The 72,089-nt window shown below is 35.6% G+C and overlaps 4 protein-coding genes across 5 annotated transcripts; 2 read left to right on the forward strand and 2 right to left on the reverse strand.

Moving 5' to 3' along the window:
• Positions 1 to 21,466: 21,466 nt before the first annotated feature.
• Positions 21,467 to 26,114, forward strand: LOC141674005 (transcription factor TGA2.2). 2 transcript variants are annotated; one of them, XM_074480734.1, is made up of 11 exons: positions 21,467 to 21,853; positions 21,934 to 22,025; positions 22,222 to 22,301; positions 22,422 to 22,619; positions 23,905 to 23,982; positions 24,064 to 24,123; positions 24,337 to 24,414; positions 24,626 to 24,683; positions 24,900 to 25,171; positions 25,275 to 25,520; positions 25,692 to 26,114. In XM_074480734.1, the coding sequence occupies exons 1-11, from the start codon at positions 21,786 to 21,788 to the stop codon at positions 25,836 to 25,838; spliced, it is 1,377 nt and encodes a 458-aa protein (XP_074336835.1). In that variant the 5' UTR covers positions 21,467 to 21,785; the 3' UTR covers positions 25,839 to 26,114. The 2 variants fall into 2 exon arrangements, with proteins under 2 accessions (XP_074336835.1, XP_074336839.1); XM_074480738.1 differs by having other exon boundaries at positions 21,940 to 22,025.
• A 20,325-nt stretch (positions 26,115 to 46,439) lies between these two features.
• On the forward strand, positions 46,440 to 47,093 carry LOC141713769 (mitogen-activated protein kinase kinase 9-like). The gene has a single exon (XM_074517345.1). It carries the CDS (start codon positions 46,440 to 46,442, stop codon positions 47,091 to 47,093), a length of 654 nt encoding a protein of 217 aa, XP_074373446.1.
• An 18,433-nt stretch (positions 47,094 to 65,526) lies between these two features.
• LOC141713771 (uncharacterized) lies at positions 65,527 to 68,211 on the reverse strand. The gene is made up of 2 exons (XM_074517347.1): positions 66,307 to 68,211; positions 65,527 to 66,078 (listed from the first exon to the last, which is right to left on the reverse strand). Exons 1-2 carry the CDS (start codon positions 68,209 to 68,211, stop codon positions 65,527 to 65,529), a joined length of 2,457 nt encoding a protein of 818 aa, XP_074373448.1.
• A 924-nt stretch (positions 68,212 to 69,135) lies between these two features.
• On the reverse strand, positions 69,136 to 70,269 carry LOC141713773 (uncharacterized). The gene is made up of 2 exons (XM_074517350.1): positions 70,219 to 70,269; positions 69,136 to 70,164 (listed from the first exon to the last, which is right to left on the reverse strand). The coding sequence occupies exons 1-2, from the start codon at positions 70,267 to 70,269 to the stop codon at positions 69,136 to 69,138; spliced, it is 1,080 nt and encodes a 359-aa protein (XP_074373451.1).
• Between the last annotated feature and the right edge of the window lie 1,820 nt (positions 70,270 to 72,089).

The following is a 72,089-nucleotide window of genomic DNA, read 5'->3' on the forward strand; positions in this document are numbered from 1 at the left end:
TTGGGTGCAAGCAATACAGGAAGAGTTAAATGAATTTGAAATAAACAAAGTCTGGACCCTAGTGCCAAGACCAAAGAATAGATCTGTTGTTGGTACAAAGTGGGTATTCAGAAACAAAACTGACAGTGATGGCATAATTACAAGGAATAAGGCAAGGCTGGTTGCAAAAGGATATTCTCGACATGAGGGAATTGATTATGATGAAACATTTGCACCAGTTGCTAGGTTAGAAGCCATAAGGATATTTGTGGCTTATGCTGCTCACAAAAAGTTTACTGTCTTTCAAATGGATGTGAAAAGTGCTTTTCTCAATGGAGAATTGGAGGAGGAAGTATATGTTGAACAACCTCCAGGCTTTGTAGATTCCAAACATCCAGATTATGTCTACAGGCTTGATAAAACACTTTATGGACTTAAGCAAGCTCCTAGAGCATGGTATGAGACTTTAGCTCAGTTTCTTATGGAAAGTGGATTCAATAGAGGAACAATAGACAAAACACTGTTCTACCTCAACCATGGAAATGACTTACTTCTGGTCCAGATTTATGCTGATGATATCATTTTTGGGTCTACAAATGACAGACTTTGCAAGAAGTTTGCCAAACTGATGCAGTCAAGGTATCAGATGAGTATGATGGGGGAACTTAGCTATTTTCTGGGTCTTCAAGTCAAGCAAAATGAAGAAGGCACTTTTATTTGTCAAACTAAGTACACCAGAAACTTGCTGAAGAAATTTGGAATGCAAGATTGTTCAAGTGCATCCACTCCCATGGCCACTGCAACAAAACTGGATAAGGATACTTGTAAATCAGTAGATATTACTGATTACAGAGGTATGATTGGCTCTCTACTCTATCTAACTGCTAGTAGACCTGATATCATGTATGTTGCCTGTCTTTGTGCAAGATTTCAAGTAGATCCGAGAGAACCTCATTTAACAGTTGTGAAAAGAATTTTCAAGTATCTTAAGGGAACAGCTGATCTGGGATTGTGGTATCCCAGAGAATCAGATTTTAAACTAATAGGTTACTCAGATGCAGATTTTGCAGGTTGCAAAATTGACAGGAAAAGCACAAGTGGAAGCTGCCAATTTCTTGGAGGTAGATTGGTTTCTTGGTTTAGCAAGAAACAAAAGTCAATTTCCATATCAACTGCAGAAGCAGAATATATTACTGCAGAAAGTTGTTGTGCACAGATTCTTTGGATGAAGAATCAGTTACTGGATTATGGGTTAACATATTTTAAAATCCCTATTTACTGTGATAATCAAAGTGCTATTGCTATGACAGGTAATCCAGTTCAACACTCTATGACAAAGCACATCAGCATCTGGTACCACTTCATCAGGGAACATGTAGATGAAGGTACAGTGGAGTTGCACTTTATTCCAACAGATCAACAACTAGCAGATATCTTCACAAAACCTTTGTGTGAAGCTACCTTTACAAGATTGGTAAATGAACTTGGAATGGTTTCAGGTTCTTTCTCTAAATCTGCTTAGTTTTGTTCTGTTGCATCAGACTTTATGATCAGTATTTACAGAATTTAATCTCTTTGTGTATTATGTGCTTAATTGAAAAATGTGTTTAAGTACTGACTGTTGTCTGATATATGTTTCTAAACTCTGATAAGTGATATGTCTGTTTAAGTAACTATTCAATCCTACGAGGATAACTGTGCTAGATGCTGAACTAGTAGTCTTCAATAAACAAGGGATTCCATGTAAGAAGTAATTATTTCTGTGGAAATCTATTGACACAAGCAAATTCTGATAATTGAGCTTAGTTGAGTTTACTTTATCTATCTTATTACTAAGTCACAAACTAGAATAATGCTACTCATCTGTTAAGTTCTGATGCTAGTAAATCTGTTGAATGTAATAAGTGCCGATAAATCTCACTTATCAAAAGAAAAAATAAAAGAATCAAGGATTAAAAATCAGGTACTCCTTTGAGATCTAGAGTAAAAATGTGGAAGGAAAGACCCAAGTGCATTGCTGGTATTAAGTAATATGCATTAGAAAAGCAAATAAAATATTTTCTTGGTGACTTTTCACACTCTATGATTACTGGAGAAATACTTTGATAATAGCATAAATTCTGATAAGCAGTCGTGACTCACTTACACTGAGAAGCCACTGTTAAAAGAAATTTAAAAAGATGCACAAAATTAGCACATAATAGTTGAGGTGGACTCAAGCATGAACTCATTCATCAGTAGGTTTCATGATAATGACAGCTCTTTAGCAAAGTTTTAGTTATGCCTTATTTCTAAGATGTACTGAAGTGAATCAGACTTTACTCTTTGTCTGATATTTAGCTTAATGCACACACTAATCACTCCATTTGAATGATGAAAATTACTGTGGTGATCTATGTTGTTTTAGATGAACAGTCATTGTGTCACATTACACAAATTCTGAGGACAAGTTATATTCTGATGATTAAGTTCTGAAGAATATAAATCAGAATTTGTGAGAGGACTTACTAAGATAGGCATTTCTTTTTCGAGTTAAGAAATTATGTTCTGATGATTGTTAAGTTCTGATATAAGTCTAAGTTCTGATATTAACGTATGATTCCTTACTTGACTTATTTGTGGATAAAATTTGGAAACAGCCTCAGTTTAAACCTGAATATGTTGAAGTAGAAGATTAATAGTCACTATGGTTAGGGTTAGTGGTACTCGTACTTGAACAGTCAACTTTTACTTGCTTCTTGTGCGCATTAAATCATGTTTTCCCTTTCCAATGAATGTTTTTCTTTTTCCAAGTCTGGGGAGACGAGGTAAAATTAATTCTACCTGTCACCATTAAATTTCTTTGCGTCTCCTGGCATTCTCCTGCCTATATAAGCAACCACTTCACTTCAGCCTTCCCATCAAATATTTTCTCACAAACTCATCTTCATACTTTTTCTATCAAAAACACCATGGTCAGATACAATATGTTTTTGAACTACGAAACCTTCAACATGGAGCTGAGTTGTGCCGCTTGGCAGCAGGAATGGCACGTCACTGCCATTCCTGATGAGATATGGGACTCTGTCCCACAGGAGGTACTCACCCACCTCATGTTCTTCTATATGGATTACCATCGCCATCTGGAGCAATTGGAGGAGGAAAGGCTGGAAGCTTTCCGCCAGCAACAGCGAATCATTCGACTCGCCATTCTGTTTGTCGAGAGTAGGAAGAAGAAATGATTTATTTTCTTCTTCCTGTTTTTCTTCATCATCAGCCTTGCCCTGCTTCTTGAGCCAGGACAAAGGCTGTTGACGTTAGGTTTAGCAGCTTAGGGAAATCTTGTATAAGTTCTGATGTAATTTCAATTTCATGAATGTATTATCTTGATTTATTAATGAAATTTGTTTTTGTTTCAAGATTTTGTCTCTGAGATAATTTGTAATGCATTGGTAAATCCTGATAAATAATCATATTCTGATGACCATATAAATTCTTTTTTAATTTAAGTTCTGATTTTCCTTTATCAGTACTTACTCATCTGATTTATTTTGGTCATTCTCACTCGAATTTATTTTCAGAATATTGATGTTGCAGTGAGAAATAATTAAATAAGTGGGAACGGTTTCAATTTTGAATTAAAACTGTTTCACCGTCATTAATGGAATAACTGGGTAAGTGGAACGATTTTTCCTTGAAAACTGCAAGTGGGTAAGTAATGATTACTGTTTTCTCGAGCCCGGTAACTATCCGTTATTACTGCATGTCTAACAGGTGTCCAACGGTAACATTTTTTTCCAGAGTATAAGTTAGAGAGAGAGAGGATTTTTTTTAATCCTTTATTTCCTTTCACACTTTTTCTCGCTACTTGCTTTTACTCTCCTTCTTCTTCTAACGTTGTTTTTTCATACAGACATTTTATCAAACACCTAACAGGCACTCTTAAATCTCATTTTTTCACATGGCACCTAAGGATTTAATCATTGATGGAGCTAAATTTGTTCCAAACAACTATGCTGCAATTCTTGATCATGCTGAAGCTCCATCTGAATTGCATTTTGTGCAAGATCTTCTTGCACACAGTGAGATTGGGTATGCATTGACAGAGCCTTCAGTCTTTTCGAGCCAACAAGTTCTGACATTTTGGCGGACTGGGCACTTTGATAATGGTGGTACACATGGCACTCCCAGTATTATTTTCGAAGTGGGTGATTTTTCATATGCAGTCACTCCTGGTACAATACGCAAGGCTCTACATCTCCCAGAAGGATGTACCTTTTCAATTCCAGAGAAATCAGCTCTTTAGGAGTTAATGGCCAATTTGGAGTATGAACAGAGTTTGGCAAAGCTTGGGCAGTTGAAATGGGCTCATATCAGAAAAGAATGGAGCTTCTTCTTCGACTGCATCACTAAAGCTTTTGGGAATAAGTGTTCGAATTTTGATGATATCCCTATTATGAGTCAGCACATCGGGTATGCTATTATAAACCAAACTCATTTTGATTTTGCAACTGCTTTAATTGGTTTTATTGGGGATAGGATGACAGAGGATAGGAATGTTATTTACTTTGCTAGATTCTGTCAACTTATATATACTTTTTGTACTGATGAACCTCAATTAGTCAGTGCCTCAACTCCACCTTTTAAGGTTGCAAAACGCTACTTTAATGACCTGATAAATGCTGACACTAAGAAATCAGTGGTTAGACCTTTACAGATTCCTCAGTCTGTAAAACAAATCTTAGTAAATGCTAATCCTGATACTTATAGATCTGTTTATTCTGATGTCCAACCAACAACAACCTCCCAAACAGCACAACAACCATCAGCACCTACCACTCTTTCTACTCAACCTACCCTCAGGCAATATATCAAATCCTATCTCTCCACTTCACAGACAGTTCAACCTTCATCCTCAGCACCTACTGTGAAGCCTTCATCTTCCAAACCTAAGAGGACAAAGACTGTTCCTCAAATACCTCAAAAGAGAAGGAGGATTGCTTTGAGAGATGAATCTGACACTGAGGAACAGGTTCCTTCTTCAGAACCTGTTGTTAAAGAAGCTGAGAAAGTGACTTCTCAGAAGGATTCTGGAATTGGGGGATCTAGGCTTCTCAAGAGGCTTAGAAGAATGACAGTTCTTGAAACTCTCAAGGAATCCGAATCTTCAAAGAGATACAAGAAACAGAGGGCAAAAAGACCTGTTTCAGATGATGAAGAAGCAGCAACTCAGGAAGGGGATCAGGAATCTCTGATCTCACAAGAAAAGGAATTTGCTAAAGTCACTTCTTCTCCATCAACTCCATCTCAGGAAGCTGTTTCTAAAAAGGTCAACACGCCATCTGTATCTCCTGTTGATCCAGGCACAAGTGCTGATATTGATGTTCAAAACTTGGTTGTGCCTGAAGTAATTCTCTTAGAAGCTCCAACAACATAAAATCCATCAACAACACATGTTATTGATGTTGTTCAAACTCCAGAGTTATCTACTACACCCTCTCTGCATCTAGATGCTAATGATCAGAATATAGGTGAGCATCAGGATATGGCTGTTGATCAGAACTTAGAACCAGATCAGCAATTCGAGGATGCTGAAGCCTCCATTGCTACTCACACTGTTGTTTTATCAGAATATACTGATTCTGTAAGTTCTGATGCTGCAAATGCTGGAGATACTGGTGATGCTACTCCAATTGCAGATGCTGATGGGACATGCTTCTCAACAAACTATTCTTAAGTCTGAACTTGTTAAGAAGTTTGTTACCAGAGAAGCACCAGTGCCTTGGAGTGAAACTCTTGCAGGACAGGAGTGGACTAAGGAATGGAACTCAGTCACCTGTGTTTCAACTGCACAGAATCTGGCTGAGCAATTGACAAAAGCTGATGAGATGTTAAATACTGATGATTTCAAAACACAGCTTAGAATCGCTGCATTGAGTACTAAATATTTACAAGGTCTTCATTCAAATACTCATGCAGAGTTACATCTCTTAAGGGAAGAACTAATGAAGCAAGAACAAGTTCACAAGATTGATAAGAAAAAGTTCTTCCAACCTACCTTTGACAGGATTGCTTATATTGAGAAGACTCAAGACAAACAACAAGCTCAGATTGATGATATTCTGAAAAATTAAGCTTCTCATCAATCTCAACTTACTGAAATCCAAGCCTCAGTGGAATTGCTTGTCTCTCTTCTAATACCTGTTGATGCCAAAAAGGGGGAGAAAGTAATTAAGTCCAAATGCAAGACTAACAAGACACTCAAAGGGAAGGATAATGAAAAGGATGATCAAGGAAGCTCTGGAATGGGTAGAGATCATAGTCAAGGTAGATGTTTCACATCAAGAAAAGCTGAAATCACAAGTCACATGACAAGTTCTGATACTGGGAAAAGAATTAGTTCTGCTACTGGTAAAAGGATAAGTTCTGATGAACTTTTAGATCTTGATGAAGAAATGTCAAGACAGTTATTTCTTCAGGAAGTTATTTCTTCAGGAAAATCCAGGAGTGGACTTGGAGAGTTTAATGGAAGAAGAAGTCATACTTAAATCAGAAAAAGCCATATCTAAATCTGAAGCTTCTGGTAAAAAGACACTTCCAAAACTCAAAGGCATTGTGATAAAAGAAAGGACAAATGCTGAAGCAACATTGGCTAAATCACAACCGCAGATAGATCCAAGATCCAAGGGTAAAGAAAAGGTTGGTGAACCTATCAAGGTTTATGTGCCTCCTGAGAATGAAGAAATCACTGATGAAAATGATGATCTTGCTCTGACTTCAAGAAAAGTTCTTAAAACAACCTCTGACATGGCTCAAGTTGTTCAGAGTCAAGATAAAGTAAGTTCTGATATTTCAAAGAAGCAAGTAACCTCTAACACAGCTCAAGTTAACTTGATATCAGAAGATAGACCAAAGACACTCCTACCAGGATTCACTAAAGTAAAACAGACTCAACCTTTGAAGACTGCTGCAAGTGGTTTTGAAGCGAGAGTAGTTACTGGAAAGAAAGCAAAAGATAAAACTGGATTGGGAAGTGCTGATGAAAGAAGAATACAGAACACTACCAATGATCCAACTTCCTTGAGTGAACCAGGTATTGGAGCAACTCCTGAGAGATTGAATCAACTAGAATCTGTACAAATGGTTTACCCTACCTACTTGAAAGAACATATCTTGTTGTACTTCATGACAGATGGTAGGGTTTATTATATAAGGCAAAATGCCATTCCACTGAAGTATTTTGAAGAACTGGAGCATGTACTATTCTTACTTCAAGTGGATGACAGATTGACAGGAAGTGCTGCAAACTATTTGAAGGATCAGATTCAGAGACAGAAAAGGCTTTATTCTGTTTAGTCTGACAGCACATATGTTCCAAAGTACAGAGATCACAAGGATGATATAGTTGAAATGAAGCCCAACACTGCTAAAATTATAACTACCTTTCTAGGTTACAAGGCTGTGGAATTCAATCTTGAGTCTGATAAAGCTTATTTGATCAGACTGGATCAGGATATAAGAAAAGCAAAGATTAATGATCTCAGGGCTGCAATCTTTCAAATTGGTGAAGATACTGCAGAGAGATCAGAAGATGAAGCCAAGTCAAGATCAGAACAACTCCTGACATCAGAGAGATCAGAAGATGAAGCCAAGTCAAGATCTACAACTGATTAAATTTTGATATTTGTACAGACTGAAGCTGTTATCAGAAGTTAAATGTTGGTAAAGCTTTAAGAACTGTAAGTTGTAGTTATCTAGTCTAATTCTCATGCATTTGTACTTAATATTTTTGACATCATCAAATATCTGCTAAACTTGTATATTATGCTAATTTACAAGTTGGGGGAGATTGTTAGATATATTTGATAATGTCATGGCTAATATGATTTATGTTTAGTTTTCAGATCTTACTTAACAGGACAAATCAGTACTTAACTGGGAATCAATACTTATACTAGAAGTCAGGACTTAAGGATATCAGTACTTATATTATCAGGAGATAATCATCAGAAGATGGATATCAGAACTTAAGTGTTGAAGGACGTTCAGATAAGGACAGTAGCTGATTAAAGGAAAGAATATCGAGATAAACATAAGAAGAGATATGCATGAAGAAGGAATTCTATGAAGAATAGAATACTTGGAAGAAAAGATATCTGATTGATATATTTTAGGAAGCAGAATTATATTCCATATCAATTAGCGATTATCTTGTAACTGTGTAGTATATAAACACATACATAGGGTTTACACTATAAGTGTTATCATATTCGAGAAGATTATTCATTGTAACCTTAGCAGCTTTCGTGATATTTGTTCATCACTGAGAGGTAACAGTTCCATACTGTAACAGAGTTTATTGTTTCAATAAAGTTTGTATTCTGTTACTTGAAATATTAAAAGTTCGATTTGATTGTATTTTACACTGTATTCACCCCCTCTACAGTGTGTGTGACCTAACAGTATCAACTTTATATTTACACATAATAATAATCTAAAATTATTATTCACAAAATTACTTGGAGAGTAGTTCAGATACAAAACCCAATAACATAGTTGATTTTAAAAGTATTATAATAGCGAGATAAATAACAAGTCGACACAATTATTATTTTACATGTGAATTCAGGTCAAATTCGTTAGAGATGGAGAAACCTATATAAGAGGATTTTTGGTGCATATCCAGGTTTATGTTTATTTGGGTAATATTTTTAAGGGTAAATGCACTTTGCACCCTCTTATTTTGTTTTAAAACAAATGTGTATCAAGAGTATTGGAAACCCAGTTTGTACCCTTCAACTACAATCCGCCAATTCTGAAAGCACCCCCTCGACGATTATTATTAAAAAAGTAAGGGGTAGAATGGGAATTTCAGTAAAATATTAACTAAACTAAATTTTTTATTTTCCAGATTATATTAAAAACTGAATTTATTATTATAGCTATAAAATAATAACTTTAATTTTTTTGAATAATATTATATAGTTGAGTATTGAATTTTAGTTATAATATTAACGCCAAAAATTATATAATTCTTTCAAAATTAAATTCAAAATAATTTTTTATTTATATTTTAATTGTATACTTAATTTAATGTAATTATTTCATTTTAAATTCTTTGACGTCGTTATGATTTTAAAGTGCATTTAATGAAAATATTCTGATCAATATTAATATTTAATATACAAAAATCAATTTTATAAATATTTTAACTTATTTTTGAAATTCTAACTAAAATTTATTTATATTTTAAAATGAAGTTCCTGTTTTACCCCTTATTATTTTAATTATAATCTGCAAAAGGGTGCATACTGAATTAGTAAGTTGAAGTTGAGGGGTGCAAGTTGTATTTCCGAAAGTTCTGGTACAAAATTATTTTTTCAACTTTATTTGAGGGTGAAAAGTGCATTTAACACTATTTTTAAAAATAAATAAAAATTAAGTACCCTTCTGTTTGTTTCGATTTTGAAAATGCATAACTTACTTTTATACATAGTATAAATAATTAATCCAAAAGATGCTCCATATCAACCAGAATATAAATTAAGAATAACCATTTCTCTTTCTTAATGGTCCTTTTACATATAAGATCACCGAATCCGATGCAAATTTGATGGTGCCCAGTGCAGTGCATTATTGGGGAAGTTTTGCATCATTGCATCCCCGATTTTATCTTTTTCTTCGGACTAATTTGCACTTTACATCCCAAAATTTTGGCTGAATCTTATTTCAGGTTTAATATTTTAAATTAAAACAGTTTACACCCCAAAGTTTAGAAACACTGTCAATAAGCATCACTTGAACGTTTCTGACGTTAAGTCAGACGTTAACGTTATTGTCAGAGGGGTATTTCTGATAATATATATTTTCAAAAAATTTATGCAAACGTAAATTACAGTGTACATCCCATATTTTATCTTTAATCTCATTTTAGGTCTATAACTTTAAATAATAACAATTTGCATCCAATTATTTTAAACAAATAAACAAATTTATCTAAAATATTCATTTTCTTTTTCCAAGTTTATTTAATTTAAAATGAAATATAATAAGTCGAAGTATAATACTCTCTATGATCCCACCCAATTCTTTACATTGGAATATGAAGGCTCGACACGCATTTTAAAACTCTTATGAAATATAGTTGCCTTATTTTTTTTAAATTCTTTTCTTCAAATAAAAATTTAATGTTAATTTTTTTATAAAAAAAAGAAAATTTTAAAAAATCAATTATGGTACTATAATTTGTAATAGCCTCAATTATGAGACGGATGGAGTATTATATTAAGAAAAAATAGTAAATAATCATTAGCTAAATAAAACAAGCGTAACGAGAATAATTAAAGATAGTCTAATCCTAATACTTGAAAATTAATTTAAACGGACAAGATTATATAATATTATATGATATCTACATGTACAATACGTAAAATATATACTTAAATTCATAAATAACTTATGCTTTTATAATTTGTAAATTTTATAAATAAAGTAATATCATATTATAAAATTCTTAATCATCTTTCTCTCTATTTTCTTTCTGATTTCAGTTATATTATAAATGTGAAAACAACACTGAATTAATTGTTATTTTATGAGTTTCATGTAAGTCATAACATTTTACAAATTTACTTTTAGAACTTAATATACAACAAATATAGTAAAGATTCCGCGTTAAAAAATTATATAAACTAGACCAAATTAACTAATGGTCCAGTTTTAAAATCCTAATGTGAACATAAAAAATAATATAACTCGATTTATTTTTTGATAACTGAATTACAAAACTCTAGGATGCAAAGTAAGATTTGAGGAAAATTCGAGGATGCAAACTGAAATATAAAAATATTATCAAAAATGCCCTTCTGACAATTAACGTTAACGTCTAATTTAACAGCAAAACTACTAAAGGGATGCAAAAAGTCACCATTTTTTAAGTTTATGATGCAAACTGTTAAGGTTAAAAGTAATAGTAGCAAAAGTGAGGTTCAACCAAAGTTTTGGGATGCAAAGTGTTAATTAGTCTTTTCTTCGAATTGGCAAACTTTTCAACAAAAATTAACATTATCCCGTTATAAGTATTTGTTGTTTTCTGCTTTATCTTTTTTTGTGGAATATACTTGTTATTAGAATAATGATATAAGATAATAATAAAAGTTTTCTTCTATCAATTTGCAATTTTAAAATGACCGATTTCTTAAAATGATTTTAGAACTCAGACTGACGGGACATTCAGATTCGACTTCCTGTCAACCAAATATTCTCATAATTTATTGTAATACGAAAAATAAATTTATGTAAAAAAGATAGACATCGGTGATCTATTATTTGAGCAAATTTATGTATCAAAGATGATCGTGTTTAATCTATTATTTGATTTATAAATTAGCTGTGAAAAGGGTTTTCCAAACAAATCTGATATGGTATAAATATCATGTACCGAGCCATTTCAAGAAACCCAATATGTGGACTTCCTACCTAAATTGTGAAGAGTTTGAAGTCAACTGTCTTTTCAAAGCATTCCTTAACTTTTTTTATACTTAAAAAGTACAGTTACATCTCTATTCAACAATACGGAGAACATCTTTCAGATTTAAATCTCATGTTAGTAAATACTCATATTTCTATTAATTTTATGATGATTTTATTCATCGTTTTCCTCCCTTATTATTTCTATATTTATGTAGTTGGATACAGAATAAATTTGAGAAGAGTTGTGTTTTCTTATCTTAAATATTTGAAACTTAATTTTATATATTTTAGGAAAAAAAAGGTTAGGTGTCTGCTAGAGGCTTAGAGCAAGATTTAACGTCCTAGGAGGGAAGTACCAAAAGTTCAGTAGTCCAATAGGTCAAAAATCAACAAAAAAAGAAGACCTACTGCAAGGGTTACGCAAAACTTTAAAATTTTTGCTCTGCTTCAATACTAGTTTTATATCTGTGCAATATGCACGTGAAATTTTTATTAAAATTTTTAATATGTTTGTTACATAGTTATTTTTTATTTTTATTTTGTTTTGAATTTTTATTTAAAATTTTATATAAATTTTTTGTTACGCAAATATTTTTTTTCATAATTCATAAATGATATTATGTATTTTTATTTAAATTATCTTCACTTGTATTTACTATATATATTTTAATGAGTACATGATTTTCACTTATATTTAATATAAAGAATATTTTTTTTTGCTAATTGATTACGGTCGAACTTCAATAACTCGATCACCGCACCAATATTTTGTTGACATATTGTTATTATTTCAATTTGTTAAATTGTTGTCAACTTTTATACAAATTTCTAGTTACATTTCTATTCACGTGCTATTCGTTTTACTTGTATTATTATCCCAATTTCCATACACATATAAAAATAAAGTCATATAATTTATATTATTGTAACTTTGATGTATTCCATATTTAATATAAGTAGTATTATTATTTCAATTTTTTTTGAAACCAATATTATTTCAATTTATTAAATTGTTTGTCAACTTTTATATAAATTTCTAGTTAGTTGCATTTTTATTTACATAAAATTTAATTATGCGCTATTTCTTTTACTTGTATTATTATCCCAATTTCCATATATATACAGAAATAAAGTCATATAAATTATATTGTTGTAACTTTTATGTATTTCAAATGGTGTTCTTTTTTCAAATTTTTAATTTTAACAAAAAAATATTTCTTTGTTTATATATATATAATATCTTCCTATTCTTTTTCTTTATAACCAAATATTAAAAAACATAATGTTGACCAAATTATAACTTTTATCTAATTTGTTATATTATAATTTTTCATATAAATTAATAGCCTATATTATACATATTAGGATATTAATTTTGTTTTTTTTCAAAAGAGGGTTAACAAACTTATAAAATCTTCTTCTAGTACAGATGAGTCTTTCTTTATTAGATGTTATATTAGTTTAGTTGTTTAGTTAATGGGTATCATATTATCTTCTTTACTCTAATTATGTCGAAGGATGTAATTAATTAATTACTACCTCCGTCCCCCTCAATTTTTTAGATTGAGAAATAGAGGTTCGACACGCACTTTAATGCTGTTATTAAATATAGTTGTGTAATTTTTTTATTTTTTTTCTAAATAAAAATATAATATTTAAACTTTTATAAAAAAAGAAAATTTTAAAAATAAATTATTGAGATATATTTTATAGTTGACTTAAAATGCGTGTCAATCATGTAGAAAAAATTGTTAAGAAATGAGAGGGACGGAGGTAGTATTATTTTCTAACTCAATTTTCGTTTATTTTTAAATAATTGTCATTTGACATTTTAATATTCATTTTAAGAGATTTGACCAATTAGTTAAAATTATTATTTTTTAAGAAAAATTTATGAATAAGAGTATTGAATTGATATTTTTATTTAAGAAAATAAAATTTTAAATATTATAATTTTAACTATGCAATCAAAACTCTTAAAAATATGTATCGAAAAATTAAACTTCCATTATTTAAAAATGTATATGAAAAAGTTAAACGTCAATTATTTAAAAACATAGAAAGCATTTATAAATCTACTTGTGTTGCAAGTATGCTAACAGTGGCTCAGCTGGACATGGCATCTTGCTAAAATATAAGAGGTAGGTCAGAATATTGGACCCGGGTCGTGAGCCCATAGGCCGCTGGACCCCGTAGCTTGTTTCTATTACCTTTTAAGTACTGTAGCATGATGAGAGCACCTCTTTAATATGGTAGAAATTCGATAATGTATATTCCATTATACAGTCAAATAAATATTTTTTTTAGTCCCAACATAATGAAGATAATATATTTTTACTTTCCATAAATAAATATACTCGATTACTGAAGATCAGAAAAATATTTATTTATCGAGATTAACTGTATAAAATTAAAAGCAATATAAATAAAAAAAATATACTAACATATTCATGACGGGGGGTAAAAGTAAAACTAGTATGAATGGTCAAAAACCTGAATTGAAGTACATCAAGCCAATGGGCAAGAAAGAAGAGGGCAGGAAGAGTCTGACGGGAACGGCACAAAGTGTACGAGTCGCGCAATAAATATTGCGTCACACAGTTTGTTTATTTGGGCCAATTTTGGAATACGTTCTGTTTTTTATCACCAGGCTCGTACACTATCTTATGATGCAAAACCTTGTTTCAAGAAACCCCCCTTTCCTGCCAATCAAACAGCTTTTCAAACCCCTTTGCCAACACAAGCAATCCAGTTTACTCACCAAGAATACCCCATTTTTTTTATCATTTGCATATACGATGCTACAAATAATATATTTCTAGAAATTGTGCACAAATGTGAACTAAAGCTTCACAAGTCTTTTATTTTGTATTTTAACGCCGGTGAACCCTTAAAATGGTGAAAATAAATACTTATATTGTGTTTCCTAGTTTTTTATATAAAGAAAAAAGAGAAAGGGATTAAATTTTGCAGAAAAGAAAATAAAATATTTAATACATAATTTTCTTTTTTATATTTATAAATTTTGAAGAAAGGAAGAGAAAATTTGATGAAATATATAATATAATTATTACTCCAGTTAATATTTTTTTTACAATCAACTCATTTTGGAAAAGAAAATAATTTTGGAGTGAAATTAATCAATATTTAACATCCTTTTCTACTCTTTTCTTTCTTTCAAAAATCTAATGAACAAGTTAGAAAAAATAAACAATAACAAGTCTTTTGTTTTCTCTCCAAATTTAAACTCGAAAATATACTATTACTCTGAATATGAGTTATTTAAATTGTTAGAATAGTACGTAATCAATCTCTTAAAAAACTTAAAATTTCGGACATAGACACGAACATGCTCTTTAAAATGGAAACTTAACTTTTAGAAGTTAAAATAAAAAAGAAAAATATCCCAAAAAGGTAATCAGGGTTTACCTTGGTAAATTTTTAATGAGAGAGTTATAATTTTTTATATAAACTCCATAAATATAATAATATCTCTCGTACATTTACAATTTAAAAACTGTTCGTATTCACAAAAATATGTGAGTTGGTATTCAGTAGCATCAAAGTCAATATCTTATATTCACTCCGTCCCTAAATAATTGATAATACACAATTTTAATTGTTAATATCTTTAATTTTGTATCAGTATTAAATATAAAAATTTCATTATATTAAAATATTCATAAATACGAATCCAACAAGATTGAGTATACTTGATCTTATAAATTAGACGTAAATTAGTAGTAAATCGTTTAAAATAAATAGTGTAAAAAGTCAAAATGGGAAACGGTTTTTGGGGTTGTGAGAGTATTAAAATAAATCGGTTTTTCTGCTGTGTGTCCATAAATTTAGTTTATTTTGATTGACCATTACTTTTTAATGATGATGAACTACCTGTATTTTACAACAAATAAACCAATCAAAACACTCCAAAAATTTATAAATTTTAGTGTTTAACACGTGCGCACACACTAGACAAACCAAAAACAAATTAACATTAACTTTACGAGATTATAAGCAGTAGAGTAGCGGTATTATGTATATCAGCTGTATATCTTGATTTTTGATGTGTAATCAGTAGAGTATAGTCTTTCTAATGTGTGCCCAAGATCACACAATAAATACTAAATTTTATGAGTTTGATGTATTTTTATTGGTAAAGTTGTTATAAATGCAAGGGAGTCATCAATATTTATGATTAGAAGACCAATCAAAATGCACCAAATCTACGGGAGTTAGTGTTTATTGTGTGTACTTGGGCACACATTAGAAAACCCGAGAAACCTATATACCAGTACTACTACCCTGTATCTTTTTACCAGAACTCTCACACCACAATTCTTATCAAATCTAATCACCATCCCATCATATTTACGCTACCTGTATCTCCCCTCCTCCCTATGCAACCTTATTCTTACACACATGCTATATTAAACTAATAGGAGTATTACACATACTATTACTGTTGTTGCAGATAGCCACAAAATAAGCACACACTCCCAGAGAAAGAAAAATACACAACAAACAAAGACTAAATCCTTATTTATAACCCCAGCTCAGCTCAGAGCAGAGGGCATCAAATGGAGTACTACTAGTATAGCTAATAGCTTTAAGCCTAACCTAGGGAAAATTAGCTAGTCACAGGACTGATGAAGGGGAGAGATTGCCTCTGAGAGAGAGAGAGATAGTCTGTGAGAGAGAGATTGTGTTGTGTGTGATGCTCCAACACTCCAACACATTTGCTCCTCTCCACTGACCTCGTGACGCAAGTTTTTCTTATTCTAATTTTAGAAAGTTTTCCTTTTCAACTTTTGTTATTGAAAATTTGCAATATTTTTATATTAAAAGATGAATAAATTAGATATTTGTGAACTTTCTGAACTTCGAACTTGAAAAAAGACCTAAATGAAGTTCAAACGAGGATATATAAATGATCGTAAAATTGTAAAAACATTTTACCGCACTGTTGCACCTAAAGTTAATGTCACTCAGGTAATCTTCAATAGTTGTGATTCAAAAATCTAAATTTGTACCACCAATTTATCCAAATACTGATTCAAATTTCTGACCAACTCCAACAGTGTGATCCAAATATTTGATTTAAATTAGTTTTATATATAATAATATATAAATATCATAATAAGTAATTTTATCTAAAATTTATCATTTAATCATTATTAACAATTTATATAATATTTCATAAATTAATTAAATCAAAAAAAATTAATACACATAAAAATATTAAAATTGTGCACTTAATTCACGAAAAACACATTTATTGCAATAATTAACATACAAAATATCAGTGATACATAATAATTTTTCGAATTAGTATATTTTTCTCACATATGCTCAATTAATACATATATAAGTGCAATATGTGTCTCTGTATTTTTTATTTTTAATGAAATTATGTTTTCTCATTATTTTAAGTTTTTTTTTTGTAAAAAAAAATTGTTAACTATTAATTATATTTTGTTATTAATTATATAATTAAATAATCAAAAATTAATTTAAAATCTCATAAATTACAAATATATTAAATCAAGTGATCCAAATTTTTGGATCACTACATCCAAATTTGGATCATCATTTGGATTATGTTGGAATGAAATTTGGGGTAATCCGTCCCAAATTTAGATCTTTGGATCAGTGTTGGATTTGCCCTTAGTTTTCTAGTAAGATAGCAGTGACATTTTTTTCTGTTAAAATATGCATTAAATCTGTTTTTTAGATGGTTATATGTTTTGAACCTATTTCTCTGGTTTTTTTTATAACGGCCAGAAATTATTATATAAACTCTCTAAAATATAATCTAAATGTATGCTATAATCTGCATTCTCAATATCAATAAAAAAATTATCTTCTGCCCTATTTGTGTTCTTTCTTTATATTTAATATAATATTTTTGCTTCTGTTATAACAAATGGATATCAAGAGTCTAGTTATAATTTTAGGTTCGAATTTTGGTTTGGCAAAAAAAAGTGTGGGATGTCTGATGGTAGGAACAAGGTGTATGGGATGTCTGATGGTATTAACGTGAAATGCCACCACTATGAAAGATTAAGGTGCGGTTTGAAAATTTCGATAATGGAGATTTATAGGCATAGAAGCAAAATAAGACTTTTTTGTCATAAAATTGATACATTCAGAAGATTTTGTTAAGGTTTGGCATGTCTACAGTAAAATCTGTAGATACTTTTAGTGCTACAAGTGTACGTCTGTCTATCGCTTACGCACCTAAGTCTGTTAAGGAGAAAAAAGTACATGTCTTGAATCCTTATGTTGTTGCAGTAGCAAGTTTCATGTATGAAATGGTCTACACTAGACCCGGTATTGCATAATTTGTCAGTGTTACTAGTAGATTTATGGGTGATCTAGGTAAGGAGTATTGACAAGTTGTTAAGAGGGTTTTCTGGTACTTAAAAATTACATCTGATGCTGGTTTCATTTATGGAGGTGATATAGGGTGTTTGGTTAAAGGGTTTTCAGTTTCTGATTATGTTGTAGATGTTGACAGTAGAATATCTATAAATTGTTGTGTTTTTCATTCTGGGTGGTTCAACTGTCAGTTGGAATGCTACTCTGCAACTTACGGTGACTTTGGCTCCGTTTGGTATTGATGTTGCAGACAGCTACAACAGTTTTTTACTGAAAAGTTGTCAGAAAAGTGTTTGGTAAATTTTAAAAGCTGTTGCCTAGAGAAGTGCTTTTGATCTAAAATCTGTTTTTGGCAAAATTATGTCCCCCATGCTTTTGGCAAAAGCTGTTTTCAGCTTTTGCAGGAAGTAGCTATCAGTTTCACCATTAAAACTTTCCAAAAACATTATTTTACTATATTGTATCTCAAAACATGCATAAATTAAAAAAATACCAAACAATCATCTAATTTTCTTGACAATATTTTTTTCACTAAAACATTTTTCCTCGCAACATAGTAGTTTTTAACAACACTCCCAAACGAAACCTTTGTCTATTAGAGAAACATAATACATGGCATTGACAAAAGCTACAAAGGGAGCATCTGGTTAAAAAGTTTGGTTAGTGATTTAGTCTATATCATGATCAGGCTACAGTGTCCTGTAACAGTCTCAGTGCAATCTGTTCAGCCAATGATCATGTCCACCATGAGCGGATTAAGCACATAAATGTAACATATTATTTTTTTAGAAGTGAAAGGAAATTTAAGGTGAGCAAAATAGGTATTATTGATAACTCAAATGATATGCTCACCAAGTCGATTACACATAGCAAGTTTCAATATTATTTGGACTTGCTAAATCTTCAGAGTTGTTGATTCCCCTTTTAGGACAAAATACGTGGCAAAAGAGTTTTTCAGGTATATCTGACATTTTTATCGTGCATCTGGTACATCTGTTTTTGAGAGAGGATTGAAGTTAAGGTGAAGATTTGTTAGAATATGTTTTGAATATCTTTTAAAGGATTATCTATTTTGTGCCTATTTTTATGAGTTTTTCTCTAACAACTACTCTCTATACCATAACCTAAACGTATGTTGTCATATGTATGATTAAGATCAATAAATTTTATTTTTTCCGCGTATTTATATTCTTTGTGTATGTTTATTATAATTTTTCTTCCGGTAGTATGTATCCCATATTTCAAACCTCATTCTCTAACCATGACACTAGTTGTACTAATCTCTTCTATATATAATAGCACAACAAGGAGATAATATTTTGAGATTAAAAAGTTTAATTGAAAAGACTAAACTACTCCTGTTTTTAATATTTATATAAAAGTTGTGTTTTTTGGGAATCGAACTCGAGTTGCTTCGTTTTTCTATACAATCTCGTACCACTACACCATATTGTCACATGTGTTTTTTATCATACACATAATATGTAAGCGTACTAAAGGAATATTTTATTTAACTTTAAAGATATAATTACTTGAAAAATGATAGTTACTTGAATATTTGTACAATTAATTTTAAAGAACTGAATTGCAGATATAAAGTTAGGCATAATACATAAATTGATTATTATCTTATTTATTATTATTTTTTAGTTTGAAAATATATCTCATATATTTTTAACATATTTTTTATTATAAAAAGTAATATAATTTTTAAAGAAAATATTGAAAATAGAATCGCTTATATATAAATAATCTAGATTGGTATTAAATATTTAGATAAGTTCGAATTATAATGAGTCAATGAATTTTAGTTTATTTCGAATTTGACTACATGACTAGCTGAAAAACATTGTCACATTCTACGTTTAGTAAATTTAAATTATAAGTTCGACGAGAATATCTTACCAATAATGTGAACTTTTTTGATATCTTATATTAATATAAATTAATGTGTTTGAGGTATTTACAGGATCAAATTAATTGATTATTTGTATTAAAATTACTAACTTCAGTGGTAGCGCAATAGTGGTTTGGGACTTGTCCCGGTTTTAAAAATATTTGAAATTTGATATGAGATCTCACGAGATTTGTTAAAACTACGATGATATATTAAATCGATTTATTTTTCATTCTTCACTTTAAAAAACTAGCATTTTAAAAAGAATTCTTTTAGATAAACTATATTTATTGATCATGATAATATTGTACAAATTTTTTGAATTATTTTAATATTTTGAATTATTCAAATAAAAGTTATATCTATACTATATCGTAGCATTTGATTCAATACATTTTATACTATTTAAAATATATATATATATATATTGTTCAATAATTTGAAGGAATTAACCAGTTCAACTAATATTTATAAAACTTTATCAAACTGAAAAATATTTAATCTTAGGAGAATAGTATACAATATTATCAAATTATTATATGAATAAATATTAGAGTTGTAATGAAAGAAACCTAAAAATAGTTTAAATAACAATATAATTACAATATTTCCTTCAAATTCTTGAAACAAAGCATTAACATCAATAATAAGTCTTACAATATATAATTTATTTTTATGTTACATGACTGATACTCGATCGCGTAAAAAACAGATATGGATTGTTTGTCAGTGATAATGTGAATACCATATATAAATTATTGCAATTTATTTATTACATAATTTTAATTTTTGAATAATTATAAATACATGTTATTTAAGTAATCGATTGGCTCACTAGATATTAATAATGATTATACATGTACATAATTCAGATATTTAACATATAAATAATTGAAACCATCGTAATTTCTAAGAAATGTAACATACGATAATTCAAATGCTAACATAAACACATATAACTTAAGTTTATTTTTGTTAAGAGTAGTGTAAAAAAACTAACATTTTTCCAAACATACATACGTTAAATTTCAAAAAACTAGTATTTTTCATTAAAATCAACTTTTATATTAACAGTAGTGTAAATTTTATATTATTTTATATTATGATGGCAAGTAATTCTGAATTTAGTTATTCATTTTTTATACTTTTAAATTGAGTAAGTTAATTGTAAATTAGTAGAGAACTCAGTAATAATATAGACCAGTTATAAGTTTATTTAAATAAAACTCAAAATTTTAGGTCAACTCTGTATTCAACATATATGTTAGTTTTTAATTTTTTATTTGTAAGCATTCCAACGACATTTTACATATTAAGTTTATTTGTTTCATTTGAAATGTACACTGACCACTCTGTTGATATTCGTTCATTAAATACAATTATATAACACAAACACAAATATATATATTTTTCTTAATGAGCTATATTGGAAACGTTGTGTAATTTAGTAATGTCTTATATGAAAATGATACACAGATAAATATGTTAGACATTATACAAAAATAAGAATATAACTAAAAATATTATAATTGCATGCATAAAAAAACTCTAGAAAATAAACCGTGGTTCGCACAGGTTATTATGCTAGTTAATTCTTATAAGATAAAATTAATTTTAACAGAAATAACGTACATTAAACCTTTGAGCTCAACTTTAAATATTTGTGTTCTCGATTTAAATCCGAGCTTAAACATGATCCGAATACGATTTTTCACTACATAGTCAAGCACGAGAGAAGTACTCCCTCACGTGAGGGGAGTTTGTAAAGGGAAAGGACAGTGACATGGGGAGTCTAAAATGCCTAAAGGGAGGGACTACGGGGTCAGAAAGGCAATAATGAAAAAAGAGGAAGAGTAGACGTTTTGTATATATTTATAAAGCCTACCGTACTGATACGCTATCTTCTCCCCCCTTCTCTGCTCCAAATAAATTCGACTGCTTTCCCTCTCTCTTGCTCTTCATCACCACTCTTTTGATTCTTTCACACTTTTGTGCAACTCTCCTTATAAATATTTTTTAAGACAGCAAGCTAAATAAAAGCAACTCACAGTCTTTGAGTGCAAGAAAAAACAAGAAAATGCAGAGACCTAAAGCTACAGTTAACAACCACTCTGATTTGTATTGCCACCCTTCTTTCTACCTCAGGTAACATTACACAAGTTGTTTTACTAGACTTGTACATTTTGTATTTCTACATGCATGCTTATATATAAATGTGATTTTAGTGGCAGAAATGAGACTACGCGTTTTGCGGATCTTGGTGAGCTTGATGAATCCACTGGCTTTCATCATGAGGATGCTGTTGTTTTAAGTCCAAGTATAATCTCTCTCTCTCTCTCGTGTACTTCTCTATACAACTATTGTTGTTACTTTTATTGTTGTCTCTCTCTCTCAATCTCTCCCATTTCTCGCTCCCATCTCTCTCTGTTTCTCAATCTCTCCCATCTCTCTCTCTCTCGTGTACTAGTCTATACAACTATTGTTGTTGCTTACTTGAAAAAAATTAATTTTAGGTCCCGTATATTATGAACTGAAGCAACCGAATGTGACTATACTTTCTAACAACAACTTGCATTTTGGGGGACACAACACGGTAACACCTCCCACCTAACTAACCACTCTCTCTGTTTCCAATAAAAAATGTTCATATTTTATTAGTACCTACATTTTTTAGGTGTTTTAAAATGTAATTAAAGTTTTTATGGGAATATAGAATTACAGTTCAACAGAGATGGGAGGATCAACAGGAGTAGATACAGGGCAGTTGATGAAGGCAGCAACAATGGTGGGTTTGGGAGGTGGAAATGCATTGGGAAATGGGCATTTTGAGAACTGGGGAGACTCTGGGCTGGCAGATAATAGCCAACAGACTGACACTTCTACAGATGTTGACACTGATGATAAAAACCAGGTCCCTTCCCCAGTTTTTTTTCACCCCCTCTTTATGTTTTTTGTTATGTCCTTTTCTCATAAACCAAATCTTGAACTGTTTTGTTGTTCATATATGTATTGTTTTTTCTTTGGGGTTTTGCAACTATGTTCCCTGGTGAAATTTTAGTCCAATTTTAATTCTTTTAGGGTGTCCTCTCTATCTTGGCATTTTTTTATTTGCCTCTTTTACAAGTAGCTAAAAAAACACAGTAGTGAAGGAGTTATTCATTTATACGATTTTGAAATCTACATTTATTACACTCTCTTGGCCATGTTTGTTCATGCATTACTTATTTCAAGGCTGTGTTAGCTTTTTTTTAGTTTGTACTACATACTTTAGTCCTTAATTTATCATGTTATAATTTCTAACAGTTGGTCTAATTCATTTCCTTGAAATGCCTTGGAGGTTATGACAAATAGATGTTACCTTAAGTTATTGTACTTGTCTAAATCTTAATCACTTCATAATTTAAATGTGTGACGTAGAATATGCAGAGGAGAGAGGAAGATCAATGGTCCCCATAGTAAACCAGAAATTCATCATTATGATTCAGAACAATAAAATGAGAATGATCTCTTGTGCCCTGAACAACTTGTCTATAAAACCAGTATGTAAGTAGTTCAAAGATTGTAATCCTTGCAAACAAACATAGCCTTCGGTTACTTACGGAAAAAACGCAGGTGTAAGTTACTTTGATACTACCTCCGTCCCATCCGATTATATACGTTGTATTTCGAGACTTCTATAAACTATAGTTTTATAATTTTTTTTTTTTAAATTTTTTTTGAATAAAAGATTAAACATAAAACTTTTATTCAGAATTTTTTTTAGAAAAAAAAATATTGTGGAGTTATGTTTTAAATGAGCATTGAAAAGCGAGCCAAAAAGTAATGTATAGAATTCGATGGGACAGAGGGAGTATCATTTTGTACACCAAATGTGACAAATAATATACTTTAGTGGATTCTTTGTGCGCTGTGCATTGGATGGATAATTTCTCAGTGCCTTACCAAGGATGATATGTGGTCAATGTAAAAAAACCCACATGATTTAGCATTTTTGATGTGTTGGTTATGCTAATAAGTTTTGCTTCGTTAAGTTATCTTTTGTTGTCACGTCGGGCTACTTGACTTGATCGATGTCAGCATGAACGCTATATGTTATTTTTATTAAATATTAATGCTGTATCAAATTTTCTCATATTGCGTATTTATCATGTAATGTTGTTAATCGGAAACCGTAACTATGGTCCATGTATGTTCAGTATGTTGGAGTTCCAAGTGGAGCAATCACAGTTGTGGATTCAGTTGATCAATCAAGCGCAAGACCTGGGGACCAGAAGGTGCTTGACTAAATTATATATCTAGGTCCTAATTTAGAATTGTTGGTGTTCAACTGTTAACTTCTGTTTGTGCTTTTACAGACCCTTCGCAGGTTGGCTCAGAACCGAGAAGCTGCTAGAAAGAGTCGATTGAGGAAAAAGGTGAAGTTTTCATGTTTGATCTTGCACAATGTCTTTATCAATTAATTTACTGTACTGCTAAAACTTTTGGGAGACAAACCAGTTTTATGATGATATATAGATTTCTTTAGTTGGAAGCTTAATTGATAAAATCCATTCAAGATAGAACTTTCCATACATATAGTGCATCACATGATAACTGAAGCTTAATTTGAAGCTTGTGCATTTGTATAGGCATATGTCCAGCAGTTGGAGAATAGTCGCTTAAGGCTGACACAATTGGAGGATGAACTTAAGCGAGCACGTCAGCAGGTCCCATTCCCCTGTGTTAATGGAACATCTATATGAATCACATTTTCCTAAGCTGGGATTTATGTATTGTAAAGCCATCACATATGGCATGCTTTGCTGTTATCACTGTGCTCTGTAAATTTACATCTATAGTCGCAGAATGTTTGAACTAATGCAATAAGTATGTTACATTGAGCTTTACTGCAATGTCTTTCTCTTATTTGTGATATAGGGATTATATATGTCTGCTGGAATTTGCGGAGATCAAAATCATCCAAGTGGTTTAAATGGTTAGACCTTTTTATTCTATATAACCGACACAAAAATTTGGTTGTGCGCATATGGATGTTCTTTAAGTTGATATAGATCATTTGTCAGAAATATACTTTGTATCCCTTGTCATAAAAACATTCGAAAGTTTCTGTAAAAAAAGTTTATTTACAGCACTCTGATCATTCCAAGTAACTCTCTGATCTTAGCATTTTGTGGTGTGATCACTATTGCAGTTGCTTTGGCATTTGACATGGATTATTCCCGCTGGTTAGAAGAACATCAGCGGCTGGTCAATGATTTGAGATCGATGGTCAATTCTCAGTTGGGGGATGCTGAACTGCGTGTTCTTGTGGATGGTGTTATGTCACACTATGACGAAATATTCAGGCTAAAGGGTATAGCTGCAAAGTCTGATGTGTTTCACATGCTCTCTGGTATGTGGAAAACTCCAGCTGAACGGTGTTTCATGTGGTTAGGTGGATTTCGTTCATCAGAGCTTCTCAAGGTGATCAATTACGTAAAACCTGTACTTATTGCGGCGTTAATAGAATTGATTAAGTTTGCTATTGTTTATCAAGATTTTTAACTTATAACTATTGGTACTTCAGATTCTTGGCAACCAACTAGAACCTCTGACAGATCAACAGTTGATGGGTATATGTAACCTACAGCAATCCTCTCAGCAGGCCGAGGATGCCTTGTCACAAGGAATGGAAGCTCTGCAGCAATCCCTCGTGGAGACACTTTCCTCAAATTCTCTAGGGCCTGCTGGTTCTGGAAATATGGCCGATTATATGGGACATATGGCAGTTGCGATGGGAAAACTTGCTACACTCGAGAATTTTCTTTATCAGGTGGTGTGTTCATCTTTATATTAACCTGTGCACCTCATAATTCTTTTGGTTCATACTCGAACATTTTTCTAATGCATGGAGAGAGTATAGCAATGTTTAGTAAACTGTTAGAACATAATTTTTTTACATGAAATGGTAATGAGGGTCTAAACTAAATGTTTTTGTTACTAGGCGGACCTTCTGAGGCAGCAAACATTGCAACAACTGCATAGAATCTTAACAACCCGCCAAGCTGCTCGTGCCCTGCTTGTTATTAGTGATTATATGTCACGTCTCAGAGCTCTGAGTTCCTTATGGTTAGCACGTCCAAAGAACTAACTTTATGCCTCCAAATGCAGCTGCATTCAAGGAGGATGGTGAAATTCAATATCGATAGTGCCTAGACCATATTGATGTTGTTTCTTTTTCCGGTAGTTGTAGTTTGTGAATGGGCTTAGGCAATGCTGCAGACAGGTTATGCAAATCCTGTTTAGCGGCAACTAATGGTAGTAACTAGTATGACTTCTTATTGTAAATTATGCTGCGAGGGCTTGTCTTGTGTTCCTTCGTAAATCCACTGATATATCAGTCACCTTGTATCTTTTTATTAGAGCATTCTCTTTGCCTTTTCACCCAATTTTTTATGAAATTTTTTGCCAGACAAATGGTGTCGCTAGATATTATTTATTACACTTGATTACTTGATTTCACTAACCTTACACTTTTTATTCTATATTTCAAGACTTGCTTTGCTAAATTAGAACAGAAATTTCAGACGAATCAAACACTAAAATGCAAAGCAGCTGAAGCAGTAATCATAAACACGTAGCTCAAGTAATAAAAAAAATAATCGCTTACATTTTTAAAGGAATTTTTCTAATGAAACAATAGTTGTAACCGTGCGTGCATGTTCACATTTTAGAAAATCATTCTTAAAATATGTTCGTTTAGTGAAATATTCAGAATCAGGCGGATTTATTAATTTGCGATTTTTAAAATTTACAATCTTAAAAAGTTGTATACCCTAACACCAAATATATTTTCCAACATCAATTATTTATGACTGATGACTTAATGGTTAATTTTGAATGAAATATATTTCTGATCTAATAAATATAAAATGCAATCTAAAAGAAATGAAAGAAATAGACGGAGGCTCAGATCAAGAATACAAATGGGTAAAAGGGTAACACTGCCATGGCTGCAAACACAAGAATTAAATCTCTTGTGCCATCCGGGTTGCCCCGCCAAGATACGGGTCACATTCACTCACTACCCATTTTAACCAAGAAAGACCTCATTTATCATCACAGCCTCGCAAATATCATAATTATATAAATCTTCTTGTTGTTGTTGTTGTTGATTATTGTTTTGTTGTTGTCTGAATTGTAGGAACGATACAGAGAAGCAAAGCATGTACAGAAACATGTATGATATACATGTATAGACAAAAGGAGGGTTGCTGGTTTAAGAAATGAAATCATAGGCTGTGATTGTAATAACATCATGGGTTCAGACAGTGGCAACTACCCTCCAAAACACCCAGCTCTCTGCAGCCTCATTCTTTCTTTCTCAGTTTTTTCATGCCCTCTTTTTTTACTCCAAATGCGTATGTTATAGGCGATAGATAATTGGGTTGTCGGGTCGGTTATTTTTGTTATTTGGACTTTTTCTTGATTTTCGCAAACCCAATGTGTCCGTAGCGTAGAGTCCGGGGCACCTGAATCGGAGATTTTGGACATATTCTACAAGTAAAATGTGTATGCAATATAATTTTCAAACCCGAATTATCATCGATTATTTTTTTTAGATTATTTTATATACTAATTTATGAACATATATTTTTTATTTCTAATTTTTAAAATTAATCTCACAATAAGAATTTATTAGTTTGAAAGTTAAAGAAAAAAGAATCAAAGTATAGTTCAAATAGAAAAAATACTATCGAGTTTTGTTTGATTTTATTTTGGTATTATATTTATTTTTAAATCAAAATTTGATAATTTTATTGCTTACCTGAATTTAATAATTTAAATTTTAATTTATTGGTGATATAAAAATTATTATTCAATTAAAATTATCCACAAACTAACGTAATGAAATGACAATAGCGAATTTTACATTAAGTATTTTATTGAATTTATGATATTTTCCTATTTTTGTTTAAATCATGAAAATAAAAAATATCATTTATTTCGGTCTAATGGTTAGTATCTATTTATTGAAAAATTGTACCGTTCTTATTAAATCGTCCAACAAATCTTTTTTGTATAAATTTACTCTTACGCCTATTTTATAAAGTTGAATCTCTATATTTCTGCAAAAAAAGAAGAAGTTGAATCTCGATAAATAATAATTCATAAATACTAATTTTATAAAAATAATATTTTTTCAGTCCCAATATAATGAAAATAATATATTTTTACTACCGATTAAGAATAAATTTGATAAAGTAACATGATTAATTTGGTCCCAATTTATTATTTTAAAGATGTTAACATTTGCTGATATAATATAATAACTTTATAATTATTTCAAAAATTTATGAACTATCGAAAAAGAGAGAAAGAAAAATCAGTTATTCGTAAAGAATGACCAAATTTTTTCTTTTTCAGAATTAACTGTGTGCAAGCCATGGAACCTTACACAAAATAACCGAGGAATATATTTGTGACACATGTGTATTATTTATTTTCAAAATTTACGAATAATAACCATTGTATTCTATTTTTAATTTAATATGATCCGCACCTTCAAAATATATTTTCGCTTTAGGACCAAATAGTGGATAAGCATTTTCAAGATGACTTATTCTCTTTCTCTCTCTTTTTATATATATATATTCATAAAATGATTAAACTATTATATTTTTAAAACTAAAGTATCCTGAAGTAACTGAATCATATTCAAAATATCCGAGAAATACATTTGTGACACACGTATTCATTTTTTTTTAAGATTTACGAAGAACACTCATTGTGTTCTATATTTAATTTAAGTAATACGCATCTTCAAAATTTATTTTCGATTTAGAATAAAAAGTGAATAAATATATTCAAGACGTGTGTTTTTTATAAGTTTTAGAAAAATTAAATTATAGATATCTTGATAAAAAATATGTGATTTTAAATGTTTTGGACATTTAAAGTTTAAAAATCTGTATTTCGATGACACCATCTTTTTTATTTCTATAACAAAGTTAAATGACTTCTTCGTTAATAAATTATTTAGCGGATACAAAGTTAACAAAAAAAATTAATCTCTGAGTAATGTAAAATTCAATAGCGCGGGGCAATATTCCTATGCTATTTGTTTGAACATACGCTATTGCATCATACCACCTGAATCCAAATTCCTGTAGGAATCCTATAATTCGACATGCTTATATAAATATCATTAAGCCAATCCTTTCTAACCTTGTGTAGCACGTTTTCATATTTCAGAAGTTCATCTAAGAAATTTACTTGCAGCCATGGTTTTGACAATGAAGAAGCCGATTCGGTTATCACTCACAATGTTCCCCACCACCAGTACTGCCACAAACTACAACACAAATAAACCTGCAGGTGTCTCTCTATCCGAACTCGAAAAACTTGAAACACTGGGCCGAGGAAGTAAAGGCATTGTGTACAAAGTAGTACACAATATTACCCGTGATGTTTATGCATTGAAAACGTACAACAATTCTGCTACTTCTCAAGAAATTCTCAGGGAGATCAACGTACTCGAGTCCATTGATTGTCCCTACATCACTAGGTTTCACGGTACCGTGTTCTCAAACACCGGGGATCAATATATGCCTATTCTGATGGAGCACATGGAGTGAAGGAAATCAATTCCGTGACTGTTTCATTCAATCTCCAAAAGATATATACATGTTACAAGATCGCTAACTAAACGCTAACTAAAAGCTAACCTGCTAAGCTACAAATTAGGCTACAGATCAGCCTTGACTATTAAACAATGGAAACTAAATATGTACTGACTAAAAATAGAATAACAGAATATATATGTAATCTATATTCTAACACACCCCCTCAGTTGAAACAGGAGGTTCTCGTATGCTTAGACTGTCTCTGAAATCAGTAAATAAGATGCGCGGAAGCCCTTTTGTAAAAATATCTGCAATTTGGTAACGAGACGGTACATGAAGCACACGAACTTCGCCACGAGCCACTTTTTCACGGACGAAGTGAATATCCATCTCAATGTGTTTGGTGCGTTGATGTTGAACAGGATTGCCAGATAAGTAAATGGCACTGACATTATCGTAATAAACCAGTGTAGCCTTTTGAACAGGACAATGTAATTCTAAAAGCAAATTCCTGATCCAACACGAATCAGACACCACATTAGCAACACCTCTGTACTCTGCCTCAGCACTGCTACGTGAGAGAGTTGGTTGCCGTTTCGAGGACCAAGATACTAAGTTATCTCCGATGAAAATACAATAACCAGAGGTAGAGCGACGGGTGTCGGGACACCCACCCCAATCGGCATCAGTATATGAGACAATGCGATTCATATCTGACTTATACAAATGGAGGCCAAAAGACAGAGTACTCTGAATATAACGTATGATGCGCTTTAGAACACTCATATGTTCATTAGTCGGAGCATGCATATGAAGACATATTTGTTGTACAGCGTAGGATATGTCAGGGCGGGTGAATGTGAGATACTGAAGAGCACCCGCAAGACTACGGTACTTAGTTGGGTCATCATAAGGAGTGTCTGCAGTAGCACTAAGTTTGGACTTAGTATCAACAGGAGTTGGACTTGCACTGCAGGTAGACATGCCAGCACGTTCTATAATATTAGTAGCATACTGCGTCTGGGATAAGAAAAGACCATGAGCATTACGAGTAACGACAATGCCCAAAAAGAAACTCAAAGGACCAAGATCCTTCATAGCAAACTCCGAAGCTAAGATGCTCATAATATACGTACGAAGACGGGAGGAAGAAGCTGTAAGTATAATGTCATCAACGTATAACAGAATATAAGCAACATTAGACCCGTTCTTGTAGATAAAGAGTGAGTGATCTGACTTACTATGAGAGAACCCAATGGTAGCAACAAAATCAGCAAATCGTTGGTACCACGTACGAGGAGATTGCTGTAATCCGTATATAGATTTCTTCAGAAGACAAACATAATCTGGAAAATTTTTGTCACGAAAACCCATGGGTTGATGCATATAAACTGTTTCATTGAGATGACCATGTAAAAATGCATTCTTAACGTCCAGTTGATGAATGGACCAAGACTGGGAGAGAGCAATGCTGAGAACCGTTCTAATGGTGGCGGGTTTAACAACAGGACTAAACGTCTCATCACAATCAACACCCTTGAGTTGAGTGCTACCGTCACCTACAAGACGAGCCTTATAGCGCTCAAAAGAACCATCAGACTTGTGTTTGTGGCGAAAAATCCACATAGATCGAATTACATTCACATTCGGTGGGCGAGGCACTAATTCCCAAGTCTCATTATCAATTAAAGCATTAAACTCATCTAACATTGTGTTAGATATATTTGATAATGTCATGGCTAATATGTTTTATGTTTAGCTTTCAGATCTTACGTGAACAGGATAAATCAGTACTTAACTGTTGATCAGTACTTATACTGGAAGTCAGGACTTAAGGATATCAGTACTTATATTATCAGGAGATAATCATCAGAAGATAGATATCAGAACTTAAGTGCTGAAGGACAATCAGATAAGGACAGTAGCTGATTAAAGGAAAGAAGATCGAGATAAACATAAGAAGAGATATGCATGAAGAAGGAATTCCGTGAAGAATGGAATACTTGGAAGAAAAGATATCTGATTGATATATTTTAGGAAGCAGAATTATATTCCATATCAATTAGCGATTATCTTGTAACTATGTAGTATATAAACATAGATATAGGGTTTACACTATAAGTGTTATCATTATTAGAGAAGATTATTCATTGTAACCCTAGCAGCTCTCGTGATATTTGTTCATCACTGAGAGGTAACAGTTCCATACTGTAACAGAGTTTATTGTTTCAATAAAGTTTGTTTTCTGTTACTTAAGTTCTTAAAGTTCGATTTGAGTGTACTATTCACTGTATTCACCCCCTCTACAGTGTGTGTGACCTAACAATTGGTATCAGAGCCTATCTGTTAACTTACATACAGTTAAAGATCCAAACACAATCATGTCGGACACAGAAACTCCAACTAAACCTACCACAACTGAGGAACCACCAAAGACACAAATTCAGAGTCGGTATGAGACCATCAGAGTCCCCATACTGAGACCATCTGAATATCCCATATGGAAGGTAAGGATGACCATGTTCCTGGAAGCAACAGATCCAGAATACCTGGATAGAATCAAGGAAGGTCCTCACAAACCAACCAAACTCGCTGTTGCAGTTGCAGGTGAAGCAGCAATGACCGTACCAAAGGAGAAGAGTGATTATACTGCTGAGGACATAGCATCAATTGCTAAGGATGCCAAAGTACGACACTTACTGCATAGTGCCATTGATAATGTAATGTCAAACAGGGTAATCAACTGCAAGACTGCTAAGGAGATATGGGATGCTCTGGAAACAAGGTGTCAGGGAACTGACACAATTAAGAAGAACAGGAAGACAATACTCACTCAAGAGTATGAACACTTTGACTCAAAGACTAATGAGTCATTGAATGATTTATATGATAGATTTGTCAAACTTTTGAATGATTTGTCATTGGTTGATAAAGAGTATGATCTTGAAGATTCAAACCTTAAGTTCCTGTTAGCTCTTCCTGAATGCTGGGATTTGAAGGCAACGACAATAAGAGACAACTACAATCTTGATGAAACAACTCTTGACGAAATCTATGGAATGCTCAAGACTCATGAGCTGGAGATGGAACAAAGAAGCAAGAGGAAAGGAGGAAAGTCAAGGACAGTTGCTCTTAAGGCTGAAGAAGAATTCCCCAAAGCAGCTTCCTCAAAGAAAGACAAGGGTAAAGCTCTTTTCATAAAGTCTGATACTGAGTCATCAAGTTCTGAGAGTGATGATGACTCAGATTCTGAAAGCTTGCCTGAGACTGATGCTGATGAGGAGATGATGAAGCTGTATGCTCTTATGGTGAAAGGAATCACCAAGATTGCATACAGGAAGTTCAGGAAGGGAAAGAAGTTTTCCAGAAAAAGCATAAGTTCTGATAAGAAGAATTTCAGAAGATCTGAAGGCAGAGGAGGAAAGTCTGACAGAGGAGATTACACCAATGTTAAATGCTATAACTGTGGTGAGAAAGGCCACATATCTCCTGACTGCAAGAAGGTAAAGGGTGACAGAGGCAAGGCTCTTGTCACAAAGCAGAAAAGCTGGACAGACACTTCAGACTCTGAAAGTGAGGAGAACTATGCATTGATGGCAAATGCTGATAAAGAAAGTGCTGAGAGCAGTTCTGAAGCTGCTGAAACAAAGGTACCTCAGACTACTTATGCTTTTCATACTGATGATATTAATGAGTTGAGAATATATCTTAAAACCATGTTTGTTAGCTATAGAGACCAAACTTTAACATGTGAAAGATTAACTTCTGAAAATCTTGCATTTAAGAAAATGAATGATTTCTTAGAAAAAGAGTTAGTCATGTTCCATCAAACTCAGAAGGATAGAGATGATGCTTTTTATGTTAGGGATGAAGTGCTAAAAATGAATGAATCTCTAAAAACTGAGTTAGAAAAGGAAAGAGAGATAATCAGGACCTGGACTAACTCTGGCAGAATAACTCAAAATTTGCTAAGTAGTGAAAATTGGAAAGAGGGCTTAGGTTATGGAGAGAATAAGAATGATAAAGGAACTGAAGAAATTAAGCCTGTTGTTAAGCAAAAGCCAAAGTTAAAACCTGTTAAGTTTGTAACTGTAAAGTCTGATAATGAGAAATCAGAAGTTAAAGAGGAATTAACTTCTGACAAACTAAAACAGGAAAAGACAGCTGAAGTAAACATAGGCTTAATGACAAAGAAGCAGCTTAAGCATAAGCTGAAAGATGTCAAGAATGCAAACAAGGTAAAATCACCTAGGAAAAATAGGAATGGAAAGGAAGGTGTGAATAAAAGCAATGATTATAAACCTGTTCCTGATGCTCCTAGGAAAACATGTCATAACTGTGGAAGTTCTAACCATCTGGCTTCTTTTTGCAGGAAAAATAAGAATATTAACTCCTTACCTTCAAAATCAGGAGTAAAGAGTCAGTCTGTTAGATACAAACCACAAAATTCTTGTTTTCATTGTGGTAGTTTATGACATTCCATTTATACTTGTAAGGAATATCATAGTTTGTACTATGATTATTATCAAATAAAACCTTCTTTGAAGAAAGTTTCCATTGTTCCTTCTAGTGTAAATTCTGATTCAAAGTCTGATAATGTAAATACTGATAAGAAAAATGTTAACATAAACTCTGATGCTAAATCCGCTGCAAATGTTAACAAACTTAATAAGGCCAAAGGATCCAAGCAAGTCTGGGTCCTTAAAACTAATAATTAGTGGTCTTTGTGATTGCAGGGCAACATGAAAAATATTCTAGTTCTGGACAGTGGATGTTCAGGACATATGACTGGAAATAAGGCCCTGCTATCAGACTTTGTGGAGAAAGCTGGCCCAAGTGTTCTTATGGAGATGGCAACATTGGAAAAACATTGGGATATGGCAATATCAATCTTGGAAATGTCATAATTAAACAAGTAGCTCTGGTCTCAGGACTTAAACACAACCTACTGAGTATAAGTCAAATCTGTGACAGAGGTTATTATGTTGATTTCTTTGAAGAACACTGTGAAGTTGTGAGTAAATCTAAAGGCAAAGTTGTTCTGAAAGGATACAGACGTGGTAACATTTATGAAGCTAAGCTTTCAACAAGTACTGATGGCTCTGCAATCTGTCTGTTAAGTAGAGCATCAATTGAAGAAAGCTGGAATTGGCATAAGAAACTCTCTCATTTAAATTTCAACAATATAAATGAACTGGTCAAGAAAGATCTTGTGAGAGGATTGCCAAACACAGTATTTGCTCCTGATGGTCTTTGTGATTCATGTCAGAAAGCCAAACAAAGAAAATCTTCATTCAAGAGCAAGACTGATTCATCAATTCTTGAGCCTTATCATCTTATACATGTTGATCTATTTGGTCCAGTAAATGTCATGTCTATTGCAAAGAAGGAGTATGCGTTGGTCATAGTGGATGAGTTCACCAGATACACATGGGTGTATTTCTTGCACACAAAAAGTGAAACTGCATCTATCTTGATTGATCATGTCAAACAGCTGGATAAAATGGTCAAAGATTCTGTGAAAATTTTAAGGAGTGATAATGGCACTGAGTTCAAGAATTTGATAATGGAAGAGTTCTGCAAAAGCCATGGAATAAAGCAGGAATTTTCTGCTCCTAGAACTCCACAGCAAAATGGAGTTGTTGAAAGGAAGAATAGAACTCTCATTGAAGCTGCACGTACAATGCTTGAAGAAGCAAAGCTTCCAACCTATTTCTGGGCTGAAGCTGTGCAGACTGCTTGTTTTACTCAAAATGCAACATTCATTAACAAGCATGGAAAAACACCATATGAGATGGTGAAGAAAAAGAAGCCAAATCTGAAATATTTTCATGTATTTGGATGCAAGTGTTTTGTTCTCAAGACTCATCCTGAACAGCTATCAAAGTTTGATCTAAAAGCTGATGAAGGAATCTTTGTTGGATATCCACTTTCCACAAAAGCCTTCAGAGTCTATAATTTGAGAACAAAAGTGGTCATGGAATCTATCAATGTCTCTTTTGATGACAAGAAGATCATTGGTCTTAAAGATTTCGTTGACCATGATCAGCTGAGATTTGAAAATGAAGACTCATATTCTGATACTGAAAATCCTGACAGTCTAAGTCCTGATACTGCAAACTCTGATGGATTAAACTCTGATGTTATTGAAATTGTGGTGACTACGTTAAAGGAAGATGCACCTATGCAGGGGGAGCATACTCAAGATCCTACCACATCTCAAGAAACATCCGAACATGCATCTGGCTCTTCAAGTTTTGATTCGTCAAGTTCTGATAAGCCAAGTTCTGATAGTGCTGAAAATCTAAATACTGAAGAATCCAACTCAGAGAGCATAGTTTCAGGGGGAGCATCAGAAAATGAAAATGAAGATAGCATGGATCATGGGGGAGCATCCAGTTCTAGAGAAAACCTTCCATCTGCAAGGAAGTGGACAAAATCACATACACCTGATTTGATAATTGGAAATCCTGATGCAGGTGTCAGAACTAGAACAGGTACTTCAAATGAGTGTCTTTACAATTCTTTTCTCTCTCAGACTGAGCCAAAGAAAGTGGAAGAATCTCTTCAAGATGCTGATTGGGTGCAAGCAATGCAGGAAGAGTTGAATGAATTTGAAAGAAACAAAGTCTGGACCCTAGTACCAAGACCAAAGAATAGATCTGTTGTTGGTACAAAGTGGGTATTCAGAAACAAAACTGACAGTGATGGCATAATTAAAAGGAATAAGGCAAGGCTGGTTGCAAAAGGATATTCTCAACAGGAGGGAATTGATTATGATGAAACATTTGCACCAGTTGCTAGGTTAGAAGCCATAAAGATATTTTTGGCTTATGCTGCTCACAAAAAGTTTACTGTCTTTCAAATGGATGTGAAAAGTGCTTTTCTCAATGGAGAATTGGAGGAAGAGGTATATGTTGAACAACCTCCAGGTTTTATAGATACCAAACATCCAGACTATGTCTACAGACTTGACAAAGCACTTTATGGACTTAAGCAAGCTCCTAGAGCATGGTATGAGACTTTAGCTCAGTTTCTTCTGGAAAGTGGATTCAACAGAGGGACAATAGACAAAACACTGTTCTACCTCAACCATGGAAATGACTTACTTCTGGTCCAGATTTATGTTGATGATATCATTTTTGGATCTACAAATGACAAACTTTGCAAGAAGTTTTCCAAACTAATGCAGTCAAGATATCAGATGAGTATGATGGGGGAACTTAGCTATTTTCTGGGCCTTCAAGTCAAGCAGAATGAGGAAGGCACTTTTATTTGTCAAACCAAGTACACCAGAAACTTGCTAAAGAAATTTGGAATGCAAGATTGTTCAAGTGCATCCACTCCAATGGCCACTGCAACAAAACTGGATAAGGATACCGGTAAATCAGTAGATATTACTGACTACAGAGGTATGATTGGCTCTCTACTCTATCTAACTGCTAGTAGACCTGGTATTATGTATGCTACCTGTCTTTATGCAAGATTTCAAGCAGATCCAAGAGAACCTCACTTAACAGCTGTAAAAAGAATCTTTAAGTATCTTAAAGGGACAGCTGCTCTGGGATTATGGTATCCTAGAGAATCAGATTTTAAACTAATAGGTTACTCAGATGCAGATTTTGCAGGTTGCAAAATTGACAGGAAAAGCACAAGTGGAAGCTGCCAATTTCTTGGAGGCAGATTGGTTTTTTGGTACAGCAAGAAACAAAAGTCAATTTCCACATCAACTGCAGAAGCAGAGTATATTGCTGCAGGAAGCTGTTGTGCACAGATTCTTTGGATGAAGAATCAGTTACTGGATTATGGGTTAACATATTTCAAAATCCCTATTTACTGTGATAATCAAAGTGCTATTGCTATGACAGGTAATCCAGTTCAACACTCAATGACAAAGCACATCAGCATCAGGTACCACTTCATCAGGGAACATGTGGATGGAGGTACAGTGGAATTGCATTTTGTTCCCACAGATCAACAGTTGGTAGATATCTTCACAAAACCATTATGTGAAGCTACTTTTACAAGACTGGTAAATGAACTTGGAATGGTTTCAGGTTCTTTCTCTAAATCTGCTTAGACTTGTTCTGTGTTATCAGACTTTATGCTCAGTATTTACAGAATTAATCTCATTGTGTATTCTGTGCTTAATTGATAAATGTCTTTAAGTACTGACTGTTGTCTGATATATGTTTCTAAACTCTGATAAGTGATATGTCTGTTCTAGTACCTATTCTATCCTATGAGGATAACTGTGCTAGATACTGACCTAGTAGTCTTCAATAAACAAATGATTCCATGGAAGAAGTAATTATTTCAGTGGAAATCTTATGACACTAGCAAATTCTGATAACTGAGCTTAGTTAAGTTCACTTTGTATATCTTATTACTAAGTCACAAATTAGAATAATGCTACTCATCTGTTAAGTTCTGATACTAGTACAACTGCTGAATGTACTAAGTGCTGATAGACCTCTCTTATTAACAAAAAAAATAAACAAAAAGATCAAAGATTAAAATCAGGTACTCCTTTAAGATCTAGAGTAAAAATGTGGAAGGGACGACCCAAGTGCATTGCTGGTATTAAGTAAATATGCATCAGAAAAGCAAAATATTTTCTTGGTGACTTTTCACACTCTATGATTACTAGAGAAATACTTTGAAAATAGCATAAATTCTGATAAACAGCCGTGACTCACTTGCACTGAGAAGCCACTGTAAAATAGAATTTTAAAAGATGCATAAAATTAGCACAAAACAGTTGAGGTGGACTCAAGCATAAACTCATTCTTCAGTAGGTTTCAGGACAATGACAGCTCTTTAGCAAAATTTTAGTTATGCCTTATTTCTAAGATGTACTGAAGTGAATCAGACTTTACTCTTTGTCTGTTTTTAGCTTAATGCACACACTAATCACTCCATCTGAATGCTGAAACTTTCTGTGGTAGTCTATGTTATTTTAGATAAACAGTCATTGTGTCATTATTGCACAAATTCTGAGGACAAGTTCTAAGTTACACGTTATGATGATTAAGTTCTGACGTCCATAACTCAGAACTTGTATGAATATTTACTAAGATGGGCATTCCTTTTTCGAGTTAAGAAATTATGTTCTGATGACTGTTAAGTTCTGGTATAGGTCTAAGTTCTGATTTCTCAGTCTAATCCTTTACTTGGCTTATCTGTGAATAAAATTTGATAACAGTCTCAGTTAGAACTAGAATATGTTGAAGTGGAAGATTAATAGTCACTATGATTAGGATTAATGGTATTCGTCCTTGAACAGTCCACTGTTTCTTGTGTCTTGTGCGGTCTAGACCATGCTTCCTCTTTCCAATGACTGTTATTCTTTTTCAAAGTCTAGGGAGACGAGGTAGAATTAATTCTACCTGTCAGCATTAAATATCTTTGCGTCTCCTGGTATTCTCTTGCCTATATAAACAACCACTTCATATTAGTCTTCTCATCACACTTTTATCACAAATTCAGTCTTGTTTTTCATTTACTATCTCAAATGGCTGAATTTGGATGGTTCTACAATTACGGTGATGAGACTGTGCATGTCTTTTTGAATGAAATTCCAACTCCCTACCCTATCACCAACATCCCTCACAATCTCTGGATTCAATTTCCAGAGGTTATCAAACGTGATCTGGTGGCCGTTCGAAGAGACCTTCACCTTCGTCGTATCCGTCAACAAGAGCGAATCATACGACTCGCCATCTTGTTCGTCGAAGATAGGAAGAGGAAGATGACTTAATCTCTTCTTCTTCCTGTTCTTCTTCATCATCAGCTTTGTCAGGCTTCTAAGCTAGGACTAAAGCTGTTGATGTTAGGATTAGAAGCTTAGGGAAAATTTTGTATAAGTATTGATGTAATTTCCATTTCATAAATGTATTGACTTGATATATTAATGAAAATTGTTTTTACTTCAAGATTTTGTCTCTGAGTTATTTTATCTTGTGTTGAAAAATCCTGATTGATATTCTGATGACCATTTAGATTTTGTTTTTATTTAAGTTCTGATTCTCTGTCAGCACTTATTCATCGAAATTATCTCGGTCATTTTTAACATGATTTATTTTCAGAATATTAATGTTGCAGTGACAAATAATTCAATCAGTGCTAATGGGTTAAATTTTAAATTAAAATTGTTTCCCTTGATAAATGGAACAGTTTTTCCTTGAAACTCGGCAAATGGGTAAGTAATGATTACTGTTTTCTCGAGCCCAGTAACTATCTGTTATTACTGCATGTATGACAGGTGTCCAACAATAATATTTTTTTGTATAAGTACAGCAGAGAGAAGATTTCTTTAATTTTTTAATTTCTTCATCTTTTATCTCTCTTCTTACTTTTACTCTCCTTCAATTTACTATTTCCGTTGTTTTCATACAGACATTATCTCAAACACCTAACAGGCATACTTAATTCTCAATTTTTTCACATGGCACCAAAGGATTTAATCATTGATGGAGCTAAGTTTGTTCCAAACAACTATGCTGCAATTCTTGATCATGCTGACGCTACATCTGAATTGCACTTTGTGCAAGATCTTCTTGCACATAGTGAGGTTGGGTACGCCTTAACTCAGCCTGAATTATTTTCAAGTCAACAAGTTCTGAGGTTCTGGAGGACTGGCGTTTTTGATGATGGTGGTAACCGTGGAACTCCCAGTATTATCTTCCAAGTGGGTGATTCATCTTTTGTAGTCACTCCTGGTACAGTACGCAGGGCTTTACATCTTCCAGAGGATTGTACTTTCTCAGTTCCAGAGGACTCAGCCCTTCGGGAGTTAATGGCTGAATTGGGATATAAAAAGAGTCTGACGAAACTTGGACAGTTGAAACGGGCTAATATCAGAAGAGAATGGAGTTTCTTCTTTGATTGCATCACCAAAGCCTTTGGGAACAAATGTTCAAATTTTGATGTTATCCCAATTCTGAGTCAGCACATAGGGTATGCTATTATCCATCAAACTCATTTTGATTTTGCAACTGGAATAATTGGTTTTATTGGGGATAGGATGACAGAGGATCGAGATGTTGTTTATTTTGCTCGATTCTGTCAACTTATTTATACGTATTGTACTGCTGAACCTCAGTTAGTCAGCACTCAAACCCCACCTTTTAAGGTTGCAAAAAGGTACTTTAACGACCTGATAAATGCTGACACAAAGAAATCAATGGTGAGACAATTACAGATTCCTCAGTCTGTGAAACAGATTCTGGTAAATGCTGATCCTGCTACTTACAAATCTGTTTACTCAAATGTTCAACCAACTCACCATAATCAAAATCCATCAACCTCAGTACCTACCTCTCATTCTACTCAACCTATCCTCAGAACTTATCTCCAATCCTATCTCTCCACTTCACAGACTGCTCAACCTTCTTCTTCAGCACCTACTGTGAAGCTTACATCCTCTAAGCCAAAGAGAACAAAGACTGTTCCTCCAACATCTCAAAAGTGGAGGAGATTTACTTTGAGAGATGAATCAGATTCTGAGGAACAGATTCCTTCTTCAGAACCTGTGGTGATTGAAGCTGAGAAAGCAACTTCTCAGAAGGATTCTGAAATTGGGGGTTCTAGGCTTCTCAAGAGGCTTAGACGTATGATAGTTCCTGAAACTCCCAAGGAATCCAAATCAACAAGGAAGTACAAGAAACAGAGGGCACAAAGGCCAGTTTCAGATGATGAGGAGGAAGCAGCTAAGGAAGGGGATCAGAAATCTCTGATCTCACAAGGCAAGGAATTTGCTCCAGTCACTTCTTCTCCATCAACTCCATCTCAGGAAGCTGTATCTGACAAGGCTAACTCACCATTTGTGTCTCTTGTTGATCCAGGCACAAGTGCTGAAATTGATATTCAGAACTTGGTTGTGCCTGCAATTCTTTTCTTAGAAGCTCCAACAGCAAATAAACCTTCCACAACACCTGTTATTGATGCTGTTCAAACTCCAGAGTTATCAACAACACCTTCTCTGCATCAAGATGTTGATGATCAGATTTTAGGTGAGCATCAGGATATGGCTGTTGATCAGAACTTAGTATCAGATCAGTAATTAGAGGATGCTGAAACCTCCATTGCTACTCACACTGTTGTCTTATCAGAAGATACTGATTCTTTAAGTTCTGATGCTGTAAATGTTGGAGATACTGGTGAAGCTGTTACAACTGTAGATGCTGATGAAGCAGGTCCTTCAAGACTTACTCCTCCACCGACTCTTCCTAAGTCTGAACTGGTAAAGGAGTTTGTTATCAGGGATGCACCAGTGCCTTGGAGTGAAACTCCTGCAGGTCAAGAGTGGACTAAGGAATGGAACTCAGTTTCATGTGTTCCAAATGCTTTACATCTTGCTGAGCACTTGACTAAAGCTGATGAAATGTTAAATTCTGATGATTTCAAAACCCAGCTTAGAGTCACTGCATTGAGTACTAAACATCTACAAGGTCTTCATTCCAATACTCATGCAGAGCTACACAAGATTCAGGAGAACTTTATCAAACAGGAACAAGTTTGGAAAATTGATAAGAAAAAGTTCTTCCAACCTACCATTGACAGGGTTGCTTATATTGAGAAAACTCAAGAGAAACAACAAGCTCAGATTGATCAAATTCTGACAAATCAAGCTTCTCAGCAATCGCAACTTACTGAAATCCAGACCTCAGTGGAACTACTTATCTCTCTTTTATTACCTGCTGATGCCAAAAAGGGGGAGAAGGTAATTAAGTCCAAATGCACAACCAACAAGACACTGAAAGGAAAGGATGATGGAAAAGATGACCAAGGAACCTCTGGAATGGGTAGTGGTCATAGTCAAGGTAGAAGGTTTACATCAAGACAAGCTAGTCACAGAACAAGTTCTGATACTGGGAAAAGAATAAGTTCTGCTGCTGGTAAAAGGATAAGTTCTGATGAACTTCTAGATCTTGATGAGGAAATATCAAGACAGTTATTTCTTCAAGAAAATCCAGGAATGGACTTGGAAAGTTTAAAGGAAGAAGAAGCCAGACTTAAATCAGAGAAAGTCATATCTAAATCTGAAGCTTCTGGTAAAAAGTTACTTCCAAAACCTAAAGGCATTGTGATCAAAGAAAGGACACATACTGAAGCAACTTTGGCTAGATCACAACCACAGATAGATCCAAGATCCAAGGGTAAAGAAAAGGTTGGTGAACCTATCAAGCCTTATGTACCTCCTGAGGAAGAAGAAATTACTGATGGAAAAGATGATCTTGCTCTGACTACAAGAAAAGTTCTTAAAACAACCTCTGACATGGCTCAAGTTGTTCAGAGTCAAGAAATTGTAAGTTCTGATATTCAGAAGAAGCAAGTAACCTCTGACAGTGCTCAAGTTAACTTGATATCAGAAAATAGATCAAAGACACTCCTACCAGGATTCACTAAAGCAAAACAGACTCAATCTTTGAAGACTACTGCAAGTGGTTTTGAAGCAAGAGTAGTTACTGGAAAGGAAGCTAGAGATAAAACTGGATTGGGAAGTGCTGATGAAAGAAGAGTACACAACACTACCAATGATCCAACTTCCTTGAGTGAACCAGGTATTGGAGCAACTCCTGAGAGATTGAATCAACTGGAATCTGTACAGATGGTTTACCATACCTACTTGAAAGAATACATCATGTTGTATTTCATGACAGATGGTAGGGTTTATCATATAAGACAAAATGCCATTCCTTTGAAGTATTTTGAAGAATTGGAGCATGTGCTTTTCTTACTTCAAGTGGATGACAGAATAACAAAGACTGCTGCAAACTACTTAAAAGAACAGATTCAGAGACAGAAAAGGCTTTATTCTGTTAAGTCTGACAGCATATATGTTCCAAAGTACAGAGATCACAATGGTGATATTGTTGATATGAAGCCTAATACTGCACAGATCAGAACGTATCTTGGTATTAAGGGACTTGAATTCAATCTTGAGTCAGACAAAGCTTATGTCATAAGACTAGATCAGGAGTTAAGAAAAGCAAAGATTAATGATCTCAGAGCTGCAATATTTCAAACTGGTAAAGATACTGCAGAGCTTAAAGGTGTTAAAAGGAGAATGATTGATGAACTAAGATATGCTGAGAAATGTTTGTTGAAGAACTATCTCAGAACAACTCCTGACATCAGAGAGATCGGAAAATGAAGAAGCCAAGTCAAAGATCTATAACTGCTTAAATTCTGATATTTATACAGATTGAAGTTGTTATCAGAAGTTGAAATTGGTAAAAACTTTAAGGACTGTAAGTTGTAGTTATCTAGTCTATTTTTCATGCATTTGTACTTAATGTTTTTGACATCATCAAATATCTGTTAAACTTGTATATTTTGTTAATTTACAAGTTGGGGGAGATTGTTAGATATATTTGATAATGTCATGGCTAATATGTTTTATGTTTAGCTTTCAGATCTTACGTGAACAGGATAAATCAGTACTTAACTGTTGATCAGTATTTATACTGGAAGTTAGGACTTAAGGATATCAGTACTTATATTATCAGGAGATAATCATCAGAAGATAGATATCAGAACTTAAGTGCTGAAGGACAATCAGATAAGGACAGTAGCTGATTAAAGGAAAGAAGATCGAGATAAACATAAGAAGAGATATGCATGAAGAAGGAATTCCGTGAAGAATGGAATACTTGGAAGAAAAGATATCTGATTGATATATTTTAGGAAGCAGAATTATATTCCATATCAATTAGCGATTATCTTGTAACTGTGTAGTATATAAACACAGATATAGGGTTTACACTATAAGTGTTATCATTATTAGAGAAGATTATTCATTGTAACCCTAGCAGCTCTCGTGATATTTGTTCATCACTGAGAGGTAACAGTTTCATACTGTAACAGAGTTTATTGTTTCAATAAAGTTTGTTTTCTGTTACTTAAGTTCTTAAAGTTCGATTTGAGTGTACTATTCACTGTATTCACCCCCTCTACAGTGTGTGTGTGACCTAACACATTGCATTGTTCCAATTATGGTCACGAAGTGCACTAACAGGAGTTTTTGGAAGAGGAGATATCTCTGTAGTGATGGAAGTGTGGTAATTGGAAGAGTATTTGGGGTTGGGTTTAACAATGCCATGAGAAGCACGAGTACTCATACGGACGATTGTGGGATTAGTGGGCCTTGGAGGAGGAGCGTGGGGAGTGTGCAGGGAAGTGGTAGGGGGAACAGGTTCTGGGTCCGTGTGAGACTGCGACCTAGAAGAAGGGAGAAAGGACGAGTTGGTTGGTGCATTTGGGCCAGGCTGCATGTCATGTTGTGTGGTGTTCTGAGTGATATACTGTAATACTTGAGGATTAACATCATCACTTAAAAATTCATAATTTGGTGGTTGTGGTTTGTGTATTTTGGAAAATGGGAATTCAGTTTCAACGAAACGAACATGACGACAAATTATAATTTTTCCACTAGACATGTCATAGCATTTGAAGCCACGACGATTAGGAGCTGGTCCTAAATAAGCACACGGAGTCGACCTTTCTTGTAATTTATGAATAGTAGTAGAAGGAAATAACGGGAAACATAAACAACCAAAAATTCGCAAACCCGAATAATCAGGATCACTTTGATATAGTATTTGAGTGGGTGATTGGTAATTCAATATCTTAGTAGGAAGGATATTGAGAAGATATGTAGCCATGGCCAGGGCATGATGCCAAAAAGAAGGTGGCATAGAGGCATGAGAGAGAAGTGTTCGAATGATATTGTTTATGGATTTGATATGTCTTTCGACCTTCCCGTTTTGAGGAGAAGTATGAGGACACGAAAGACGGAAAAGCATGCCATGTTGCTCGAAATTTTTTTGAAATGAACCATTTACGTATTCTGTTCCATTGTCACATTGGAAAGTTTTAATATTTCTTTCAAATTGAGTTTTGACTAAAGCATGAAAAGTGAAGAAAAGTTGTTTAACTTGAGATTTCTTTGCAATTGGAACAGTCCATAAAAATTTGCTGTAATCATCAAGAAACAAAACATAATAACAATTTCCAGAACTACTAACAATAGGAGAGGTCCATAAATCACTATGAATAATATCAAAAGGTAGAAATGTATATGACATTGAATCAGAAAAAGGAAGTTTAGACTGTTTCCCAAGAGAACAAGAGGAACAAAAAGTTTTACGAACCTTATTACAATCAATCAATTTTTTACTACAAAGAGACTTAATAATAGCATTTCCCGGATGACCTAACCGGTTGTGCCAAATGTCCGATGGCAAAGCAGTAAAAGCAGAATGATTGTTAGAAGAAATGGCTTGGGTGGTGGAGACAAGCGGATATAATTCCCCAGTGCTATTACATCTCATAAGTGTGTTCCCCGTCTGTAAGTCATTCACAGAGAAACCAAACGGGTCAAAAGAGATAGACACCTTATTATCAGAGGTAAATTGGCGAACAGAAATCAGATTTTTAATGAGTTTAGGAGCATGTAACATATGGTTTAGAGTAAAAGGTGGATATGGGGGAGACAATGTAGTGCAGCCGTGACCAACAACTGGAATTAAATCACCACTACCGACAACAATGTTATGATGTTTATTGCTAGAATTGACATAAGAAGAGAAAATACCTGCATCCGCTGTCATGTGAGATGTAGCACCAGTATCCATATAGTAGTTACCATCAGGTTGAGAGAAGGAAAGAGCATGCATAACAGCCTCAATATCTGTGGGAGTGTAACTCGGAGTAGTAGGCATGTAGTTTGGAACAGGAGGAGCAGCAACATTGAAAGCTTGAGGTCGAGGTCCAAGTAAACCGGACTTAGAAGAGGGAGGACGGTTGGCCGCTGCATTTGGTCTTGGCTGCCAGGAGTATGCTGGAAAAGGACAAGGCGGAATAGTCCACCCACCCCAACCAGGCCATTGTTGAGGGACAGACTGTTGCCTTGACTGGTATTGTTGTAGCTACAAATTAGGCTACAGATCAGCCTTGACTATTAAACAATGGAAACTAAATATGTACTGACTAAAAATAGAATAACAGAATATATATGTAATCTATATTCTAACATGGAGGCTGGGAGTTTACAAAATCTAGTGAAGATCAATGGTACACTATCCGAAAAAATGATAGCCAAAGTAGCAAGACGGACGCTCATGGGGCTTGATTATCTACACAATACGAAACACATAGTGCACTGTGATATAAAGCCTGCTAATCTGCTTGTTAATCACAACATGGAAGTTAAGATTGCCGATTTTGGAATCAGCAAGTTGATTGATGTAACTAGCGATCAGCGTTACATCTTTTCAGGAACTACGGCATACATGGCTCCAGAAAGATTTGATTCATGTGCTTTTGGTGATGATCCGGATGTTTTTGTTGGAGATATCTGGAGCTTAGGATTGACGCTCATGGAGTTATATATCGGCCATCAACCCTACTTTGCCCCGGACGGAAAGCATAATATGACTGACTTTGATTTGATTTTCGAGGTGTGTTACGGAGATTCCCCTGCGTTGCCTAAAGAGGCATCTCCTGATTTTCAAGACTTCGTTAGATGTTGCTTGGAGAAAAATCCAAGTAAAAGATGGATGGCGCACCAGCTATTATCTCATCCTTTCCTTATCAATAAACCACGTGATCAAAAAGCCAAATCTCCAATCGCACAGGACATACAAACTGATCTGGAGTCGCATTACAACTCCAACGAAGTGCAGGTGGACATTAAACAAGGCAGGAAAAGAAAAGCAAACGTTGAAATACTGGAGTCTTCAAAAAGGGTGAAGAGGCAAGATATTCAAGTATGAAGACATCTCCTGAGCACTGCGCGCTGTGCCAAAGCCCCGTAATTTTCCCATATCATATAAATAGGTATCTCCTGTTGTTCTTCTGAAGACTAAGCCATGGATGGCCTCACTTTTTTTTCTTGATCAATGCTCGCGTCCAGCTAGTTATGTAACAATGTACATGAACTGATTTTCGAAGTTGTAAATACTACATGGTTTATTCTATTTTCCAACACTTGTCAATTGTTTACATGATCTAGACTTCTGGTTCCTTGAAATTGAAAGAGTAGATAAAAAGAATAGCCTAGAAACATTACTCGGTTTAAAATCTAATATCACTTTGTATTCTCGGGAGAGACTAGAAAGCAATTCAAAGGCCAGACCTTATTGCATCATACTGTAAACATGTGCAGCCCAGATACATTATACAGGTGAAAGAATAGGCTTGCTTCTATTCCAGAGAAAAAGCTCCATTGCAGTACCTTTGTTACTAAGAAGAATATACAATGAAAAGTTCAATTATATGACTTAGGACAATGCTAAAAACAACTTTGTAAGTCTGTAGCGAAATAGTGACAAATTAGCGACATATGAGGAAAACTTCTTACTTTTTAATGAACTTCTTAATAACATCCAGGCGTATAGAAGTGCTTCATTGGCTTTTTCAAGAACCATATAAAGTTCCTTGCTCCTTTTTACCAGGGCAATCACCCAACTACCCAAGCAGTATTCTGAGATGTGTATTCTAATTCTTTCTGAAGGTCTAGCCTGTCCAGTTTGCAGCAACTAAAGATTCCTAATGGCGTTATAGGCCAATTGCTCTCCACAACAGTGACTCTTCTCTTCGGTTTCACAAGAAATAATAATTTTTGGACATTCGGTTCAGAAAAACAAGATGTGCCGATTTATTCAATGCAAGCACTATTAGGATTACACAAAAAGTAAAAATGTATAAATTACTCTTGGGAACAAAACATATGATTTCACCAAGCCGAAGCCCTCAGTGCTAACTCATTCCTTCATTTCACACCGTCTCCGTAGCTCGTTAGCTACATATAAAAAGAAATTGAGCAATGTGCATTATTTGTAATGTGCATTGTTTGTGTTATTTGAATTTTGCTTTATGCTCTTGTCTTGCATAAACCCTTCCAAATAGGCTAGGAAGAAAATCTGACGAGAACTAGAGAAGAATATTAACAGTAAATAGACCAAAATAGTGACAAGTGAAAATAAACCTGAGCATCCTCTCTTTTCTGTAGTAAATTACATCTAAAGAGTACACATACATAAGCAAGATGAGATCTGGGTAAATAGACATATCTTTTAGCCTAAATCGAAGCTAAGATGATGCAGATTAAACAAGTCAAAAAAATTATTATTATCGCATAAAATGAAGAGGAAAATGCTGATGCCTGGTATATTTACTGGATAGTGATTAGCATTGAATAAGATATACACCAATCCCTCACTTAATTCAATACATAATTCGGATCAATTTTGAAGGTAAATTATGGCATCAACGTACAGCTAACTTAGGACTCAAAAACTATACATTATAAAAATGAACATTACAAGGTGAGACATTGTGCCTCTCGTGCGCGCACACACACCACAGAGACATTGTTGCCACTCATCTGTATCATCAACTAAAGCAAGAAACTGATATTGTCAACAACTTGCTGCTTCACCACAGAGATACCTTGCTCTCCATCCGTAATAGACATGAGAGGAATGAGTAAGATTACTATAAACCGAGAAATACATATGTTCCTCTGTTTGCTGAAGCCATATTGCTGGGGTGGTATTAACCAAGTTATTATCATTCATCCAAACCTGAATCAGTGTCAGCTAGTATAGACACTGCACAGTAATTTGAAAAGCACGCAGATAGGGCCCGGTACTTGATCCAGATGAGAAAACAGGAGATAAACATAGTATGGCATAAATAATTAACTATATAGTTTTTACATATCAACCTGACAATGTTATTGGGACAAATGTTTTGTGCAGAAGTAACCAGTTAGATTGACTACAAAAATAGATTGCAACATTTTATACTAACCTAAAACCAGATTATTTTTAATATTATATAATTTTTTTAAATTTAATTTGAAGTAAAAATTTTAAATTATCAATTTTATTTATTTAAAATTTTAATAATACAAATTGATACTCCCTTTGTCCCCTTCAATTCTTTATATCGAGGGACGGGCATCGACTCTTATTAAATGTAGTTGTATATATTTTTTTAATTTTTTCCTTCTAAATAAAAATATAATGTTCAAATTTTTATACAAAAAAAAGAACATTTTAAAAATAAATTTGGAAACTATACTTTATAATTGCCTTAAAATACTTGTCAAACATGTGAAAAAAATGTAAAAAATGAGGGGCGGAGGTAGTAATACTTATTAATATACACATAAGTGTATAATTTAGTGATAATACAGTTTTAAAAAATGATTTAATGATTAAAATTCATATTTTTATTGATATTTATAGGTGTGTTAACGAAAGATTATTATATTTAATTAAAATGTAAATTTTAGCTGTAATAAATAGTATACCAATTGTCATTTAACCGATCAAATCCAACTAACTATATTCAAATTTATGTTAGTTTAATATATTTAAACCCGAAATAATAATAAAATTTTATGTGTCAAACGACAAAAAAATTGTGTTAACTTAAGATCCGTTATATCAATTAAATCCAGCGAATTATACTTATTATTTTATTTAATTTTATTTTATCCCATGGTGATTATTGTTTTATTTTAGACCGAATGTATAATATGTATTATTTTATTTTAACATGATGACATTATATTGATTCCACAGATTTCTTTTCAAATTTTTATTTTTTTATAGTCCGCTCCAATAATATAATATTTTTAGTGCGATCAATAATATTTATTATTTTATTATAGCCCGATTCTTCAAATCCAATGAACTATATGTAGTTTTAATTTTTTTTATTTAAATTGGATCAATAATATATTTTTGTTTAGCTAGGTCGAGTAAATTTTATATATTATTTTATTTTAACGAAAATCATTAGACATATTATAATTCGTTTATGAATATTTATCTATTTATAAGAGTGTTTTATGTTAAATATTACTATAATTACAGTGACAACACCAACTACCAACCAAACTTTCAATATTTCGTTTTTATTATAATAATATAAATAAAAAATATTATAAATTTATTGTTATTGATATTTATAAAAATATTTGTTTGGATTCCAAATACGTGGCTATTCTACAATATGATATAACTATATTTTTCATTCCTATTTTATAATAAGATATATTTATAATTATATAAAAAATTGAATTTAATATTAATTATAATTATAATACTTTTGCACGACTAAAACAAATCTAGAGGACACGAAATCCTAAACTTGACCCCCGATTTGTTCTTAAGAAGCCAATTTGATCCGAAGAAGATGTGATATCGGTAGATAGTTTTGCTTGGTTTCTATTGATGCGAATGGCAGTTTAGAGGAGTGGTAGGCATTGAGTGTATGTGGATTAAAAAAAGGTTGCATGAGTTAAAAAAAATAGGATTTCTAATATATAATATTAATGAATTAATTTTAATAAAGTTAAATAACAAATTAAGGATAATAAATTACTTTAACAAAGTATCGTATCAATCAAATTTTTTAATGTTTCGTGTTTTCTTTATTATAAGATAGTATAGATATCCTATTTGACTAATAATTTTGATAAATTTAAATTAATCTATTATGATTAATATAGAATTTATAAATAAGGGCAATCATGTAAATTCAGTGTGTACCAAAAAATAGGTATCATACCAAAATTTTTAATATTTCGTCTTTTATTTAATAGTAATAGATGAGTTCATGCGGCAAAGTATGAGCAATAGCTCGTCTCATGTAACCTATTAATTATAGGGTTGTTAATCAAATCGCACATCCCCGCATAAACCGCCCCCGCGATTTAATTAGTACGTGGTGCGGTCGTGGTTTGCATTTTTTCCAAACCGTGCGGTACGGTGTGGTTTGGATTTGAAACTTTACTCTCGTGGTGCAAATCGCACCGCATATTATTATAATTATTATAATAATATATATATATAATATTTATATTTATGTTCCCCCTACTAAGTTTTGGGCCAGCCCACTTCATCATTACTTCGTCACTATTCATCTTTAATCATAATATCAAATCTCAAGTGTAGCTTTAACTTACTCCGCCTCTTCTAAAATTCATATCTTTGCACAAACCCTTTAGTACCTCAGTCTCATGGGTTCTGTATGTTTACTATTTGCACGTATTTCGAGACTTGTCTAAAATATAGTTTCATAATTTTTTTTAATTTTTTTTGAATAAAAGTTTAAACACAGAATTTTTATTCATAAAAAAAAATTATTTTTTTTATGAATTTATGCTTTAAAGAAGTATTGAAAAACGTGTCAAAAATAATGTATAGAATTGAATGAGACAGAGGGAGTACAATATACTGATTCTTTTTCTACTTTTGCAATTAGTTGGTGTTCGATTAATTGCTTCAATCAATTGTGAAAGGTAATTACTGATCAAATATTATGAACGTGTTGACGGAGGAATACGGTAACAACAAAGATTGAGGTTTCTCATCGGAACTAAGATCTTTGGTTCTTCGCCGGAAAATCAAGCGGTGTGTGGTGGTTTGTGGTTGTTTTTAGGCTGAGATTGATCAGATTAAGTGGTGACTCTCTTATCGGCTCTCAACTTCTTACCCTCTCAATGTGCCTACGTACCCTTTATATAGGGATCAAGCCTGACGTAGTTCTCGTAGAACAAGAAATCTAATGGGCTTAGACTTCTTATTCCTAGGCCCAGCAGAAGCCCATCCAAAGTTCGTCTTCCGCTAGCTTTAGGAATGTCCAACTATGAGGCTCAACCGCGAAGGCCCAAGGCTCGTCCGTAATCGCAGGACTTCACGGATCGTGCATCTCCCTGTGCAAGGATAACACTCCGCTACAGCTATTTCCCTTGATGTACGGACGCATGTATAGCCACGGTTCACCCCAAGTGCCGGACGCATCACTGTCCCCCGAATGAGGATAACCCACCAGATAACAGGACAGGTGATCCCAAGTTTTTGGGTGCAAAGTACAGGATGACTCCAAAGTTCTCCAACGAGGACACCCGTTGAATGCAAGAACAGAGTTCCCAAAGCACACACCAAAGTTAACCCAGCATCCCCAACGAGGACACCCGTTGAATACAGGAGGAGGCCTTCAATCATCAGGCATACCCCTGTAGGCCTTCAAGCTTTTCACGGACATCCCCCTCCTTGACCGTCTCAAGGAGGGAATTCTTCAAAGAGTACCTGCAACAAATATGTTAGTAAAAATAACCTCCATTGCTCCTCTCCATGCAAGCTTTGCCCTAAAGTGACCATTGAGAACACATAGACCAATCACAGAACGCGTCCTAACACATTGGGCGCGTCCTCACCTTCATGAGACTTGCACCGTCTCCTCAAAAACCATCATGCACATCATTCCACTTCTTAGGGTGCGCCATGGTCAAGACATACGCGTCTTCCAGCCGGTATTGCTGCAAGACCATGTTTGTCAAATATCTTTATCAATGTTGACGCGTCCTGATCCCTTGGGCGCGTCCATCCCAAGCGATGCACCTTCATGCTTCACCATTACCTGCTCATAAAACATCCTCTAACATGTGGACGCGTCCCCATTATATGGACGCGCCTTATCCTTCCACAAATATAATATCGGTCTTGACCACACTTAACCCGCGTTTGACCCGAGTCACTCCAATGCCAAATTTTGGGTATAACAACTACCCCCAAATTCCATTTGCAGTAGAAAACAAAATTAGAATTTTTATCCATAAAACCAAAAAAAAAAATTTGGCTCACAGGACGCGTCATTGGCGAAGAACGCGTCTAGCCTTCACTCTATACCCGTGGTGTACAGCTGTCGCCCACGTAAGCCGACTCTCCTCTATAAATATCTTCCCCCAACCCACAATTGTTCCTTACTCTTTTTCTCTCCGGAAACCACCATTGTCGCCGCTCCCAAGCTTTTGGTTCAAAATCCCGACGATTTAACCGCCCACTACTTGATTTCTTTTGCTCAATCAACTCCCCAACTCAAAAGGTACACAAATCTCCTCGTATTCCTTTATTTGGCCGAGTACATTGGTTTTAATGAGCAAAAAACCGTTCGTATGCTTCATGTTCATGTCAACTGCTCTTCATGTTCTTTTGTATGTATATGTGTATGTATATGCGAATATACCATATTTAGCTTCCTTGATTTTTCAATTACATGTTTCTAGGATTTTATTGTATTTTTCCCAAATTGCTAACAGTCGGTTAGAATTCCACTGCATTGCCACCATATTGGACGCGTATACCCCTCAGGGCGCATCTTATGTCCCCTTGTTTAAGACATATGTTTAAGTTGCTTCATCCAGAGGTCACATAGGGCCAATACCTTACAAGGACGCGTCATTATGGTGCGTCTCCTGCGATTGATTTTTAGGACGCGTTCACGCACATTTCCAATATTCTCCTCTCTTTTTCCCTTTCTTCTTTCCTTTTTTTAATATATGTGGACGCGTCCTCAAATGTTTATTCCCTCTTTTACAGCTGAAGGACGCGTCATTTTCTTCACCTTTCCATCCATTCAAAGTCCTCAACAAACGCCTTGGAATCTATTCCCCGCACCTGATCTCTTTCAAACCCGACTTCCCTAAATCTCATAGGACGAGCTTCTTCCTTAAAGAGGAAAGACGTGTCTTTGAATCTCTCAACTCAAAGACTTCTATAATGTCTTGTTGGATTTTTAAACGCAGCGGGGCGTGGAAAAACACTTTTACACACACAAAATCCAAATAAAAGCATATAAATCGTGAATAAAAATTCGAGGGATCGAATCTAACCTTTAAAAATAATTCGGAGACAACGATCAGAGATCCTTAGCAGTTGCTCCTCAAGTGTGAAGCACTCCACCGGTATCCACTAAGAAAACGACTTTTAGGAGGAGGAGGAGGTGGAGAGAATTTGGTTTTCTGAAACTTTTGGGTTTCTGGGGTTAGAATAAAATAGGGTCTATAATAGTGTATTTATAGGCAAAATTTTCAGCTGAAATTTTCCCATAAATAATATTATTATTATCCCATTTATTATTCTCATTAATAATTAAAACACCTTTTAATTATTAATCCTTTTTCTAAACACTTTAGAAATAATTCTCTCTCTTGATTTAATTTCTAAAAATTAAATCCTTAATTAATAATATTAAGAACTTTTCTTAATTAATTTATAATCAATTAAATCTCATTTAATCAATTATTAAATTTGCCAATTAATTATTTATTTCATAAATAAATAATTATTAGCCATTATTAATTAATTCCTCCACCATAAAATCATTCTCTTTTTATGGTGTGACCCTGTAGGTTCAATATTAAGCCGGTAGTAGAAATAAATAATAATAAAACTATTTTATCATTATTTATATAAATTCTCTAATTTATTAAATATGATTAATTAATTAATCACATTTATTCTACATCGTGAGTGATGCTTCTCAACATATCGCGACTATCCGGATAATATGAATTCACTGCTTAGAATACCAAGAACCTGTCAGTGAATAGTTACCGTACAATAAACTCCTTCTACCCTACAATGTCCCGATTAAATACAAGGCATAGATCTCGTGTCAAGCCTATCTAATTTAATCACTTGCTTACCATTTACTATGCGTAGTTCTATGCAAATTAGAAACTCCTTTCTAATTTCATTTACTCTGGCCAGAGATTCCTGAACTAGCATAAGTGGATCAGCCTTGAACATTCACTTCCTTCACTGGAAGGGGTAGATCCTTTATTGACCATACACTATCTTCGTGTACAAATTCCTATACCCAGAAGAGCCCTAATAATTGTCCCTGGAGACTAAGAACTAAACCAAAGCATAGTTCAGTGTACACAAGATGACTATAATGACCTCAAGTCTAAGGATACTTGTACAACTATCACTAAGCGAACAACTGCTGACACGTGAGTGAACTCCATCAGTTGTTCAGCTGTGCGAGTCATGTTCAGTGAACTTATTCTATAATAAGTACCTACATACTAGCTATAGTGTCACCACACAAATGTCTATGAGAACAGACATCCTTCATAATGAAGCAAGCATAGTATGTACCGATCTTTACGGATTATTAATTACCAGTTAGTAATCCTACGACCAGGAACTATTTAAGTTCAGAGTTATCATCTTTTTAGGTCTCACTATTATGATCTCATCATAATCCATAAAAAGCTTTACTCTAAACTATGGTATATCTTATTTAAACACTTAAATAGATAAAGCCCGTAATAAAAACAAAACAAGTCTTTATTAATATCAATGAAATCAAAACAGATTACATAAAAGTTATTCCTAAATCCTAATTTATGATTGGACTTAGGACATATTCCTTTCAATCTCCCACTTGTACTAAAGCCAATCACTCTGGTATCTAATAACCATCTCATCTTTATGACGATCAAAGTGACTTTCAAAAAGTAGCTTTGTGAGTGGGTCTGCTATGTTGTTATATGTGTCAACTCTAATTCAATACAATACAAGAAATGTTACCGCGCTCCCACTAACCCTTTTGTAGACACATGGTTCATCCACGTTTTTGATAAAATCAAACTCTTTGATTGTCTCATCAAAACGGATGTTCCATCTACGAGAAGCTTGCTTTAAACCACATTAATAGTAAGCAAAATCCGAACTGATTTTAACAGGGCTACATGTAAAAAGTTTCATCAAAGTCAATCCATTGCCTTTGTTTGAATCCCTTTCCCAAAAGCCTGGCCTTATAGGTCTCCACCTGGCCATCTGCTATAATCAATCTTTTGTATACCGTATACGTAGATTCCATTCTGGATTTCATGGCACTATGCCATTTCTCTGAGTCAACACTACTCATAGCCTCATTATAGGTCACAGGGTCGTCATCATCAAATGATTGACAACTCATTGTCATTCTCAATGACAAGGCCATATTACCTCTCAGGTTGGTGAGACACTCTCCCTGACCTATGAATGGGCTGTTCCACAAAAGGTTGTTCAGTCAGAACAGGTGTTTCCACTTGATCCATAGTAGTTTGTGCTTCTTGAACTTCATCAAGTCCAATTTTGCTCCCACTGTTTCCTTCAAGGATAAACTCCTTTTCCAAGAAGGTAGCATGTCTGGAGACAAACACCCGATGATCGGTGCAAAAGTAATACCCTAAAGTCTCTTTAGGATATCCCACAAAACTACATTTTACGGATCAATATTCCAGCTTATCTGGGTCAACTTACTTGACATAAGCTGGACATCCCCAAATCTTAACGTGTTTAAGACTCGGTTTCCTTTCTTTCCATATCTCATACGGAGTTTGAGGAACAGATTTGGAAAGCACCTTATTCAGTAAATATGCTGAGGTTTCCAATGCATAACCCCATAGGAATACTGGAAGATTTGCATAGCTCATCATGGACCAAACTATGTCTAACAAAATTCTATTTCTCCTTTCAGATACCAATCTGGAGGAGTCCACTGGGAGACTATACCATTTACTTTGAGATAATCTAGAAACTCTCCGTTAAAGTATTCACCACCTCGATCTAATCGAAGAGTTATAATACTATGTTTGGTTATTTCTCCACTTCATACTTATATTCTTTGAACTTTTCAAAGGCCTCAGACTTGTGTTTCATCAAACACATATCCGAATCCAGATCTATCATCTATGAAAGTAATGAAGTATGAAAATCCACCCATGGCTTGCGTAGACATTGGTCCACATACATCTGTGTGTACCATTCCTAGCAAATTTGCAGCCCTCTCTCCATGTCTACTAAATGGAGACTGCAATGCCACTATGAAGTGAGATTTTCATCATCCCTTTTCTTTTATTAGTTTGTTCAATCAGAAGTAAATTATGTCACATATATACAGACCATTATTTAAAGCACCACGTCCATAAAGAATATTATCTCTAAGAATAGAACATTCATTATTCTCAATAATAAATGAAAATCCAGCCAAGTCTAACATGGGAATAATATTCCTCACAATCGAGGGAACAAAATAACAATTATTTAAAACAATAGTCTTTCCCGTAGGCTTATATAAATGAAATGATTCTACATCTTCAGCAGCAACTCTTGCTCCATTTCCATCAGTAGAATCACATCCTCTTCCTCAAGAGTCCTACTTCTCCTTGGTCCCTGCAACAAATTGCAGATTTGAGAACCAAAGGCGGTATCTAATACCCAAGTAGAAATTTGATTTAATGACATATTCACTTCTTTCATGAACATACCTGAATCAGAAGCGGTAGTCTCACTACCCTTCTTCTTCAATTCTGCAAGGTAAACCTTGCAGTTCCTCTTCCAGTGCCCCACCTTGTTACAGTGAAAGCAAACAACTTTGCTCTTGGGATCTTCAGCTTTTGGTGGAACCGGCATTTTCTCACCTACTTTCTTCTTCTTGGAAGAGTTCCTCTTCCTTTTCTTAGGATTAGAACCTTCACCAATTAGAAGAACAGAACTCTTCTTAGGGGGAAAATTCGATTCCGCAGTCTTCAACATGTTGTAGAGTTCAGGCAGGATGACATCCAACTTATTCATGTGAAAGTTCACAACAAACTGCGAGAACGAACTCGGAAGCGATTGAAAGACCAAGTCTTGGCTCAGCTCCCCATCCATGGCAAAACCAAGTTGTCCAAGACGTTCAATCAAATTGATCATCTTAAGTACATGGTAATTCACAGATGATCCCTCAGACATCCTACAACCGAACAACTCCTTCGATATCTCATATCGAGCTGTCCTCCCTGCCACATCATACAACTCTTGTAGATGCATGAGGATAGTGTGAGCATCCATATGCTCATGTTGCTTCTGTAGCTCAATGTTCATGGAAGCTAGCATGATGCATTGAGCAACATTTGCATCATCTATCCACCTACGATACACAACATGTTCATCATTATGTGCATCACTAGCAGGTTCAGTAGGCTTAGGTGAGTCAATCACGTATTCCAGCTTCTCAATCCTGAGAACAATTCTCAAGTTCCGAAGCCAGTCAGCATAATTAGGACCAGTCAATTTGTGAGCATCCAGTATGCTCCTGAGTGATAGTGCAGAAGACATAACGTACAAAGTAAATCTGTAAATGATAAACACATAACAACACTTAGCAAATATTCGATTTCATTTCAAAATACTATATGAATCGGGTCTTTATTCATAAGTGGCTCCCACTAGTTTTCCTAATTTATTCAACCCCCTATGTGAAAAATTAAGCATTCATAATGCTAGTGGGAATAGGGATCCTACATTCCATTACACGACCCCGGCTGTAGCACGAACCGCCATGTAATGTTCAATAGGCAGACAACTCTTGTCAATTACATCTCATGTTATTCCCTAATCAAACTTTAGCCTCTTGAATAATTGAGTCTCGGCTGTAGCACGACAAACTCAATATTCTAAGTCAAGTCTAACCCAACATTCCGTACAGTTGAATCAGTCCCCAAAGGCCCACGGCTGTAGCACGTACCGACCTTTAGATTCTTATTCAAAGTACACATCTCTATGTATTAGACAAGTATTTCTTATTTCGAAATCAAAGCCCTCGACTGTAGCACGAACCGACAATGATTCAAAAATAAGAACTACTTTTCTATCATGTTGGAAGGCTATGACCGACACAAGCCCGTTGTATCATTGGCCAATTACTACTTGATATTATTTAATTTTAGAGGGATTATATTACGTTACAATCATAATCATATTATAAAGAAATTCTTCCTTTTAAATTAAATATTTCAAATCAATAATCAATAATCAGATGATTCCCAGATCGGGTGGAGCATTGTCAAGAGGCGTCACTTAATAACCCTTTCTTACAGATAGAAATCTGTTGTTGACAGAATCATCCTTTCTCTCATATCGAAAATTCATATTCAATTACGTGTTTCATAAACACAAGAATCTCATGATTGTATTCATAATATTATTATTAAGGTTATGAAACAATTTCACTATACTAGGTTGTCTAACAAACGCCTTATGTTCATTCAAGTTCACCTAAATCTATCATCGCATGATAAACTAAGCATATATCACATATATAAACATGAATAAACATCAAGGTAGACATGTTATATCATCTAGCACATTCGTCTAAGTAATATACATCTCTATGTATCACATGAAGTATTTAAAAGCAATTTAAACAGTCAAAAACAGCTTAAAAACACTTCTATTAGCTATAAACAGTTCGAAACAATTTCATAAAATATCATATAATATACCATTAAAAGCATCTCGAAAAGACGAATCCAACGGCACCAAAAACACCCCATTCTGAGCTTCCACGCGCCCGCACGCGCCCCGAGAAGATGTCCCACGCGCCGCCACGCGCACACGCGCTGTCAGGCGCGTGCCAGACCTCCCCCGCGCGCCCACGCGCCCCTAACCCCTATGCTGACGTCAGCATGACGTCATCTGATGACGTCAGCATGACGTCACCAGCGCGTGTCTTCCATGCACCGCGCGTGGCACGCCAGCGCGTGAGCCCCACGCGCGCGTGGTCGACGCGCGGTCCTCCCCTGTGCGTGAACTGTCGCCGCCTTTTCTTCGGTTTGCGTGTCTGACATGTCTGTACCTGTGCTATGCTTTTCTAACCTTTGTCTGTGCCATCTCAGAAACAACAGCACATATGCAGATGTAGAAACAAACACAAATATATATATATATACTTACAAATAATATATATATAAGATTTATTTAATTACGAATTTAATTATAACAACTTCAAAAATTCATAATAAAAAATCTATACATCCTAAAATTATGAAAAAAATACCCAGACGATCTACAACACTTGTAGAACCCAGATCAACATTCAAAATAATTTTGAGAAACGATTTCTCATCAGACAAAATTAATCCATAATATAACTTGTAAAAATCATAATCAATTCATACAAGCACATAAAATTCTGAAATTTTTACCACAGATCTATATGCATACAACCTATGCTCTGATACCATTGTTGGATTTTTAAACGCAGCGGGGCATGGAAAAACACTTTTACACACACAAAATCCAAATAAAAGCATATAAATCGTGAATAAAAATTTGAGGGATCGAATCTAACCTTTAAAAATAATTCGGAGACAACGATCAGAGATCCTTAGCAGTTGCTCCTCAAGTGTGAAGCACTCCACCGGTATCCACCAAGAAAACGACTTTTAGGAGGAGGAGGAGGTGGAGAGAATTTGGTTTTCTGAAACTTTTGGGTTTCTGGGGATAGAATAAAATAGGGTCTATAATAGTGTATTTATAGGCAAAATTTTCAGCTGAAATTTTCCCATAAATAATATTATTATTATCCCATTTATTATTCTCATTAATAATTAAAACACCTTTTAATTATTAATCCTTTTTCTAAATACTTTAGAAATAATTCTCTCTCTTGATTTAATTTCCAAAAATTAAATCCTTAATTAATAATATTAAGAACTTTTCTTAATTAATTTATAATCAATTAAATCTCATTTAATCAATTATTAAATTTTCCAATTAATTATTTATTTTACAAATAAATAATTATTAGCCATTATTAATTAATTCCTCCACCATAAAATCATTCTCTTTTTATGGTGTGACCCTGTAGGTTCAATATTAAGCCGGTAGTAGAAATAAATAATAATAAAACTATTTTATTATTATTTATATAAATTCTCTAATTTATTAAATATGATTAATTAATTAATCACATTTATTCTACATCGTGAGTGATGCTTCTCAACATATCGCGACTATCCGGATAATATAAATTCACTGCTTAGAATACCAAGAACCTGTCAGTGAATAGTTACCGTACAATAAACTCCTTCTACCCTACAATGTCCCGATTAAATACAAGGCATAGATCTCGTGTCAAGCCTATCTAATTTAATCACTTGCTTACCATTTACTATGCGTAGTTCTATGCAAATTAGAAACTCCTTTCTAATTTCATTTACTCTGGCCAGAGATTCCTGAACTAGCATAAGTGGATCAGCCTTGAACATTCACTTCCTTCACTGGAAGGGGTAGATCCTTTATTGACCATACACTATCTTCGTGTACAAATTCCTATACTCAGAAGAGCCCTAATAATTGTCCCTGGAGACTAAGAACTAAACCAAAGCATAGTTAAGTGTACACAAGATGACTATAATGACCTCAAGTCTAAGGATACTTGTACAACTATCACTAAGCGAACAACTGCTGACACGTGAGTGAACTCCATCAGTTGTTCAGCTCTGCGAGTCATGTTCAGTGAACTTATTCTATAATAAGCACCTACATACTAGCTATAGTGTCACCACACAAATGTCTATGAAAACAGACATCCTTCATAATGAAGCAAGCATAGTATGTACCGATCTTTACGGATTATTAATTACCAGTTAGTAATCCTACGACCAGGAACTATTTAAGTTCAGAGTTATCATCTTTTTAGGTCTCACTATTATGATCTCATCATAATCCATACAAAGCTTTACTCTAAACTATGGTATATCTTATTTAAACACTTAAATAGATAAAGCCCGTAATAAAAACAAAACAAGTCTTTATTAATATCAATGAAATCAAAACAGATTACATAAAAGTTATTCCTAAATCCTAATTCATGATTGGACTTAGGACATATTCCTTTCATGTCTGACTCCAACTCCGATTCCATGGATCACGTCCCCATAAGCTCAAGAATAAAAAAGAAAGGACTCAAACGCCAACGAACTCCAATTGTCCATACTAGGGCCGCCATCGAAGATTGGACGGACGATGAGATTATACCCACCACAAGCCAACAGCCCCAACGCCTGACTATTTCAGACGAGGATGCGTCCCCTTCTCAGGACGCGTCAACTTCCCAAGGCGCGGCTCCTTATCAGGACGCGTCCCCTCTTAGTGTAAGCGAATTTGAAAGGAGGGTTCCAGACCCCGAGACATACCCTGTGTCCCCCCAGAAATCTGATTCTCCCCTGGAACACTGGGAACCTTCAGATGTTGAAGTGGATTGTGACTAGGCAAGGCTTGGTGCCCTAACTGAGGCAGAGAAAAATGCCAGAAGGAAAAAAGAAGGTAAGCTGGCATACGTAACTCTTGATTCTACTACAACTGACTTGGAGATCCAGTGGCACATGAAATATTACGACATGAAGGGCATCTGGGCGCGCCCTCTTCGGACCATGAGGCCACACATCTTCAACATTGGGAACCAAATGATCCCTAGAATGGTGCTTACACCAAAATTGATTTCTCTAGGCATGAGCGCGCCTTTGCACCCATACATCAAAACGATCTTGAAGTGGTATGACGTTGCCCCGATCTAATTGTCTCCAAACTCATACAAATTAGCTTGAGCTTTGTACATGATGTACCACAACCTCAGACTGGGCGCTCCCTCCATGAAGGAATTCAGCTTTTTTTATAGCATAAGAAAATCAATTCCTGGTTATCATTTCTTTGTAGTCAACAAGTGGCTGAATAACAAGGGATTTAATGAAGGCAAGATCAGCCACGAGAGGGATTGGAAGGAACCTTTCTTCTACATCTATGACGTCAAGAGATCCCGAGTTCGTTTCAACCTAGAACCAAGTAAGTAATTCCAAAAACATGTCCTCATACACTGGACGCGTCGTCTAGAAGGGGTGCGTCCTCCCCTTTTTTTAACAAACTTTTTCCTTCCCCTTTAACAAACCATTACTATATTTTATCTCTAGAAAAAAGAGTTCAGAAGGAATTATCAGGGAAAAGAAAAAAGAGAGCAGATAAGGTTCTTCAGTATGCAGAGAAGCACTTTAACCTCAAGGACATGATCACATAATACAACCTCAAGCTGGTGGGCGCGTTATCTTCCCGTGTTGGCTCTGTTTGCAAGTTCCGTAAATTTCATAATGGCAAACCTGTTCTCACAGCCTCAGAAAAAGCTAGGGGCCTCAGCACCGTAGAGGTGGTCGAGATTGACATTAGTAAGCAATTCGACTTAGAACAAGGTAAGTTTAAATGAGAGAGGACGCGTCATATGCCTTGGACGCGTCCAAAGGTACAAAATTAGCTCCTCATTCAAAAAATATCAATCCACATAAATTTGTAGGGCGCGTCATGACCGTTTGACGCGTCATGTTAACGTTTATCTTTATTTTGGTACCCATAACTTAAAAAGTTTTACGGGTGTTTCCTGCACACACATCTCTATTTTGGACGCGTTTTACTCTCAGGGCGCGTCCTCTTTCAGTCATCTGGGACCTGCACCATATTCCCATAACTCATGCTTTTCCCATAACTCGTTATAGCCAGTATTTTCTTAGGTAGGGCGTGTAATATATTTAGGACGCATCATCCTTTTCTTACTTGACACATACACGCATTATTCATGTCTCATACACTTTCCTTGTCATATCTTCATGCATTTACATATTTTTAACATATGTTTTACTTGACATCTTTTCATGCACTTTCATGCCTTTAACTGTATGCATGTAAAATTTTAATATTATAATATGGACGCGTCCTCTTATCTGGACGCGTCTTCTTTATTCAGCTGACACCTGTTTATGTTTATATTACAGATATGGCCTCTCTTCCCAAAGGTTTCGCAATTGGAGCTTCCAGAAAATTGAGAGCCAAAAAGCAGACTAATGTGAAACCCGATCCCAAAGCTAAGGATCCTACTCCTGCTGTGACACCTTCCCCTCCGCCAAAAATCATCGACACCCCAGTACTGGACATCCCTGAGAAGGAGGACGCGCCCTTGAAGCGTCAAAAAACTATTCCTGACGACCAGTCTTTCGTTCTCAGATATCTGGGCGCGTCCTCGGTTGGTGACTTTTCCGAGGATGAAGTCAGGGGTCGGACTTTCAGGACTGAGCAACAGACAGAGGAGGCAATGGTGAGGGCCGCAGCTAAGCTTCACTTGCATGCCAGGCAAAGTGCTAATATGTCCGCAAGGCTCAGGGCGCGTCTTGTTGTCACTAATACTGCTAAAAGCCAAGCTGAAGATAAGGTAAAATCTCTAGAAAAGTATATCAATTTGCTTGCCCAAGAAAAGGATGCTGAGATCAAACGCCTGGAGGAGGAGAAGGCGCGTCTTGAGGCAGAAAAGGCTGTTTTAGATGGTAATGTCTCCTCTTTGGAGAAAATAATGGAAAGTGTTATCACACTGAATTCCACCATGCAGCTGGAGCTTGACACTCTGAACGATGACAGGCTGCATGGATGGATAGAGGAGAAAAAGTTGGTGTACCAAAATGGCTTCACGACTGGGTTTGAAGAGTGGTGCTCTGGGTTTATTGCAAATGACCCAGAGTATACCTTTTCAAAGTTTGATGTAGACACCCAGATATGGGTCAATGATTTCAGAGTTAGGGCCTCGGATTCCATAAAAAGTAAAAGGATTTTTCTTGGTTTGGAGGAAGAGGATGCATCCCCTGCTCCTACTCCGCTTCAGGTTCAACCTCCTCCTGCAGACAACCAAGACAAACCTCAAGACGCGCCTCCTGCCCAGGACGCGTCCTATGTTCTTCTATGGATTTTTCCCCTTGAACTATTTAAGGGTGCGGGCCCCTTGAAGCCTTGCAATTTGTATTGATTACTTTTGAACTCCTTTTACTTGCATGCTTCCTTTAATTTGCCTTAATTTGTCTCTGCATATCTTCTTCTTTATAAACTTTACTCAGACACAAATATGGGCGCGTCCTATACCGAGGACGCGTCCCCATAGGAACATTGTTGTACTTTCTACTCACATATTAAACATGTGTTATTATTGGGCGCGTCCTTTCTACTTGGACGCGTCTGTTTAGGGTTGTCCGGAAAGTACATTTTTAAGCAGCATAATATCATGTTGCGCTTGTGCATTTATATTCTACAGAGCATGTGGGGCGCATCCTCGGTAAAGACGCATTTTCCCTTTAATTATTTTTATAAAATTTGAAGGAACATAAAACCGTCGGAGCATCAACCAAAATAACTTGGGCGCGTCCTTGGAAGTAGTACGCGTCTTAATTCCAATTTTACTTGAACTCTATTGTTCCTTTAAAATCTGCATAAAAATATTAACTAGGGCACGCCCTGTAGCTTTGACGCGTCATGAGACCGAACAGGTTAACAAGCAAATATATATTTTTTGGAAAATTCCAAAGTTTTCATAATAATGCGCTCTGGTGTAAAAAATGCACCAGTCCCACGGCTACTATGCTCAGTGGGGAATGACCCTAGGCTAAGGTAAGTAGTACATGCACTACCCCCTAGGCTAGGAGGAATTTATTTAATTCTAGCCTATAATTTGGGCTTAGCCCTAAATATGTAAAAAAAGTACGTAAGGGGCCAAAGCCGCGCCTTACTGATAATACTTTCGGAGATGTTCCGCGTTCCACGCTCGCGGAACCAACTTCCCTTTCATATCTTCAAGGTGATAAGTCCCTTTCCACAAGATGGCCTTTATTTTGTATGGTCCTTCCCTATTAGCTCCAAACACTCCATGTTGGGGGTTCTTCGTATTGGGCATCACCTTCCTAAGTACCAAATCTCCCACCTTCAGCAATTGTCCCTTTACCTTCTTGCTATAATACCTTACGGCACATTGCTGATACGCTGCGAGCCTTAGCTGAGAATTTTCCCTTGTCTCCTCCAAGAGATCCAAATGAAGCCTTTGATTAACCTCGGCATCTTCCTCTGTGTAACGGTCTCTGCAAAGCGATCCCGAACCAACTTCCACGGGGACCATAGCTTCATAGCCGTAAGTCAGCATGAACGTTTTTTCTCCCGTAGTAGATCGTGGTATAGTGTTGTATGACCACATCACCTTCGGGAGTTCTTCATGCCAATTTCCTTTGCATTCTTCCAGTTTGGTTTTGAGGGTATGCTTTATTATTTTATTAACAGCTTCTGTCTGCCCATTGCTTTGAGGATGATAGACCGCTGCAAACTCCTTCTTAATTTTCAACTCCTCACATAGTTGTCGCAACTCCTTGCTATCAAACTGCTTTCCGTTGTCAGAGACAAGCTTGTAAGGGATTCCAAACCTGCACACGATGGAGTTGAAAACAAAATCTCTGATTTTCTTTGCGGTGATAGTAGCCAACGGCATAGCTTCCGCCCATTTAGTAAAGTAATCGACCGCAACCACTGCATGCTTGACGCCGCCTTTAGCTTTAGGTAATTCTCCGATAAGATCAATTCCCCACATGACAAACAGCCATGGGCTTGCCATAGGCGTCAAGAGCGTAGCCGGCATAGACGAGTAGTTTGCAAAGCGCTGGCAGCGATCGCATGCCCTGACAAAATTTGTAGCATCCTCTTTCATTGTGGGCCAATAATACCCTTGGCACAAAACTTTCATCGCCAACGAGTTACCCCACGAGTGATTGCCACAGATTCCCTCATGTACTTCCTTTAAGATGTAATTTCCTTCTTCTTCATCAACACATCTAAGCAACGGTTGATTGAACCCTCTCTTGTACAGAACTTCGTCATATATCACATATCTTGCAGACTGATAGCGGAGTCGACGAGCCTTAAACTTATCCTCAGGGAGTGTTCCCTTGTGGATGTAGGACAGAATGGGCGTCATCCATGTTTCCTTGGGAGCTTCATCCACTTGCATAATTTCTATCTCTGGGATACTAGGAACCTCCTGGATTTCAAGGGGGATGGATCCTAACAACACAGCCTCTTGTTGTGATCCCATTTTCGTTAGAGCATCCGCGTTACTGTTCTTCTCCCGTGGAACACATTCCAACCTAACTTCTTTGAACATTCCAATTAGGCGCTGTGTGCATCTTAAGTATAATTCTGTTCGTGGGCCTCGCGCTTGAAATCCCCCGTTCACTTGATTCACCACCAGCTCTGAGTCACTCCCCGCAATTAGGTTTCGTACCCCCATTTCCAAAGCGATCTTTAAGCCATTAATCAACGCTTCATACTCCGCATCATTATTTGTTGCATAAAACTTGAAATGAATTACGTTCATCAGATGATGACCTTCGGGAGACACAAGTACTATCCCCGCACCTGCTCCTCCATTGTTAACTGCCCCATCCACATGCAAGGTCCACCATGGATGCGGAAATTCCTCCAAAGACTCCTCAACATGAGGTGGATGTAGCATCACCAAAGCTTTGTCATCAACTTCAGAATCAAATTCCAACAAGAAATCAGCTAAGGCTTGCCCTTTAATCGCTGTCCGGGGCACATATTCCAAATCAAACTGTCCCAACTCTACAGCCCACTTCAGCATTCTTCCTGATGACTCTGGTTTATGAAGGACCTGTCGTAGCGGGTATGCCGTACGGACTTCAATTCTATGGGCTTGGAAATACGGCCGCAATTTTTTTGATGCAAGAATCAGGGCATAAACCAACTTCTCCATGCTTGTGTAGCGAGTTTCAGCGTCGTGCAATCGCTTGCTCACGTAGTACACTAGTGACTGCTGCCCATCTTCCTCTCTTACCAGAACTGCGCTGATTGAATATTCAGACACTGCGAGGTACAGTACTAGAGACTCTCCATCTAACGGTTTTGACAGCATGGGAGGGTTTCCCAGTTGCTCCTTGATTCTTTTGAAAGCCTCTTCACATTCTGGTGTCCATACAAAGTATTTTCCTGCTAACTTAATTGCTTTGAAAAACTCTTTGCATTTGTCAGAAGATTTGGAAATAAACCGATTTAGCGCGACAATTCTTCCAGTTAAACTTTGCACTTGCCTCAAATTGGTGGGCGATTTCATATCTAACAGTGCCTTGATCTTTGCAGGGTTGGCCTCAATTCCCCTATGGTTGACGATGAACCCGAGAAACTTGCCCGACTCCACGCCGAACACACACTTTTGTGGGTTCAGCTTCATGCGAAACTTTCTTAGAATGTTAAACATTTCCATCAAGTGTCTGATATGGTCATTCGCCACCTTGGACTTCACCAGCATATCATCCACGTACACCTCCATGGTTCTCCCAATTTGGTTTTTGAACATCATGTTTACCAACCGCTGGTAGGTTGCGCCAGCATTGATCAAACCAAACGGCATTCCTATGTAGCAGTATAACCCCCTGTCAGTGATGAAGGATGTATGTTCTTGATCAGGGCCATACATCGGAATTTGATTGTAACCGGAGTATGCATCCATAAAACTTAGCAATGCATGCCCTGCTGTCGCGTCAACCAACTGATCAATTCTTGGGAGCGGGAAGCTATCTTTTGGACAAGCCTTATTGAGATCTGTAAAATCCACACATGTCCTCCACTTTCCATTCGGCTTTTTCACAAGCACTGGATTTGTAAGTCATTCGGGGTAGAACGATTCTTTGATTAGTCCCACCTCCAATAACCGGTCTACTTCTTCTTTTAATGCTATCGCCCTTTCCCCACTCACCGGGCGGTGTTTTTGACGTATGCCCGTACAATTTGGGAAGATATTCAACCGGTGACACATTACCTCTGGGTCGATTCCCACCATGTCTGAATGACTCCATGCAATTAAGAAGCGGGTAAGACTTCCCCTCGTTTCATCATCTAACTGGGATCCCACTTTCAAAACCTTGTTTGGGTCATCTTTGTCAACCAGAATAGATATTGTGTCTTCGGCCGGTCCCGTCTTTTCGGCAGGCATAGGGATCCTGGGATCCAAATCGAAATCAAAGTCTCGGGGGTCCTCGACTTCCACTTTTGCATCTGAGGGCGCGTCCCCATGAGTGGGAGCATTTACCTCAAGACAAGGCATAGTTTTGTGCAGCGCAGGTGAAGAGGGCGCGTCCTCATTTGGAGGAGCATAAACCTCAATTCCATTTTTGTTCTTCAAGGGCGCGTCCTTCTTTTGAGGAGCATCCACCTTGAAGTTATTTCCGAGACCTTGTAAAATCTCACTTATTCCTTCCAATTTCTCCCCATTAACCTCCTTCTGCACGATCTCCTCTGCGTGGTTCATCACAACTTCTTCCACGCTACGGATCCTCTAAACACCCCCCAGCGTCAAAACAGAGTTCCCAGTGACACAGGTTTCTTCCTCTTCGGGGCCTTCTACGAAATAGTGGGCATGAACTTCTCCGCTTGGTTTTATATGAATGTCCTCAGCACCCTCAAATGGGAGACCCTTTCCCTCGTACCTTCTCCTGCGGAATTCTTTAACAGCCTTGTGATAATAGTCGCGTGACTCGTACTGCGACCCTCTCAGACTGCCTACTCCGTTTGGTATTGGGAATTTTATCATCAAGTGATGTATCGAGGTTATCACGCTGAACGCTCGTAACCAAGGTCTGTCGACTAACACATTGTGCGCGGAATCCTGATCCAGCACTTTGAAGTCTATGATTTGAGTGACTGACAAAGCTCCTTCACCGAGTGTAACGGGAAGCCTAAACGAACCCATAACTCTCACTGCTTCTCCAGTAAAGCCATAGACGTGTGCATCTTCAAAATACATGTCATTATCCGGGAAACCCAATTTTTTGTATGTGCTGTAATATAAGATGTTCGTAGAACTCCCATTGTCCAAGAAGACTCGATGTACATTCATTGCCCCAATAAGCATGGTAATCACCAGCGCATCGTTGTGGGGATGATGCACCCACCTTGATTCTTTTTCCTTGAATGTAATGTCAGCGGACTCTCCCTTAAAGATCTTCGGAGGTCTGTCTTCCACGCTGTGAATGTTGGTGAGCGGCGGATGTCGCGCCTCTCTCGCGTTTCTTTCCAATGCTCGATTACTATCACCAACAAAAGGGTGTCCTCCAAAAATTGCCCTGATACTGCCAGCCCTCTGAAACATAACTTCTGCTGTTTTTTCAACATCTTCCTCCCGCAGGGGATGTCTTTCATCCTTACCCTTGTCATCGCTTCCCTTGCGTCGTTTCACCTTATCAATCCATTCTCCCAGGTACCCAGCCTTGATCAATTCCTCAATTTCGTCTTTTAGGTGACGAAACTCATGGGTGTCATGGCCGGTGGACTCATGGTAATCACAGTACTTCTTTTTGTCTCTGCTCTGCCATGAAGTTAGACGGTCGGGCTTCTTGAAGATTCCTCTATCCTTATTTACCTCAAAGATATGATCAATGGATGCCTCCAGCGGTGTATAATTGCTGACCATTCTCTCATAGTTCGATGGCTGGCTCCATTCTCTCCGCGTGTTCACGGTGTTCACTCTATTAGGGCTTCTGGCATTCCGCCGATAATCTGGGCTCAAGGATCTATCCCTTCTCTTGGATCACCCCTTGGAGTTATGGGTGTTGTCATTATTTTTTATTTCTGCAAGCGACTGTTCAATTGCTTTGAATGATTCCGCCTAAGCAAGCACAATAACTAATGACACAGGGTCCTTCCCTTGCAGGTGCTTCCAGAAATCCGTTCTCACACGCAATCCAGCTATAAGAAGTATTTTCAGCGTTTCATCAGTTGCACCCCTCACCAAAGTGGATTCTGCATTGAACCTTTTGAAGTATGAAGTTAAAATTTCTCCTTCCTTCTGTTTCACATTAGCTAGTGTGGTAACTGGTGGTGTGTACTTCACTGCAGCTTGAAATTGAGTCAAAAACAAAGTTTTCATTTGTTCCCAGGATGTGATCACACCTGGACCAAGTTTTTGGAACCACTGCTGAGCGCCTTCTCTAAAAGTGGCCGCCAAAAGGCGGCATCGAGCCATACAGGTACTTGATATACATCCATTTAAATGTTAAAGCACCCCAGGAATTCCACAGGATCAGAGTTCCCATAAAAACGGAAGTCATTGGTTGTGTTCCTGTATCCTGCAGGCAATTGCGCCTCCCTCACAACAGCAGCAAAAGGAGAAGGAGCTTGCGCAGTCGCCGTTACTCTTCCTCCCTCAAGATGGTTGAGCAACCTCTTGAGATCGTTCACATTAAACGTCCCTACTCCAGGAATGGTTTGAACATTAGGCTGTTGGGGTTGCTCTGCGACCTATTGTAGTTCCCCTTGATTACCCCCCGGGTGTAACGGTGGATCTCGCCGCCCCTCGCCCTGAGGCTACGACCGTGGTATGTTACCGTCTTGGTTTTTAACATTTTACCGCATGCGAAGTTCCTCTTGACCGTGTCATGGAATTTCATCATTATTCTGCATTCTTACTTGAATTCGAGCACCGTCCTGGTTATGAGGATGCGCCCTAGAGCCATTACCCGTAGCACTGTGAGAAACTACAGGGATAATGACAGGGGCTTCTTCAGCGGAGGGTGCTCCATCTCTCCTACCATTGTAGGGCGTTCTTCCATATTGGTATCCTATCCTTCCTCGTCCATTCCTTTGATATCCCTGGTAGTAATTCCCAAGCCTTCCTCACGGAGGGGCACGCTCGCACTCGCGGTGCCGCGCCCTGTCATCCCTTTGAAATGCAGGGGGCACACGCGTTGTGTCACGGGACCTCGCTTCTCCAGCGTTTCCTTCCTTTTGCCATTCTACCAACAACATCCTCAAATCGTCATCTTTCAACCTTATGCCAAGCCTTCTTTTCAAGGTTGAAAGATCCCTTCCTTCCTTATCTTGATTTTGAGTGTTCTCCGCACGACGACGCTCGTCCATCGTACGCCCAGACCTATGTGGGTGTGGCACCACCTGGTTACCGAGGCGAGGCCTTTTCCTACCATCAGTGTCCTCATCGACAAGCTCCACAATAGGCTCTACATCATCAGAATATTCCAAGCGACGCGGAGTGATTCGCAGGTTTTCCCCGCTGCCCAGGGTATCTCCTTCAACTACCGGTGCCTTCCCCACGACATGGCCGTAACGGGGAAAACGACGACCTCTCCTCGTTCTCCGACGCTCCACCGTGTTCAGTCTTGAGTGAAAACTATTAAGAGTATCCCCCATGCGATACAACTGCTCTAAGATATTGGAATTGCTGATGAGAACTGGAGGTGTTCCCCCCACATCCGGAGCTCTTGGTGGATCCGCCAT

This window comes from Apium graveolens, chromosome 1 (genome assembly GCF_009905375.1).
Source record: "Apium graveolens cultivar Ventura chromosome 1, ASM990537v1, whole genome shotgun sequence".
In the NCBI taxonomy this organism is placed as follows: domain Eukaryota; kingdom Viridiplantae; phylum Streptophyta; class Magnoliopsida; order Apiales; family Apiaceae; genus Apium; species Apium graveolens.

Bases quoted from the DNA above. Each gene is read 5' to 3' on its own strand.
- LOC141674005 (XM_074480734.1), top strand. From the start codon at position 21,786: ATGCAGAGACCTAAAGCTACAGTTAACAACCACTCTGATTTGTATTGC. The intron at 23,983-24,063 runs GTGCTTGACTAA...GTGCTTTTACAG, and splicing joins CAAGACCTGGGGACCAGAAG to ACCCTTCGCAGGTTGGCTCA. The intron at 25,521-25,691 runs GTGGTGTGTTCA...TTTTGTTACTAG, and splicing joins TCGAGAATTTTCTTTATCAG to GCGGACCTTCTGAGGCAGCA.
- LOC141713769 (XM_074517345.1), top strand. From the start codon at position 46,440: ATGGGGCTTGATTATCTACACAATACGAAACACATAGTGCACTGTGAT.
- LOC141713771 (XM_074517347.1), bottom strand. From the start codon at position 68,211: ATGCCGTTTGGTTTGATCAATGCTGGCGCAACCTACCAGCGGTTGGTA. The intron at 66,079-66,306 runs GTCGATTACTTT...AGCAATGGGCAG, and splicing joins TCAAGCATGCAGTGGTTGCG to ACAGAAGCTGTTAATAAAAT.
- LOC141713773 (XM_074517350.1), bottom strand. From the start codon at position 70,269: ATGGTCAGCAATTATACACCGCTGGAGGCATCCATTGATCATATCTTT. The intron at 70,165-70,218 runs GTAAATAAGGAT...ACTTCATGGCAG, and splicing joins CCATTGATCATATCTTTGAG to AGCAGAGACAAAAAGAAGTA.